This window comes from Arachis ipaensis, chromosome B3 (assembly GCF_059453495.1).
Source record: "Arachis ipaensis isolate K30076 ecotype BB chromosome B3, ASM5945349v1, whole genome shotgun sequence".
NCBI lineage: Eukaryota > Viridiplantae > Streptophyta > Magnoliopsida > Fabales > Fabaceae > Arachis > Arachis ipaensis.
The window spans coordinates 97526936-97599024 of NC_142438.1; the positions used below are offsets into that span (position 1 = coordinate 97526936).

The 72089-nt window shown below is 38.3% G+C and overlaps 1 non-coding gene across 1 annotated transcript; it reads right to left on the bottom strand.

Annotated features, from left to right (window-relative positions):
- Positions 1-19624: 19624 nt before the first annotated feature.
- Positions 19625-19732, bottom strand: LOC148571706 (small nucleolar RNA R71). The gene has a single exon (XR_015907960.1). It is a non-coding gene; the product is annotated as a small nucleolar RNA R71 (small nucleolar RNA).
- Between the last annotated feature and the right edge of the window lie 52357 nt (positions 19733-72089).

Here is a 72089-nt window from a genome sequence, read left to right on the forward strand (position 1 = left end):
TTTCGGACAGCCCTTGGGTTAGCCCCATACATGTTGTACCAAAGAAGGGAGGGATCACTGTGGTTACCAATGAGAAGAACGAGCTCATACCTACAAGGACCGTCACAGGATGGCGGATGTGCATAGATTACAGGAAACTCAATGAGGCTACACGAAAGGACCATTTTCCCCTTCCATTCATGGATCAGATGTTGGAAAGACTTGCAGGGCACGCTTATTATTGTTTTCTCGACGGTTATTCAGGATACAACCAAATAGTGGTTGATCCAAGAGACCAAGAGAAAACCTCATTTACCTGTCCGTATGGAGTGTTTGCCTATAAGCGCATGCCATTTGGGTTATGTAATGCCCTTGCAACTTTCCAACGCTGCATGCTTTCTATCTTTTCAGATATGATAGAAAAATTCATTGAAGTTTTTATGGATGATTTCTTGGTATTCGGAGATTCTTTTTCTAGTTGCCTACATCACCTCGCCTTGGTATTGAAAAGGTGCCAAGAGACCAATTTGGTCTTGAACTGGGAAAAATGCCACTTCATGGTGACAGGGGGAATAGTCCTTGGTCACAAAGTCTCTCACCAAGGCATTGAGGTTGATAGAGCTAAAGTGGAACTTATTGAAAAACTACCCCCACCCAGTGATGTCAAGGCAATTAGAAGTTTTTTAGGGCATGCTGGTTTTTACAGAAGATTTATTAAAGATTTTTCAAAGATAGCCAAGCCCTTAAGCAATCTCCTCGTATCTGATACACCATTCATCTTTGATGAAACCTGCATGCTAGCATTTGCACATTTGAAAATGAGGTTATCCTCTGCTCCTATCATTTCCCCACCTGATTGGAACCTACCATTTGAATTGATGTGCGATGCATCTGATTTTGCAGTTGGGGCAGTGTTAGGACAAATGAAAGATAACCTAGTTCGTGTGATATACTATGCTAGCAAAGTCCTTAATGAAACTCAAAGAAATTATACCACTACTGAAAAGGAGTTGCTAGCAACAGTTTTTGCATTTGACAAATTTAGATCATACCTCATTAGTGCTAAAGTGATCGTTTTTACAGATCACACAGCACTTAAATATTTGTTTGCCAAGCAAGAATCGAAGCCAAGACTAATAAGGTGGATCTTACTGTTGTAGGAATTCGATATTGAAATCAGAGACAAGAAGGGAGTGGAGAACAAGGTGGCAGATCACTTATCTAGAATCCCTCATGATCAAGGTGGAGAAAATGATACAAGTGTTAACGAGCTCTTCCCTGATGAGCAGTTGATGACAGTTCATAAAGCACCATGGTTCACAGATATTGCAAATTTCAAGGCAACTGGAGCATTACCACCAGGGATCAATAAACATCAAAAGAGGAAGCTCATGAATGATGCAAAATACTTTGTCTAGGACGAGCCATATCTCTTCAAGAAATGTTCAGATGGAATTCTTAGAAGATGTGTCTCGGAAGAGGAAGGGAGAGAAGTCCTGTGGAACTGCCACGGTTCATGCTATGGCGGGCACTTTGGAGGGGACAGAACTGCGGCAAAGGTGTTACAAAGCGGATTCTTTTGGCCCACTCTTTTCAAGGATGCCAAAGAGCTAGTAAAAAGTTGCAATGAATGCCAAAGATCTGGAAACCTTCCCAAAAGAAACGCCATGCCACAAAATTTTATCTTGGAACTTGAACTGTTTGATGTGTGGGGAATTGATTTCATGGGACCATTCCCAACCTCATATGCAAACAATTACATCCTGGTAGCAGTAGATTATGTTTCCAAGTGGGTAGAGGCTATTGCAACCCCAACTAATGATAACAAGGTAGTCATGAACTTCCTCAGGAAGAATATCTTTAGCCGGTTTGGAGTCCCAAGAGCCCTCATCAGTGATGGAGGGACCCACTTTTGTAATAAACCATTAGAAGCTCTCCTCTTACGATATGGGGTAAAACACAAAGTAGCCACACCTTACCACCCTCAAACAAGTGGGCAAACTGAGATATCCAACAGAGAGCTGAAGAGGATCCTAGAAAAGACTGTGGGCGCATCTAGAAAGGATTGGTCGAAGAAGTTGGATGATGCTCTGTGGGCATACAGAACAGCATTCAAAACCCCACTTGGAATGTCTCCATATCAATTAGTCTATGGGAAAGCTTGTCATTTACCACTGGAGCTGGAACATAAAGCTCTTTGGGCTATCAAGATACTAAATTTTGACAGCATTGCTGCTGGTGCAAAAAGAATCTTGCAGCTGCAAGAGATGGAGGAATTCAGGTCACAAGCCTATGAAAACACTAAGATGTATAAAGAGAAGGCAAAAAGAAAACATGACATGCACTTGGGACCCAGGAGTTTCGAAAAAGGGCAGCAAGTACTCCTTTACAATTCTAAATTAAGGCTGTTCCCAGGGAAACTCAAGTCAAGGTGGTCCGGACCTTTCTTGGTTACAAAAGTATCACCATATGGCCATATCAAAATCACGGATGAAGGTTCCAAGAGGACTTTTACAGTGAATGGACAAAGACTCAAGCATTATCTGGGCAACATGGGGGAAGACCCCAGAGTAAAGTACCATCTCAAATAATTAAGAACTCGTCGAGCTAGCGACGATAAAAGAGCGCTCTGTTGGGAGGCAACCCAACCTCAGGTAGTTTCAATTTCATCCTTATTTCAATAAAGTCACAAGTGGTTTCCCCTGTATTGAAAGGAGCTAAGTTTGGTGTTCCACACCAGAACAATCCAAGAGTGATGGTGTAATTCTAAGTTTGGTGTTCCACTAAAGAACATTGGTTAGAATTACACCCCACTCCCAAAAGAACATTGCTAGCTCCATCCAACCAAGAGAAACCACTTAGGTGTAGTTAGACTATAGGTGATCATTGCTTTGTTGATAACAAGATATGAGGGTCTCTGCATATATGCAATATTGTGGACTGGGCAAAGAACTAAGTTTGGTGTTCACACACCAAACTGAGTTCAAGAGGCACAAGCATACTTATAAGCTAACTATGTCTCAAGTGCTTTGGGAACAAGCAACTTCCAGTGACCTTGTAGGAATCTTATAAGGAAATGGTGCACCTTCACCCAAAGAAGCGAGGCAACAAAAACTAGGAGGATGACAAAGAGAGAGGGGGACCAGAGATCATCACCCGAAGGTTGTATTGTTACCTGATTCCATTGTACTTAGAATTGTTGAAAGTTGGAGGTCCGAATTGCACTTTTGATTTGTAGTTACTTGCAGTTGAACTCTTTTTTAAAATTCTGTCTTTTAAAGTTTTCCTTCTGAATAGGTCCATGATTTCTGGTTTAAATGTCACTGCATCATTCCCTTATTTACTTGTAAGCTTGTCCCTTTTTATCAAATGAAGAAGAGAATGTTTATGTTCTTAAAAGACCAGAGTAGGGTTCCTAATGTGGAAGTGCATTCATGAATCTTTGGGGTAGTCATAAGTTAGCTAAGTTGGTTCAACCACAAGGCTAGGAGGACAACTATCTATCCTGAATACTTTGCTTTGGATACACTCATGAGACTAAGTTAATAACAAGATCCTAAGAAGAGAAAAGGGAAAGAACAATGGAAGTGAAAAACAAAAGAAAAAGAGTAAGCAATAAGGCTAGGCATCAATGGTTTTAAGCTTGAGGCAAGTGTCTGTGGTGCTCCTGTGTGAGGGATATACTTGGATGAATAAGCTCTTAGGGGTGCCTTATCACTTGGTAACTTGGGTTAACTAACTCGGGATTATCAGTTGAAAGTCCACTATCAAGAGTAACCTTCACTACAGAACACTTAGTAACCCAAAGAGGTGCTGGACACCAAGGTCTCAAGAAAAGAAAATAAATAAACTAAATGCCTGTAGTGTGTATGTATGGGGGATAGGCTTGAGAGAGTAAGTCCTTAGGGGTGTCTCAACACCTAGCACCTTGAACCAACTGGTTCGGGAGTGCTGGCTGAAAGCTTATCTTAAAGAGTTGCCCCCTTACAGAGCACTTAGCCTAAATAACACAAATAACCCTTGAAATAACAATAAAAGGATCAATGAATAAAAGTCTCATGAGATATAAACAAAGTAAGTGTTTAGGGACATGATAAAGGTCTGAAAGCCAGTAATGGAATGAACCTAAGTTGCTATGCATGAAACCACCATAAATTCAGTAATATGACTTCCACAAGAATGACTCATTCCTCTGGATATTCCATTCATCATTTTCTTGTTCCAGTACTTGCTTAGGGATAAGCAAGCTTTAAGTTTGGTGTTGTGATGCCAGGGCATCTTGGCCAGTTTCACTGACCTTTTCTTTACTGTTTTTAGGTTAGTTTCATGCATTTCTTTAGGAAATAAGCTAGTTTTGGGTAAATATTCACTTATGCCTTGACTCAAGCATACATTGTGTATTTTACATGATTTCATGAGGATTTTGCATAAGTTTAGTGACAAATATTATGTTGCATTACTCATGACTTGGACTAGAGCTTTGATGCACTTTGTTACTTGATTTCAGGACCAAAAAGGAGCAAGAAAAGGGGAGGTAACTTGCAAAGATTAATGAGAAAAGTGATTGCCAATAACACTCTCAAAAAGCCATCAATGCCCATGTTAGAGAGTCACGTTAACCAAGTTAACGTGAACTCTAATGTGGAGAAAAGAAGTGGAGCCAACATTAGTGACACTCAACACTGTCACTAACGTTGGCAATTACTCATAAGTGGCCACGTTAGAAGCCACGTTAACCTAGTTAATGTGGCCTCTAACGTTAAGGGGGAGGGAGAGAAGCCAACGTTAGTGACACTCAACATTGTCACTAACGTTGGCCTATGGTGCTAAGTACCACGTTAACTCCCACGTTAACTTGGTTAACGTGGGAACTAACGTAGAGGATTGACAAACCCCAATTTGAGGGTCTATCTTGTGCTGATTTCAGGGGTTTTATCAATGATTCCACACACTTTCTATATGAAAATACAAGATTTTGCATTCCTTTCCTAGTTTTGCCTCATGAATGAAAACATGCTTATTTTGCACTAAAATAGATACATTTCTAATCTTCTCTTGATGCCATTCGATGCCGTGACTTGTGTGTTAAGTGGTTTCAGGATATAGAGTAGGAATGGACCGAAAGAGAGAAGGAAGACGGGTACAAAGGAAGGAAGCATGAGGATTAAGCTTTGGAAATTTCCGCATGGGCGCGTGCGCGGCCCTTGCGCGCCCGCGCGGATAGGGCAACGTGAAGCCAAAGCCAAGAGCCAAGCCACGAGCCGGCTTGAGAAGCGGCTAAGCCAGGATCTTCATGGGCGCACACGCGTACATCACGCCTCCGCGCACATTACAAGACGTCTCAACGGCGCGTGCGCGTACCTTGCGCGTGCGCGCCGATTTGCGAAAATGATTTTTAATGAAGTCACGTGACTTAGGCGTGGAGGCAGTTAAGGATCTCACTTTTGGAGAAGCACCTTGGCGGGAAAAGCTTAAGAAGACCAAAGGAGCAAGGGTTAAGGGACTTTTAGTTCATTTCTTCTAGATCTAGATATTTTTCCCTTTTTTTTGGAGAGAAGAGAGAGTTAGTTACATTTTTTTGGGAGAAGAAGAGGGAGATTCCAAGCTTCACTAGGGTTCATCCTCTTCTAATTTCTGAATTTTCAATGACCTTTTGGTGAGATCCACTACAATTCTCACTCCACTTTGTTCATGCCATAGATTTTCTTCTCCAATTTCAAGTAGTAGATACAATTGATCAATTCTCATAGATCTAGAATTCAACTTTGTAATTTTGGATTTCATCTCTATTTTGGATTTTCATTGCTACTCTTTGAGACATGTTGTTAGATCTTTGTGTTGCAATACTTTCAATTTGACTTTTCTTCTCATTTTACTATGCCTTTCCTTCTTGCTCATCACATGTTTGATAAAATGACAACACTAGCTATGGAGTAGAATTCTCACACTTGGCATAGGGTTTAGTCTTTGGAAGAAGTTGAATAGTGTATCAATAGTTGGTTTGGAATTAGGGATTGCTAGTTGGCTTGGAGTGCACTAAAGCTAGGTTCCCATAAGGTGAAGCTAGGACTTGTGACTCAAGTTAATTACTTTCATTTGACCTTCCTCTATACCTAGGGGATAACTAAATGGAGCAAGGCCTAATTGTTGTCAACATTGAATGGACTATAAGGATAGGATTTCCAACGCCAACCCTAAGCCAAGTCTTTTGATAATTGATTGTTTGTTTCTCATCGCTTTGCTAAAACCTTCAAAGAATTCCAACAAAGTTTACTAAATCAATAAGATGCACACTTTGGCAATTCCAAGGGAGAACGACTCGGGAGACTAGTACTCTCGGATATAGATTGTAGATTTGTTTGATGAAGGATTTGCGTCGGTTTAGACTATACTACGATTGATCAATTGATAATTTCTATACCGGCAAAAATCTATTTGTCAAGGATGAAGAGTTGTCGACAAGGTTAGTGACACTCAACATTGTCACTAACGTTGAAGCAACTACACAACCCCCAAGAGTCACGTTAACTTCCACGTTAACTTGGTTAGGGAGCTCTGTTGTAATTTGATGGATCAATACTAATTTTCATTGTTCCTCTTCTATCTTTCCTCTTGATTTTACTTGAAAGCTTTCGATCTTCATCCAATTGAGTAGTTATCTTGGAAGAGAAGCTATTCAAACTTGGATCTCTTTTGAACCTTGGAAGAGGAATGAAGAGATCAAGCTAGAAATGCTTTCTCATGCTGGACCAAATTGGGTTTGGATGGGTATGTGACTGTAACCCTCTCAATACTTGGTTTGGGAAATGCATGTGGTATAATCAGTGACCATACTTCATCTCTTCTCATGAGCAATTGACCAAGGAATTGGCTATTGATCAAGATTTGAGAGATTGAATTGCAAGGAATTGTAATTCAATCACTTAAGATTGCCAAGGAGATCAATGAGTGCATTGATTGAGGAAGAGATGAAAATGAACTTGATTCGGAGAATTGCAACATCTCCTAAGCCCAATGAACTCCCCATCTCTAATCTTACCCATTCTCTTTAATTTCTGCGATTTACTTTTATGAGCAAATCCCCCATTCCCATTTATAATTCTGCAATTTATTTTCAGTCATTTACTTCCATTCATTTAATTCTAGCATTTACTTTTCTATTATTTACATTCCCGCCATTTTATTTTCTGCAACTCTCAACCCAATTTCTGGATTCGCTCAACTAGAACATTCTTCTAATTAAAGTTGCTTGATCAATCAATCCCTGTGGGATTCGACCTCACTCTATTGTGAGTTTTTACTTGACGACAACTTCGGTACACTTACCGAAGGAAGATTTGTTGAGAGACAAGTTTTTCCCGCATCATCTCCCCACAAGCAAAGTTTATGAATCATTCTTTTATTTTCTCATGCTACATGATTAATAGGTTTAGTTGAATAATTTGTAATAATATGGTATCAGTTGCAGCTATCTAGTATGATATTTGTTCCTCCATTCTGACTTGAGTCTTGGAGTATCTTTGAAAGTACTAACTTCCGCCGTTCCAAGAAGATCCAACCCCATCAACACCCGAGGCCGGTGAGTCCCTGATCCATTTCATAACTTGTACCAACAACCTCAGTACATTGGTGCCGTCTGTGAGGATTTGCCAAAGCCTTGGCAACACGATGGAAGAATTCGAGGAGCGGTCCTCAGGCGATCACCACGAATTGTACCCACCTGAGAGAACACGGGAACCACATAACGATATCCCCCCAACAAACCACAGAAGGGTAACCATCATTGTGCATTGATGCGTGAGTATCTTGTACCCTTTTTTTCCTTTTTTTTAGTCATTTTTAGTTAGAATTTATTAAGTTTTATTATATTTTAGTGAAAAACCCTCTTTGGATGTTACTTTGAGTGTTTTAGTGTTTTTATTTATTTCAGGTGAAATTCGAAGCAATTTGGCAGATTTTGGAGCAAAAAGGAAAAGATTTGGAGTTACCCTTCTAGGCGCTAAATGCCAAGCTGGCGTTTAGCACCAGCAACACCCTACAACTCAGAAATGCCTCTGCCTCTTTGGGTGCTAAACGCCCAACCAGGAAGTCCGAGTTGAAAGCCCATCAAGGAAGCATCTTCAAGTGGATTTAACTTTTATTAGTTATCTTTTATTTTTTGTAATTTTTATTTACAAATAATATCTTTTAGTTTTAGGATTTATTATTTTATTTTATTTTCAAATCAAATTAGGTTAGATATAAAAGGAAAAAGATTCACCCTTTAGAGGGATCTTCGTACTTCCGCACTTTCACACTTTTCAGAACCCTTGCTTTCTCTATAAGTCATGAGCCACTAAATCTCCTTGATTAAGGTTAGGAGCTCTGTTTATTTTTATGGATTAAGACTATTGCTTTTTTATGTATTGATTTAGTTTCAAGAATTACTTTCGTTCTTAATTTTATGAATCTGGGTGGAATAGGAGTATGACCTTTATTCTAGATGCGTTCTTGTGACCCTTGGGAGAGGTCTCTCACCTGAACATAGCTTAAAAGTAAATTCCTCCTAAATTTCTAATTACTTGAACTAATCTTAGTTTAGCTTTGGGTAATTAGGATTTTTGTGGTCATAAACTAGATTTGAACTTAACCCTTTAATCGAAATTAAGTGACCAAAGGATTGGCGGTTAATGAAGATTAGAGGAGACTAAATCACAAAGGGATTAGGGTTTAGTCAATTACAGTTTGCCATGAAATGAATCTTGCATGATTAAAATAGTTGGTAAGAAACCTTAATCTGAAAAAGTAAATATCTCTGATACCTTAACTATTTCTCTCATTGATTTCTACACCAAACTCATTATTTGCTTTCTTTACTCTTGATTTATTGTTTAATGCTTTCGAAAACCACCAAACCAATTCTTCTGTTGCCTAACTAAACCAACCAGTCGACCATTGTTGCTCAATCTATCAGTTCTCGTGGGATCGACCCTCACTTACTTGAGGTATTACTTGGATGACGCAGTGCACTTGCCGGTTCAGTTGTGGATATTCTAAAATTCTGTGCCAAGTTTTTGGCACCTGATGAACCACTATTTTATGACTTATTTTGGATCGAATCGAGTGAATTTTATTAACCTTACTCACACTTATCCATATAATTTGCATGTTTTTAAGTTTCCTTCCGAATTTTGTGCTATGATTGAAAACATGCTTCCTAGGCCTTAAAACTGCTAAATTTAGTCCTCTCTTATTACCATTCGATGCCATGACGTATTTGTTAAGTGATTTCAGATTTTATAGGGCAGGAATGACTTAGAAAATGGAAAGAAAGTATGCAAAAGTGAAAAGTACACAAAGAATTAAAGATTTGAGAAGCTGGTGTTGATGGGTATGCATGGCTGAAGCGTATGCGTGACCAAGAGTAACGTCCACATGACGCGTACGCGTGGCCAGTGCAGAATTCAAACGACGCGTCTACGTGGCTGACACGTACGCGTGACAAGCGGCATGTGCCTCAGTAAAGGAAAAATGCTGGGGCAACTTTCGGGCTACTTTTGGCCCAGTTTCAAGCCCGAAAAGGAAGACAAGAGGCTGGGGAGTGAAGGAGGAAGGCATCATTCCAATCATTCGTTCACACACATTAGTTTTAGATAGATGTAGAACTCTAGAGAGAGAGGTTCTCTCCTCTCTCTAGGTTTTAGGGTTTCTTCTTTTATTTTCAATTTCATCTAGGTTTAGGTTCTACTTCTTATCTTGATTCAAGTTCTTCTTTTAATTCCTTGTTATTACCTCTTTGCTTTCTTAGTTTTATATGTTGTTTTCTTTACCTTGTTGCTTTATTGTTCATGACTCCTTATTGATTCTAATTTTCTTTTAATGCACTTTGAGGTATTTTATGTTTATTGTCACTTTCTTTAATTTGTTGTTATTGTTTTCTTGCAATTGTTAGTCTTAGATTTTACTATTTCTTGTTAGTTTTCTATGTTTTTATTTTGTGCCTTCTAAGTGTTTAATAAAATGCATGGTTGGATTTTAAAATAGATTTTTGTGTTCTTGGCTTAGATTGAGTAATTTGGAGACTCTTGAATTGTCAAAGTCTTTTGTTAATTGGTGATTGAAAGTTGCTAGTTGGATTGAGCTTCACTAAATCTAGTCTTATATTAGGATTTTTGAACTTAAGTTGATTTTGCTCACTTGACTTTCCTTCAATCGTTAGAGGTTAACTAAGTGAGAGCAAAAGGCAATTACGATCACAATTGATGATGATAATGAGGATAGGAATTCCAATTCTCAACCCTTGCTAGAACTTTTCTTAGTTGTTAGTTTATTTTCTTGTTATTTACATTCCTTGTTCATCATTTAAAAAACTCCAAAAATACTTTCTCACAACCAATAATAAGTACACTTCCCTGCAATTCCTTTGAGAGACGACCCGAGGTTTAAATACTTCGGTTATTTTTATTGGTTTGGATTATGACAAACAAAGTTAACATTCACCGAGGATTGTATGTCAGTTTAGAACTATACTTGCAACGCGATTTTATGGAGAAATTCTTTACCAACATTTATCCTCCGTCAGCGCCGTTGCCGAGGACTGATGGTGATTGACAACTACCAGTTGTCTGATTGTTTAGATTAGGTATTTCTTTTAGTTTTGTTTATTTATTTATTTTTCTTTAAATTTTTGAATTTGGTTTTGTTTATTTTTCCTTAATTTTTTATTTTAAGTTTGGTGTCCCTTTAGTGATTCTCTTTTCTAAAATTTTCGAAAATATTAGTATTTAGCCTTGTTTAATTTTTCGAATTCTTTGGGTTATTTCCTTCTTATTAGTTTTTGAAATTTTCAGTTTAATTACTTATTTTATTTTATTTTATTTCTTTTTATATAGGATATCTCACTAGAAGTTCTCTATACTCTGACATAGAGATTCCTACCTTTCTTTGTTTTCTGTTTGTTTTTGAGCAGGAACAAGGATAAAGAACTCCTTCTTGAATTTGATCTTGAACTTGAGAGGACCTTAAGGCAGTATTTGCAACAAGCTAGAGCTTACAAAGCTGGTGAGAATCTCAGGAATACTTTTGAGAAGGAAGCCATGGATCCCAACAATCCCAATAATGCTGTTAATGGTAATGGTGGGAATCCAAATGGTAATGAGTAAGCTAGGAGCACGCTGAGCTCCTACACTGCACCCACTCCTGACTTTTATGGGCGCAGTATTTCAGTACCTTCTAAACGTGCTAACAATTTTGAATTGAAGCCCAATTGATCACTCTGGTGCAACAAAACTACCAGTTTCATGGACTTCCACAGGAAGACTCGAATTTGTTTATTTCTAATTTTCTGCAGATCTGTGACACTATAAAGACTAATGCAGTGAGCCTTGATGTCTACAAGCTCATGCTCTTCCCATTTGCTGTAAGGGATAGAGCAAAGCAGTGGCTGGATACTTAACCCAAGGAGAGCTTGGACTCTTGAGACAAGGTGGTCAATGGATTTCTAACCAAAATTTTCCCACCTCAGAAGCTGACTAAGCTGAGGGTGGATGTTCAAACTTTCAGGCAGAGAGATGGTGAGTCCCTCTATGAAGAAGACAATTTTGCAGGTGGTTCCTTACACATGAAGAAGACACCTGAAGAGGCTAATGAGCTTATTGAGATGGTTGCTAACAACCAATATCTATACTCCTTTGAGAGGAATCCTGTGAAGAAAGGATTTATGGAGGTGGACATCCTAGATGTCTGAAAGAGCAAAACTCTCGCGCGATCTAGAATTTTCACAATAAATTCGCGTTGCAAGTATAGCTTCTAGACGGACAAGAATTCCTTTCTTACAAAAGTTTTGGTTGTCACTTAAGCAAACCCAATAAAATTGATAACCGAGTATTTAAACCTCGGGTCGTCTTCTCAAGGAATTGCAGGGAAGTATGACTTATTATTAGCTATGGAAAAGGTAGAATTTTGGGTTTTTAAAATAAGGAACAGGTAATTTAAATGACAAGAAAAATAAATTAATAATAATAAAACTCTTGGCAAGGTATGAGAATCAGAAGTCCTACCCTAGTTATCCTTATCAACGGTGATGAGAATTGGATTTTAATCCCACTTAGTTAAGTCAAGTGGACTAATTAGCTTGATCCTCAAGTCCTAGTCAATCCCTGTGGGAAGACTAGATTTAGAGCGATCCAGATCAATTAGTAATCTGCCAATTTCAACCACTGCTTTATTTGATAACTCAAGCGTCACCAATTACTTAACCAAAGCCAAAAGGAAGAAAATATCTAAATTAAATTAAAAGCATCAATATAAGTAAAGCAAAGCAATCTTAAATCTGAAATACCTCAATAATGTGTATTAAATAAGAAAATCATAACATGAATGTAGCATAAGTCAAGTTGAAAAGATAAATAATAATTAAAGTAATAAATAAGAATGGAAAATAAATTAAAGGAATATTAACCTTGTACTTGAAGAGAAGTAATCCTAAAATTAAGAGAAATCCTAATCCTAAATCCTAAGAGAGAAGAGAGAACCTCTCTCTCTAAAAACTACATCTAAAACTAAAAATTATGAATTATGAGCTCCTCTCCATGAATGAATGGATTCTCCCACTTTATAGCCTATAATCTGTGTTTTTTGGGCCGAAAACTGGGTCGAAACAGCCCAGAAATCGCTGGAGAAGAAATCTGCCACGCTGATTTCCGTCACTGCGATGCGTCCGCGTGGAGCGCACGTTCGCGTCACTTAGCATCAGGGCAACTATGGTATATTATATATCAAATCGAAGCTCTGAACGTTAGCTTTTCAACGCAACTAGAACCGCATCATTTGGACCTTTGTAGCTAAAGTTATAGCCGTTTGAGTGCGAAGAGGTCAGGCTGACAACTTTGCAGTACCTTCAACTTCTTGTATTCCTTCTATTTTTGCATGCTTCCTTTCCATCCTCTAAGCCATTCCTGCCCTATAAACTCTGAAATCACTTAACACACATATCAAGGCATCTAATGGTAATAAGAAAGGATAAATATTAGCAATTTAAAGGCCCAAGAAACATGTTTTCAATCATAGCACAAAATTAGGAAGGAAAACGTAAAACCATGCAAATAGTATGAATAAGTGGGTAAAGAGTTGATAAAAATCACTCAATTGAGCACAAGATAAGCCATAAAATAGTGGTTTATCATCCTCCCCACACTTAAACATTAGCATGTCCTCATGCTAAGCTCAAGAAAAACTATAAAGGGGTGAAGAGGAATGATAGAGAGTATGCAATGCAACCTATCTATGTGAATGCAACTACATGCAAAATGCTTTTACTTACTTGGTTAAGAGTAAATAAGTTCTTCCAGACAAACATAAGTTAGATTTCACTAATTTAAATCATACAATAAAAGACAAGTAAACTTGTAAGAAGACAGCTTATGAAAGCAGGGAACATAGAATCAAGCATTGAACCTTTACTATTAGTGTATATCACTCTAACTCTCAAGTGTCTAGGGTAATTCACTCTACTCTTCTCTAGTCATGCTTTCTAAACTTTGTTCTTCATCTAACCAATCAACAAATATTTAATGTACCAATACAAATATCATGAGGTCTTTTTAGGGTTGTAATGGGGCTGAGGTAAAGGTAAGGATATATGTATGGCCAAGTGAGCTTTATAAAGTGAATCCTTGATTAGTCTAAGATCTCACCTAACATATACATACTTTATACAATTTTAAAATACTTTACCTAGCTACCCGAATTTTTCCACTTTTGCATTACATGCTCATGTATCAAACTTATTTTTGAATTTTGTCCCATGTGCATTGAATTTTGTCCCATGTGCATTATATAATTTTTTTTCAATGCACATGGTAATTTAATTATTTTGATTTCACATGAGCATGCTTCCCAAATTTTCAAATAACTCATTCAATTTAATTCACTACTTTTTCATATCATCCCATGTTCCCATAAAATTCTCCACACTTAAATTATACACAATATCTATCTTAAGCTGACCAAGGATTCAACTTGGGATTTTTATTTTGTTTTTCTCCTTAAGGCTAGTAATGTGGTTATGAAATAGAAGGGGGTTAACAAGTTCAAAGTGGCTAACAAGGGTGATGTAAAAGGTAGGCTTATTTGGGATAAGTGAGCTAAAATCAAACAATGGCCTCAATCATATGCAAGCATGTAACACATTAAACATTGGACATATAGGATGAAACAAAATAAAGATTACAATCATAGAGAAGTAAACACACAAGAATAAAATATTTATGGTTAAATAATGTAACCATGTAAATAAGCTCAAAATCTCACAGATTGTGTGTTCTTTGGCTCAAACACCATGTTCCAAATACAACTTCAAACAAGTTTTAACATAAAAATTTTTCAATTTAAATTAGTGAAATTTTTCAAAAATAGAGTCCTAAAAAGAAATTTATTACTTTAACCAAGTAGTAACTAAATGCATAAAATCAAACAAACATGCAATTAAACAGGCAAATGCAACAACTAATTTAACAAAGAAAATTTAAACATTGGTGTTGAGACAGGAAGGTACTAACCCACGGAGATCGGTATTGACCTCCCCACACTTAAAGATTGCACCGTCCTCGGTGCATGCTAAGATGTGCAGGTGGATGGGCTGTTCCAACTAGCGCTTTTCTCCGAGGATTTTGCAGATGGACTTGTCTGTCTCCCCATATAAATGTCTTCCGCTTTCCTTCCGGGTGGCCATCCCAAAAGAAAAAAGGAAGAAAGGTAACCCAGTAATAAAGATAAGAAAATGAAATATGGTTGGGTTAATGCCAAATGATAAGGGTCTCATTTACAGGGAAGCTTCAACATGTACGTGAGAAAATAATAGAAGCACATGGCATACTAGTGGTGCAAGATTTGAAACATAGGGGAGGAGTGTGGGTAATGGAAGTATTAATACAAGCCCATGTCAATGCAAATGGAGTGTAAGTATCATAAAATATTGGCATTGGCAGATAATTAACATCATCCCACAGTGTAAAATAAGTTATTAAGAACCAAAGTAAATTCAAGAAAAGATGCAACAGTTGAATAAGAAAATTTTTAACACCAATGGAAAAAATAATAAATTTAGAAAAGAAAATAAAATATGCACAAAATTAAAATGCAATGAATGAAAGTATGCAAATAAATAAAATAAAATAAAATGAAAGTGAAAAAGGATGAGAAGTTAAAAAGATGAAGAAAAAGAAAGTAAGAAAGGAGAGAGAAAGAAGAAAAGATAGAAGAAATTAGGATTAGAAAATAATTGGCACTGATCTGGATAAGTTTGTGCGACGCATGTGATGCGGACGCATGGTTCACGCGTTCGCGTGGTGCGCGATAAGGTCAGGTGATGCGGACGCGTGGGTCACGCGATCGCGTGACTTGATTTGTGCTAGTGGCGCGAGAGCAGCCTTGCGTTCGCACAACTCTCTGTTTAGTTTGCTTATTGCCAAAATTTGGGTGACGCGTTCGCGTGGTTGACGCGATCGCGTGGATGGCCATATTTGCAAAACGACGCGGACGCGTGGGGCACGCGTTCGCGTGTTGGGGCTTGTGCTTCTAGCGCGGTTCCAGCCCCATTCCAGCCCAACATACTGCCATACACCCCTTTACGTCGATTTTACAGAGCCACGCATTCGCGTGGGTGACACGGACGCGTGGGAGGTATTTTTCCCGCATGACGCGGATGCGTCAGCGAGGCGGTCGCGTGGAGCAATTTGTGGCAAAGGCACGCCTCCAGCCACGCTTTCGCGTGACTCTCTGTTCACTTTTCTTTTCTTCCAAATGCACTGCTGACGTGGATGCGTCAGCGACACTGCCGCGTCGCGTGCATGTTTTTTTTATGCAATTATGTAGTATGCAATGCAATATGTAGTGTGATGAGCGGATAATTTATACGCTTTTTGGCATTGTTTTTAGTATGTTTTTAATATATTTTAGTTAGTTTTTATTATGTTTTTATTAGTTTTTAAATAAAATTCACTTTTTTGGACTTTACTATGAGTTTGTGTATTTTTTTGTAATTTCAGGAATTTTCTGGCTGAAATTGAAGGACCTGAGCAAAAATCTGATTCAGAGGCTGAAAAAGGACTGCAGATGCTGTTGGATTCTGACCTCCCTGCACTCAAAGTAGATTTTCTGGAGTTACAGAAGCCCAATTGGCGCGCTCTCAATTGCGTTGGAAAGTATACATTCTGGGCTTTCCAGCAATATAATAGTTCATACTTTGCCTGAGATTTGTTGGCCCAAACCGGCGTTCCAAGTCAGCTCAAGAATTCTGGCGTTTAACTCCAAAACTGGCACAAAAGCTGGAGTTAAACGCCCAAACTGGCACAAAAGCTGGCGTTTAACTCCAAGAAAAGTCTCTACACATGGAAGCTTCAATGCTCAGCCCAAGCACACACCAAGTGGGCCCGGAAGAAGATTTCTGCATTAATTATTGATTTCTGTAAACCCTAGGCTACCAGTTTTCTATAAATAGGACCTTTTGCTATTGTATTTTCATACTATGGATCTTTGAGAAGCCTTATGCTATCTTAGACACGTTTGGAGGCTGGCCATTCGGCCATGCCTAGACCTTGTTCTTATGTATTTTCAACGGTGAAGTTTCTACACACCATAGATTAAGGTGTGGAGCTCTACTGTTCTTCAAGTATTAATACAAAGTACTATTGTTTTTCTATTCAACTCAAGTCTATTTCTTCTCCAAGATATTCATTTGTTCTTCAATTTGATGGATGTGATGATCCGTGACACTCATCATCATTCTCACCTATGAACATGTGCCTGACAACCACCTCTGTTCTACTAGCAATGGCTTGAATGCGTATCTCTTGGGTTTCTAATCTAATATTGGAACCTTCGTGGTATAGGCTAGAATTATTGGCGGCCATTCCTGAGATCCGGAACGTCTAAACCTTGTCTGTGGTATTCTAAGTAGGATCTGGGAAGGGATGACTGTGACGAGCTTCAAACTCACGATTGTGAGGCGTGTGACAGACGCAAAAGGATCAATGGATCCTATTCCGACATGATCGAGAACTGACAGATGATTAGCCGTGTGGTGACAGCGCATTTGGAACGTTTTCACTGAGAGGACGGGAAGTAGCCATTAACAACGGTGATGCCCAACATAAAGCTTGCCATGGAAAGGAGTATGAATGATTGGAAGAAGGCAATAGGAAAGCAGAGATTCAGGAGGAACAAAGCATCTTCATACGCTTATCTGAAATTCCAACCGAAGAATTACATAAGTATCTCTATCTTTATTTTATGTTTTATTTATCTTTTAATTATCAATTCTCCATAACCATTTGAATCCGCCTGTCTGAGATTTACAAGGTGACCATAGCTTGCTTCAAGCCGACAATCTCCGTGGGATCGATCCTTACTCACGTAAGGTTTATTACTTGGACGACCCAGTGCACTTGCTGGTTAGTTGTGCGGAATTGTGACAAAGTGTGATTCACGTTTGAGAGCTCCAAGTCTTTGGTGCCATTGTTGATGATCACAATTTCGCATACCAAGTTTTTGGCGTCGTTGCCGAGGATTGTTCGAGTTTGGACAACTGACGGTTCATCTTGTTGCTTAGATTAGGTACTTTTCAGAATTTTTAAGAATGAATTCTAGAGTTTCAAGGTGATGTTCTTAGCATCACAAAAGCTGATTAATTCTCATCAATTTAGCTGCTGAATGTAATGTCCTGCTAAAGCTTGGCCAAACATGTCTAATCTTTTTAGACTGAAGCTTTAGACTAACATTGCATGATTCCTGGAATTCTCATTAAAAGTTTTGAATCTCTTTATTTTCTTTTCCATATAAGTTTCTAAAATCACAAAAAATTTATAAAACCACAAAAATAAAAAATATTTTATGTTTCTTGTTTGAGTCTAGTATCAATTTTTAAGTTTGTTGTCAATTGCATTCTTCTTGCATTTTTTGAAAACATGCAATATGTTCTTCATTGATCTTCAAGTTGTTCTTGATGATTTCAGTGCTCTGATCTTTAAATTCGCTTATTTTGTGTGTTTTGTTATTTCTCATATGCATTCTCAATTTGTTAGTGTCTCTTATATGAAAATTTTTAAGTTTGGTGTCCTGCATGCATTGTTTGATTTGAGTTTCCTAAGATTAGTTGTATTTTGATTGTTTCTCATCATTAAAAATTCAAAAATATTTTCAAAATCGTGTCTTTCCAAGTCAATAATACAGAGAATTGAAGATTCAGAATATTCAGCAGAGGAATCAAACAGAAAAAGCTGGGCGTTCAAAATGCCCAGTGAAGAAGGAAAACTGGCATTTAAATGCCAGCCAAGGTACCTAGCTAACGCCCAAAAAGGTAGAGTTTTGGGCGTTAAACACCAGAATGGATGCCATTCTGGGCGTTTAACGCCAGAAGGACAATAGAGGGAAGATTTTGTTTTTAATTCAATTTTTTTTCAAATCTTCATAATTTTTCAAAATCAAATCTTTTTCAAATCATATCTTTTCAATCATATCTCTTCAAAATCAATTTCTTTCCATTTTTTTTATTTATTACTATTTTCGAAAATCCTGGTTATAATTAATAATTTACTTCAAAATTTTCTAGTTGTTACTTGCCTATTAAGAAATGATCAAAAGTTTTAATTCTAGAATTATATCTTCTAATTTCTTGTTAGTCAAGTAATTAACTTTAATTTTAAAACTTTCTCTTTTTAGTTTGATTTTCAATCATATCTTCTCAATCATATCTTTTCAATCACATCTTTTTCAAAATTAACTCTCAATCACATCTTTTTGATTTCTAATTTCAAAATCTTTTTCAAAAATCACTTAATTTCTTTCCTAATCTTAATTTTCGAAAATTTCAATCAATTTTTTAAATTTCTTTTAATTATTTCAAAATCTTTTAATTAATTTTCGAAAATTCTTCCCCTCTTCTCACATCCTTCTATTTAAAGGACTAACACTCCTCCTCAAGGTACAATTCGAACTCCCTCCTTCTTTATATGTTCGAATTCTCTTCCATCTACCTCCTCCTTCTATTCTTCTTTTCCTCTGACACCTCAAGGAATTTCTATACTGTGACATAGAGGATTCCCTACTTTCTTGTTCTCTTCTTTTTCATATGAGCAGGAACAAAGATAAAGGCATACTTGATCAAGCTGATCCTGAACCTGAAAGGACCTTGAAGAGAAAAATAAGAGAAGCTAAAGCACAATTCTCTCTAGAAGGCCTAACAGAAATCTTCAAGGAAGAAGAAACCATGGCAGCCGAAAACAACAATGCCAACAATGCAAGGAAGGTGCTTAGTGACTTTACTGCACCTACTCCCGACTTCTATGGGAGAAGCATCTCAATCCTTGCCATTGGAGCAAACAACTTTGAGCTTAAGCCTCAATTAGTTTCTCTAATGCAACAGAATTGCAAGTTTCATGGACTTCCATTGGAAGATCCTCATCAGTTCTTAGCTGAATTTTTGTAAATCTGTGACACTGTCAAGACCAATGGGGTTGACCCTGAAGTCTACAGACTTATGCTTTTTCCTTTTGCTGTAAGAGACAGAGCTAGGACATGGTTGGATTCACAACCTAAAGAAAGCCTGAACTCTTGGGAAAAGCTAGTCAATGCCTTCTTGGCAAAGTTCTTTCCACCTCAAAAATTGAACAAGCTTAGAGTGGAAGTCCAAACCTTCAGACAGAAGGAAGGTGAATCCCTCTATGAAGCTTGGGAAAGATACAAGCAATTAATCAGAAGATGTCCTTCTGACATGCTTTCTGAATGGAGCATCATAGGAATTTTCTATGATGGTCTGTCTGAACTATCCAAGATGTCATTGGATAGCTCTGCTGGAAGATCTCTTCATCTGAAGAAGACGCCTCCAGAAGCTCAGGAACTCATTGAAATGGTTGCAAATAACCAATTCATGTACACTTCTGAAAGGAATCCTGTGAATAATGGGACAAATCAGAAGAAAGGAGTTCTTCAGATCGATACTCTGAATGCCATATTGGCTCAGAATAAAATATTGACCCAACAAGTCAATATGATTTCTCAGAGTCTGTCTGAAATGCAAGCAGCAATAGGCAGCACTAAGGAAGCTTCCTCTGAAGAAGAAGCTTATGATCCTGAGAACCCAGCAATGGAAGAGGTGAATTACATGGGAGAACCCTATGGAGACACCTATAATCCTTCATGGAGAAATCATCCAAATCTCTCATGGAAGGATCAACAGAGACCTCAACAAGGTTTCAACAACAATAATGGTGGAAGAAACATGTTTAGCAACCTAGAGACAGAGCTAGGATATGGTTGCAAAATACCTGTAGAAGCCCAGGAACTCATTGAAATGGTTGCAAATAACCAGTTCATGTATACTTCTGAAAGAAATCCTGTGAATAATGGGATGACTCAAAAGAAAGGAGTTCTTGAGATTGATACTCTGAATGCCATATTGGCTCAGAACAAAATATTGACTCAGCAAGTCAATATAATTTCTCAGAATCTGACTGGATTGCAAGCTGCATCCGGCAGTACTAAAGAAGCCTCCTCTGAAGGAGAAGCTTATGACCCTGAGAATCATGCAAGGGAAGAGGTGAATTACATGGGAGAATCCTATGGAAACACCTATAATCCTTCATGGAAAAATCATCCAAATTTCTCATGGAAGGATCAACAGAAGCCTCAACAAGACTTCAATAATAATAATGGTGGGAAAATTCGGTTTGGCAATAGCAAACCTTTTCCATCATCTTCTCAGCAACAAACAGAGAATTCTAAGCAGAGCCACTCTGATTTAGCAACCATTGTCTCTGATCTAATCAAAACCACTCAAAGTTTCACGACTGAAACAAGATCCTCCATTAGAAATTTGGAGGCACAAGTGGGTTAGCTGAGTAAGAAAATTACTGAACTCCCTCCTAGTACTCTCCCAAGCAATACAGAAGAGAATCCAAAGAGAGAGTGCAAGGCCATAAACACGTCTCACATGGCCGAACCTGGAGAGGAGGAAGAGGCAGTAATCTCCACTGAGGAAGACCTCAATGGACGTCCACTGACCTTCAAGGAGTTCCCTAATGAGGAACCATGGAAATCTGAGGCTCAGACTGAGACCATAGAGATTCCATTAAATTTACTTTTGCCATTCATGGGCTCTGATGAGTATTCTTCCTCTGAAGAGGATGAAGATGTTGTTGAAGAGCAAGTTGCTAAGTACCTTGGAGCAATCATGAAGCTAAATGCCAAGTTGTTTGGTAATGAGACTTGGGAGGATGAACCTCCATTGCTCATCAAAGAACTAGATGACTTGACTAGGTAGAAATTACCTCTGAAGAGACAAGACCCTGGAAAATTCTCCATCCCTTATACCATAGGTACCATGACCTTTGAGAAGGCTCTGTGTGACCTGGGATCAAGTATAAACCTTATGCCTCTCTCTGTAATGGAGAAGCTAGGGATCATTGAGGTACAAGCTGCAAGAATCTTACTGGAGATGGCAGACAATTCAAAGAAACAGGCTTATGGACTTGTAGAGGATGTCTTGGTAAAGGTTGAAAACCATTACATCCCTGCTGATTTCATAATCCTAGAGACTGGGAAGTGTAGGGATGAATCCATCATCCTTGGCAGACCCTTCCTAGCCATAGCAAAAGCTGTGATTGATGTTGACAGAGGAGAATTGATCATTCAAGTGAATGAAGACTCCCTTGTGTTTAAAGCTCAAAGATATCCCTCTGTCACCATTCAAATTCAAACCACTTTCCCACCCAAACCCACCCATAATGGCCGAACCATACCCCCCTCCCCGCTCCTATATAAACCCATCTTCACTCCTTCATTTTCACACAACCTAAACACCACTTCTCCCCCTGGCCGAAACACAAAGCCCCCTCCATCTCCTCTATTTCTTCTTCTTCTACTCTCTTCTTTCTTCTTTTGCTCGAGGACGAGCAACCTTATAAGTTTGGTGTGGTAAAAGCTAAAGCTTTTTTGTTTTTCCATAACCATTAATGGCACCAAAGGCCGGAAAAACCTCTAGAAAGAGGAAAGGGAAGGCAAAAGCTTCCACCTCCGAGTCATGGGAGATGGAGAGATTCCTCTCAAGGGTGCATCGAAACCACTTCTATGAAGTTGTGGCCAAGAAGAAGGTGATTCCCGAGGTCCCTTTTAAGCTCAAAAGGGCGAATATCCAGAGATCCGACATGAGATCCAAAGAAGAGGTTGGGAAGTTCTCACCAACCCCATTCAACAAGTCGGAATCTTAATGGTTCAAGAGTTCTATGCCAATGCATGGATCACCAAGAACCATGATCAAAGTATGAACCCGTATCCTAAGAATTGGCTTACAATGGTCCGAGAGAAATACTTAGACTTTAGTCCGGAAAATGTAAGGTTGGTATTCAATTTGCCTATGATGCAAGGAGATGCACACCCATACACTAGAAGGGTCAACTTTGATCAAAGGTTGGACCAAGTCCTCATGGACATCTGTGAATAGGGCGCTTAATGGAAGAGTAATTCAAGAGGAAAGCCGGTTTAACTAAGAAGGCATGACCTCAAGCCCGTGGCTAGGGGATGGTTGGAGTTCATCCAACGCTCAGTCATTCCTACTAGCAACCGGTCAGAAGTTACTATAGACTGGGCTATCATGATTCATAGAATCATGATTAGAGAAGAAGTAGAAGTTCATGAGGTTATATCCCAAGAACTCTACAAGGTGGCGGACAAGTCCTCCACTATGGCAAGGTTAGCCTTCCCTCATCTCATTTGTCACCTCTGCAATTCAGCTGGAATTGACATAGAGAAAGACATCCTCATTGATGAGGACAAGCCCATCACTAAGAAAAGGATGGAACAAGTGAGAGAACCTCACTAAGAGCATGAGGAAACTCCTCATCATGAAATCCCTGAGATGCCTCAAGATATGCATTTTCCTTCACAAAACAATTGGGAGCAAATCAACACCTCCCTAGGAGAATTAAGTTCCAACATGGGACAACTAAGGGTGGAGCACCAAGAGCACTTGATGAGAGAACTTTTGCGTAGTCTAGAAATTTGCGGATAAATCCTCGTTGCAAGTATAGTTTCTAAACCTTCAAAAGTCCTTTCATACAAACGTTTTGGTTGTCACAAGTAACAAACCCCTTAAAATTGATAACCGAGTATTTAAACCTTGAGTCGTCTTCTCAAGGAACTGCAGGGAAGTATGTTCTTATTACTGGTTATGGAGATTGTAAATTGGGGTTTCAAGAATGAGGAACAAGTAACTTAATGGCGGGTAAATTAAATGGCAATTAAAATAAATAAATAACTGTAAAGCAAAATTTTGGCAAGGTATGAGAAATTGGAAGTCCAGACTTAGTTATTCCTATCAATAACAATGAAAGTTGAATCTTAATTCTACTTATTTAACCTTTACTAAAGTAAAGGAAAGTCAAGGGACTAATTAGTTTGATCTTCGAATCCTATTTATTTCCTAAGAAAATGTTGGGATTATTGAAGCTCAGTTCAATTAGCAAAGATAACAGTTATCAATTATGTTGAGATAAGATAACTCCTGAGTTACTGCTTTCTTAACCAAAACCAAAAGAAGAAAAAGTAAATTTGCTGGAATAAAAATGCCTTCAGATGTAAAGCAACAATAACATAAATTAAAGAAAGCAATCATGAATTGAAATACCTCAAATAATATTAATAAGGGAAATTATAATCTAACATGAAGAGTTCATAAACTAAATTGGAAGAATAAATAAAAATAAAGAACCTGGGATTGAGAGTTACTCCTAAAACTAAGAGAAGTCCTAAATCCTACGAGAGAGAGAAGAGAGAACCTCTCTCAAAACTAGATCTAAATCATGGAAAGTAACTAAATTGGCAAGCTCTTCTTGAATGGATGCGTTCCCACACTTTATAACCTCTGGTCTATGCTTTCTGGACTTGGATTGGGCCAAAAAGGGCTTCAGAAATCACTGGAAGCATTTTCTGCAATTGCTAGTGCGTGGCCTCTGTCACGCGTCCGCGTGGATCATGCGGTCGCGTCATTCGGAGCTTTTCTTGTCATGCGGTCGCGTCAGTCATGCGGTCGCGTCGCTGTTGATTCGCGTTTGGCACGCGATCGCGTCGTCCATGCGATCGCGTGGATGCCAGTTTCTTCAGAACTCCGTTTTGTACTTTCCTTCCATTTTCATATGTTTTCTTTCCATCCTTTAAGTCATTCCTGCCTTAGAAGATCTGACTCAACACACTAATCACGGCATCGAATGGAATTAAAGGTGATTAAAATAATTAATTTAAAAGCATAGGAAACATGTTTTTCACATACATCACATAATAAGGAAGGAAAAGTAAAACCATGCAATTAACATGAATAAGCGGGTGAAGGATTGAATATATCACTCAAACTAAGCACAAAATATATCATAAAATATGGCTTTATCAACCTCCCCACACTTAAACAATAGCATGTCCTCATGCTAAATCCAAGGTAATAAGTAAGGTCATAGTGATGGAATGTCATGCAATGCAATCTAATCTAAATGCAACTACCTAAATGCATCATGCAATTCTAATTTATTCATTTATATATAAAGCTTACAGGTAGTTAAATTAATTCACATTCTCAAGGAGTCATATATGTAGCCAAGCCTTAGATAATCAATAAGCATTTTTACAATTGAGATGGGAGAAAAAGCATTTTATGAACTTGCAAGACAATTAGATAATTCAAACAGAGATAAATGCTAATGAGCTATTAAACCCTCACTGGATTTGTGTTTACTCTCTAGTCACTCAGTGTTTATTGGGTTAATCACTCTATTCCTCTTTTTATTCTTCCTTTCTATAACCTTGTTCTTCATCTAACCAATCAACAATTATAGAATACAATCATACCAAAAATCATGAGGTGTTTAGTTAAGGTTGTAATGGGGCCAATGGTAAAGGTAAGGATATATGTATAAGGCTAAGTGAGCTAATAAGTGAATCCTTAATTAGACTAAGATCTCACCTAACATACATACTTAGTAAAACAAAACTTCTTTACATATTTTCCCATATTTTCCCACTTGATGCTACATGCTCATGTTTCAATTTTTCTTTTTATCCCACTTGCATTGCTTTTATTTTGCGTTTGGGGAATTCTTTTGTATCCCCTTTATTAAATACTGAAAAATAACTCTTTTTTTTTAATGCACATGGTAATTTAATCACCTTGATTTCTCATGAGCATGCTTCCCAAAATTTCTTAATTTGAGTTATTTTATTCCTTTCAACTTTTCTACCTTTTGTTTTTATCATCCATGTTCCCGATAGGTTTCCCACATTTTAAACTATTCATAATTTTCTATCTTAAGCTAACCAAGGATTCAACTTGGGATTTTATTTTGTTTTTCTGCTTAAGGCTAGTAGTGTGGCTAATAGAATAAAAGGGGATTTAAAGGCTCAAGGGGGCTAACAAGGGTGATGTAAAAGGTAGGCTATTTTGGGATAAGTGAGCTAAAATCAAATAATGGCCTCAATCACTCTCTTGGTATATATCTACATTCTATATTCTATATTCTATAATCGGACATATAGATTAAAACAAAGTAAAGAATACCAGAATATAAAAGAAGGGCGGAACACACAGCAATAAAAAATTATTCTTTGAATGTAACCATACAATTAAGCTCAAAACTCACAGGCTATGTGTTCTCTAGCTCAAAAATCATTTATCACTTATGTATGTCATGCAGGTTTAGTTAAAAATTCTCATTATTCTCAATGTAAAACTTATATTGAATGGCTTTAAAGTTCTAGTGTTTCTCCTTGATGAAGTGTTGTTAACTAACATGTAATGCTATATATACAAGGTGTGGGTTGTTTTGATTCTGTTAAAGTCTCTAGTTTACTTCCCTTTTTATATTTTCCAATTTAAACTAAGCTATCTTATGCTAAAAGGGGTAAACTATATTAATTAATCCACAATTTCTATAACTAATAAGTTAGAATTGCAACTAAACTAAGTGGCTAAAATATGAACTAAAAATGCAAAATGCAGAAATAGAGTAAAAATACATGAAAGTAGCAATGTATAAGTACTCAGAAAATAAAAAATAAAAATAAAGAGAAAAATACAAAAAAATATCCAAAATAAAAGAAAAATAGTCTGTAGTGGTTCACCAAAATAATACGCCAGAGATGGCGACCTCCCCACACTTAAAATGTAGCATCGTCCCCGATGCTCACTTAAGCCAGGTGTGAAGGGGTGTCATCACTGGAAGGGATGGTAGCTGGGGTCTCTGTGGTGGCTGGCTGAATGTCTGGCTGCTGGAGAGGAGGGGCTGTTTGAATGGGGATCTCAGGATCTGTAGCTTGGATCTGCTAGGGTGCTGCCTGCTGGGTGTCTGCCTGCACTGCCTCTCCCTGGGGATGGGTCTCTGCCTTAGGCGCATCCGCCTCCTCTTCAGATGCCTCGGATGGTGTGTCAGGTTCAGAAGGGATGTCACCGGATCATATCATCAGCTTCAGGTGCTCATAGCGTCGCTTGTTGCGACGCTCCATCTGGTCAAGTCGTCGAAACAAGCGGTGCACCAAATGATAGACAGGCTCTGTGGCAGGTGGAGGTGCAGTGGTGGTGGCAGGGGTAGGTGGTGTAGCAGTGGAGGAAGAGGGACCGGCAGATGGTATAGCTGTATCATCAGCAGTGGCAGTCAGGAATGGAGGTCTGTAGCCCAAGGCCAGGAAGTTCCTGCTGTGCGGGATAAGCTTCTTGCACTCTGCAGTAGGTGGCCTCTCATCAGCATCCTCCCATGGCACGTCAGCTCGACGGCCCAACTGTGTAACCAGATAGGGAAAGGGAAGAGTGCCTCGGATGTGGACCCTGGCCATATAGTGCCGGATAAAGCGTGGCAGGTACAGGTCCTTACCCTCCATCATACACCAAAGGAGGGTGATCATAGCGGCTGGTATCTCAGTCTCGTGAGTACTCGGCATAATGTAGTTGCTGAATATTTGATGCCATAGCCGAGCCTCATCGTTCAGGTAAATCCGCTTGATCCCTTTCGGCATGGTGGTGTTCTGACCCATGATCCAAGGAACTGTCGGGTCAAGGGCGATCCTCGCCTTTACTGCGTCCCAGTCAAATCGTATATAGCGCATATCCTCCTCAGCTTTCTGATAGCCATCTGTCTGATCAGTCTTAGGTAGAAGTTTCAGAACCTCTTCTATTGCCTCCTCAGTAACCAGAATCTGCTTCCCTCTGAGGTTCACTGCATCTAGGGAAGTTTTGAAGTAGTTGCAGTAGAATTCCCTAACCCAAGATGCATTAACCTCAGTCAGAGGTCTCTACAGAAAGAACCAGCCTCTTTGTTTGATCTGATCAGAGGTGTATTGCTGGAGTTCTTCTGGGATCTTCAAAGTCCACTCCAGGTATAGGTTCCTGGAGTTTGCAAACACCGGATACTTCAGCTCACAGTATCGGTTTGCAAACTTTACTGGGTCATTGGCGGGAAGTAGCTGGTCGGCCTTCTCCTGCGGGGTAAAGGCTTTCTCCCGCAAGGAGGCATCATGCATGAGGTCGATGATAGACACGGAGGCTTCTCCTCATTTCCTTTTGCCAGTAGTGGCCTTGCCTTTTCCCTTTCTCTGGGAATCTGACATCCTGAAAAACAGAAAACCAGGATATAATAAAAATAGGAAAGCAAATAGGCAAATAATCAAAGAAAACACAAAGTGGCAAAGGAGCAATAGGATAATGAATATGAGTAAAGTAAAATGTGCATTTAGGATTGTATAGGAGTGAAAAGTCTGAAAAGAAGAAATCACAATCCAAAATGTAATTGAATGCAAGTTAAATAGAAAAATTAACATCATGCCTTGGTTAGAATGTTAAAAGAAAGTGAAAGAAAAGCAAAAAAAAAGATGTTTTGAAAAGGTTAGGTTGGTTAGATTTAAAATTAGTGAGTCAGTGAAAAATGGGTTAAAGTAAGAGGCATAATGAAAATAGTCCAAGTAACAAGTAATCACAGGTAGAAGCTATAGGTAACTCATATTCAAACAAGTAAAACAGTTTGATGATGATTCAAATAGAGATAAGGAAAGCAAAAATAGGAATCAAACATCAAAATTGTAGTTTAGGAACCAGGAAATCAAAGAGGATAAGAATGCATGCCCTGGCATTCATGAATGGTTTGGCTAAGCAGAGGAAAATAGAGTTCAAGATTCCAAAATCAAAACATGAATGAAAGTAAAAAAGATTTATAAAAAATTTGGGCAGCATTCCGGCTAAAATTGGATTTTCCCGAAAAATAAACAGCAATCAAACAGTTCATATGAATTAAAAAATCAAGCTGCAGTTACATATAATGAATATAAGCATGAAAATTCAGTGTAAAGAGCAGCAATATACAAGAAATACAGCATATGAACAAGATCACAGCAACAGCAGATTTGCAAATTTGATGAACAGTGCAAGTAAACAGACCTAAATCCACTAACCACATCCTAGGCTACCTAACAACCTAAAATCCACTACAACATGCATATCTAACTAGCCTAAACATGAACATAAACGGAAAAATAAGAATAAATACGAATGGATAAAAGGGATTGCATGTTGCGAAACCTGGAAGGCCGAATAATGAGAATAGGCAGAAAGGTGGCTGGTGGTGGGGATGATGGTGGCATCCGGTGCTGGGCACGGTGGCTGGCGGTGGTGGGAACGGAGGCGCGGCTGTTCGGGGCAGGGGGGAAGAGAGGGTAATGGAGGTAGGGGAAGGGAGGGGGAAAGGGGTGGTGTTGCTGGTGGAAGGGGGGTTGTGGTTGGGACGGTTGGCGGCGGTGGGTGGTGGCGCGGAGGGGAGCAGTGGCGGAGGAGGAGGGAGAAAGAAGAAAAAGGAAGAAAGAAGGGGGAAGGAGGGAGGGGGGGTGGGTGGCGGCGGCGTCTTGGTGGCCGGCGGCATCTGGGTGGTGGCGCAGAGGTGGCTGGGTGGTGGTTGTAGTTTGGAAGAGGAGAGAAGGAGGGGGGTGTGGTTCAGGGGGGTGCGAGAATAGGGTTTCGCGTGACCTGGGGGTTATAATTTGAATCCACGCGGCCGCGTGGGGCACGCGGTCGCGTGGCTGGAGCGAAAAAGGTGGTTGAAGCGATCGCGTGGATAACGCGATCGCGCGGAGGGCAAAAAGGGTAAATGACGCGATCGCCTTGGGCATGCGATCGCGTCGCTGGAATTTGTGCTAAACGCACGAATCCAGCGTCGTTCCAGCCCAACTCTCTGTCTCCTTTTGGGATTTGTGCAATCCATGCGACGCGATCGCGTCGCTCACGCGGTCGCGTGGGATTGATTGTGTGCAAGTGACGCGATCGCATGAGGCATGCGATCGCGTGGGCCATTTTGTGCTAGACGCACAATGGTCACACGATTCCAGCCTAACTTTCTGGACATTGGATATTTACGCCGATCTCCAGGTCACGCGGCCGCGTGGATGACGCGGTCGCGTGGGAAGTGTAGTTCGCCATTTGACGCAATCGCATAGGGCATGCGGTCGCGTCACGCACCCTTTTTTTTATATGCAGAATGTGGAATGCAATATGCAGAATGCAGTGCTTAATGTGAATGCTATGCATGATTCCAGGTTCAATAAAATAAAATGAAATTCAAAAACAAACAAAACTAAATAAAATTAAAATTGCAAAAGGAACGATCATACCATGGTGGGTTGTCTCCCACCTAGCACTTTTAGTTAAAGTCCTTAAGTTGGACATTGGAGGAGCTTCCTGTTATGGCGGCTTATGCTTAAATTCATCCAAAAATCTCCACCAATGCTTGGAATGCCAATAGCCTCCGGGGTCCCAAACTAGGCATGTAAAGCTTCTGAACAGCTTCAAACAGAGTCTCAGGCTCCCGGGGTGACGAATGTCAGAATAAAATCCATGATCCCAAGCCTTATTTTTAAATCCGCCTCTGTCTTGATCTATATTTTTCCATCCGGGCGGTTTAGAAGGTAGATTCTCACCATAGTGACCAAACGCTTTCTGAGATCCATTCAATTGAGCATGATACCAATCCGTGCACTTCGAGTTGAAGCGTGGAACCTTATTGAACCTTGTACGCCAGCTCTGAGCACGAGCCATTTCCCTCTTACTCTTAAAGCCGCAGAGAGCTCTAAGCTGGCCATCTGTTTCAAGCAAACCGTATTCAAGTGAAAAGGTAAAGTTAAAAGTTAAGGATTGTACCCACTTGAAGCTTGTATTAGGTGGTAATGGCCTTGGGGAAGATGTTTCTGGTGATTCTGTAAGTTCTACTCCCTTGTGCTCTTCTGTGAATTCCTCCACTTCCTTGTAAGGTTCTTCAAATGCATCTGAGTCCTGGTCAAAGTCTTCTATGTCTTCCTCATCACTTGAGTCATAGATTGGAGGTTGAGAGAAATCTACCTTTGCATTATCTTCGTATTCATTTGGGGAAGATTCTTCGATCTCAGAGAATTCACTTGCGGATGCAAGTTCATTACTAAGAGAGCTTGACTTGTGACTATCATCATCAAGGGAATTTGTGTCCTGGGTTATTCCGTCTAGTTCTTCATAAACGACTTGCCTCGGGGATTGTGCAATATCCTCCTTAGCATCAACTGTAACATCCTTGACGGAGTTCTCCTCAACTCTGGATTCCCATAGAGGTTCAGCGTCTCTTAGATCTTCAACCAACTCTTCTTCTTGTACAATGACAGCTTCTTCTACTTGTTCTAGTACGAATTCATGCTCTGTCTTGTCCACTGGAGTTTCTAGTGTCTCCTTCATGCTACGCTTTTCATTAGATTGTCCACATGGGGATGTGGTTAGTCCTTGAATGTTCGCGCGTCTAGAAGCTAATTGAATTACTGCTTGCTCCAGTTGTTGGATGGTTGTTTGAAGTTTATTTACTGTTGCCTTGAGGCGAACCTCTGATTCTCTGGGTATTGGATTTGGACATGAAACATAGGAAAGTGGTGGTGCTTAGGGGTGATTGGATTGGAACTGGGGTAGGAAAGGATCATACGGTAGCGAATGGTGAAGAGAAGCTTGTGAGTGTGGTGGTTCGAGGTTATGTTAAGAGGATGGTCTATAGGCACGGGATGGGGCTTGTTGGTAGTTACAAGGTTGTCCACCATATCTATCAGCTGGGTATGCATTGTAGACTGGTCGTTGTCCATGATATCTTGGAGGGTGTTGTTGCCTAAAGGGTTGATTAGATCCTCTTGGCTCCATCCATCCTTGATTGGTCTGACCTTGATGCATATTCCTACTGTAACTTTTATTTCCTTCAACAAAGTTAGAGCCAAACTCAAAGCGAGAGGGGTGAGAATCCATAGTAGCAAATAAAATTAAAAGGGAAAAACAAAAATAAATAAACAAGTAAAAGAAAAATATTTACAATAACCAATAATAAGGCACACGTTAGCAGTTCCCCGGCAACGGCGCCATTTTGATGAGAGAACTTTTGCATGGTTTAGAAATTTGTGGATAAATCCTCGTTGCAAGTATAGTTTCTAAACCTTCAAAAGTCCTTTCATACAAACGTTTTGGTTGTCACAAGTAACAAACCCCTTAAAATTGATAATCGAGTATTTAAATCTCGGGTCGTCTTCTCAAGAAACTGCAGGGAAGTATGTTCTTATTACTAGTTATGGAGATTGTAAATTGGGGTTTCAAGAATGAGGAATAAGTAACTTAATGGCGGGTAAATTAAATGGCAATTAAAATAAATAAATAACTGTAAAGCAAACTTTTGGCAAGGTATGAGAAATTGGAAGTCCAGACTTAGTTATCCCTATCAATAACAATGAAAGTTGAATCTTAATTCCACTTAGTTAACCTTTACTAAAGTAAAGGAAAGTCAAGGGACTAATTAGTTTGATCTTCGAATCCTATTTATTTCCTAAGAAAATGTTGGGATTATTGAAGCTCAGTTCAATTAGCAAAGATAACAGTTATCAATTATGTTGAGATAAGATAACTCCTGAGTTACTGCTTTCTTAACCAAAACCAAAAGAAGAAAAAGTAAATTTGCTGGAATAAAAATGCCCTCAGATGTAAAGCAACAATAACATAAATTAAAGAAAGTAATCATGAATTGAAATACCTCAAATAACATTAATAAGGGAAATTGGAAGAGTTCATAAAACTAAATTGGAAGAATAAATAAAAATAAAGAACCTGGGATTGAGAGTTACTCCTAAAACTAAGAGAAGTCCTAAATCCTACGAGAGAGAGAGGAGAGAACCTCTCTCAAAACTAGATCTAAATCATGGAAAGTAACTAAATTGGCAAGCTCTTCCTGAATGGATGTGTTCCCACACTTTATAACCTCTGGTCTATGCCTTCTGGACTTGGATTGGGCCAAAAAGGGCTTCAGAAATCGCTGGAAGCATTTTCTGTAATTGCTGGTGTGTGGCCTCTGTCACGTGTCCGCGTGGATCATGCGGTCGCATCATTCGGAGCTTTTCTTGTCACGCGGTCACGTCAGTCATGCGACCGCGTCATATTCGTTCTGCTTAAGATGCGCGGTCGCGTTAGTCATGCGGCCGCATCGCTGTTGATTCGCGTTTGGCACGCGATCGCGTCGTCCATGCGATCGCGTGGATGCCAGTTTCTTCAGAACTCCGTTTTGCACTTTCCTTCCATTTTTATATGTTTCCTTTCCATCCTTTAAGTCATTCCTGCCTTAGAAGATCTGAAACTACTCAACACACTAATCATGGCATCGAATGGAATTAAAGGTGATTAAAATAATTAATTTAAAAGCATAGGAAATATGTTTTTCACATACATCACATAATAAGGAAGGAAAAGTAAAACCATGCAATTAACATGAATAAGTGGGTGAAGGATTGAATAAATCTCTCAAACTAAGCACAAAATATATCATAAAATATGGGTTTATCAGCACTCCATCCTCCTCCATGAAATTAGAGAAGACCAAAGAACCATGAGAGAGGAACAACAAAGGCAAGGAAGAGATATTGAGGAGCTCAAGCACTCCATAAGATCTTCAAGAGGAAGAACAAGCCGCCATCACTAAGGTGGACCCGTTCTTTAATTTCCTTGTTCTTTATTTTCCTGTTTTTCGAATTTTTATGCTTATGTTATTTATGTTTGTGTCTTTATTACATGATCATTAGTGTCTAAGTGTCTATGCCTTAAAGCTATGAAAATGAATCCATCACCTTTCTTAAATGAAAAATGTTTTTAATTGAAAAAGAAAAAGAAGTGCATGAATTTCGAATTTTAAAACAGTTTAATTATCTTGATGTGGTGGCAATACTATTGTTTTTCTGAATGAATGCTTGAACAGTGCATATTTTTGAATTTGATTGTTTATGAATGTTAAAATTGTTGGCTCTTGAAAGAATGATGGGAAAAGGAGAAATGTTATTTGATGATCTGAAAAATCATAAAATTGATTCTTGAAGCAAGAAAAAGCAGTGAAAAGCTTGCAAAAAAAAAAGAGAGAAAAGAAAAAAAAAAGAAAAGCAAGCAGAAAAAGCCAATACCCCTTTAAACCAAAAGGCAAGGGTGATAAAAAGGATCCAAGGCTTTAGGCATCAGTGGATAGGAGGGCCCACAGGAATAAAATCCTGGCCTAAGCGGCTAAACCAAGCTGTCCCTAACCATGTGCTTGTGGCATGAAGGTGTCAAGTGAAAACTTGAGACTGAGAGGTTAAAGTCGAGGTCCAAAGCAAAAAGAAGAGTGTGCTTAAGAACCCTGGACACCTCTAATTGGGGACTCTAGCAAAGCTGAGTCACAATCTGAAAAGGTTCACCCAATTATGTGTCTGTGGCATTTATGTATCCGGTGGTAATACTGGAAAACAAAGTGCTTAGGGTCACGGCCAAGACTCATAAAGTAGCTGTGTTCAAGAATCAACATACTTAAATAGGAGAATCAATAACACTATCTAGATTCTGAGTTCCTATAGATGCCAATCATTCTGAACTTCAAGGAATAAAGTGAGATGCCAAAATTGTTCAGAAGCAAAAAGCTAAAAGCCCCGCTCATCTAATTAATACTGATCTTCATAGATATTTTTGGAATTCATTGTATATTCTCTTTTTTTTATTCTATTTAATTTTCAGTTGCTTGGGGACAAGCAACAATTTAAGTTTGGTGTTGTGATGAGCGGATAATTTATACACTTTTTGGCATTGTTTTTAGTATGTTTTTAATATATTTTAGTTAGTTTTTATTATGTTTTTATTAGTTTTTAAATAAAATTCACTTTTCTAGACTTTACTATGAGTTTGTGTGTTTTTCTATGATTTCATGTATTTTCTGGCTGAAATTGAGGGACCTGAGTAAAAATCTGATTCAAAGGCTGAAAAAGGACTGCAAATGCTGTTGGATTCTGACCTCCTGATGCGCATAAACTAGTTATGCTACGATTTAGGAAATTGCACGATCGGCAAAATTCCTTCCGGCAAGTGCACCGGTTATCGTCGTCAAGTAAAAACTCACAATAGAGTGAGGTCGAATCCCACAAGGATTGGTTGAGTGAGCAATTCGGATTAGAAGTGTGTTCTAGTTGAGCGGAATCAAGATTTGAGATGAGAATTGCGGAATGTAAAATTGGCGGGAAAAGTAAATGACAAGAAAATTAAATGGCTGAATCTTAAATTGCATGAATTAAAGAGCAGAATGTAAATTGCTGAAATTAAAAGGGAATGGGGATGATTGCAAGAATTGAATTGCAGAATGTAAAGAGAAAGGGGAAATCAGAAATGGGGAATTCATTGGGTTATAGGAGATATTGAAATCTCCGAATCAAAACATGTATATCTCTTCCTCAACCAATGCATTCATTGAATTTTGCTTGGCAATCTTATATGATTGGATCCCAATTCCTTGGCTCACCAATGCTCTCTAAAAACAAACAAATTCCCAATCCCTTGGTTTAAATGTTCATAAGAAGAGATGATGCTTGATCACTGATTATACCACACAATTTCATGAACCACAATTTGGTAGGATTACATGTCACAATATCCATCCAAACCCCAATCCAATCCATTGTGAGAAAGCTTCTCTAGCATGAATCCTCCATTCCTTTCCCAAGGCTCCGAAGGATTCCAAGTATGAGTAGTTTCTTTCCCAAGACAACTACTCAATGGAATTAGATCGAGAAGCTTTCTAACAAAATTCAAGAGAAAAGATTGAAGAAGAAGATAAACTATTATTGATTCATTGAATTACAATAGAGCTCCCTAACCCAATGAAAGGGGGTTTAGTGAATCATAGCTCTGAATTCAATTACAAAGAAAAGGAAAACTAGCTAAAAGTGAAAGTCCAAGGTCCCCATCAGGGGCTGGATTCCCCTTCAATTTTTAGTATCCACCATGCATGCCATATATGCTTGGAAAGCTCTAGATGTCTTCTTTCCAATGCATTTTGAATCACCTCATTTGGAGTTTTGTAGCTCAAGTTATTTATGTTTGAAGAAGGCATGGTCAAGCTGTTCCATATAACACGTTTAAGCTTCAGTTTGAGGTTAAACTGAAGCTTAAACGTGGATAAAGGAAGGGCAGCCCTGGAGGTCGAGCACGTTTAACCTCCAGTTTGAGGTCAAACTGGAGGTTAAACGTGGAAGCTTAGAATGGTAGCCCTGGAGGTGTCGAACACGTTTAACCTTCAGTTTGAGGTCAAACTGGAGGTTAAACGTGGAATGGTTCCCTGGTACTCTTCCTGGTTCTGGCGTTTAACCTCCAGTTTGAGGTCAAACTGGAGGTTAAACGTGGAACTCCTCCCTGAGTGGTATTATCATTCTGGCGTTTAACCTCCAGTTTGAGGTCAAACTGGAGGTTAAACGTGGAATGCTTCTTTAGTGAGGCTTTTCATTCTGGCGTTTAACCTCCAGCTTGAGGTCAAACTGGAGGTTAAACTTCAATTCCAGCATTTCTTATCCTTCATGATTTTTGGCGTTTAAGCTCCAGTTTAGGCTTACACTGGAACTTAAACTCCACATGTGATATTCAAGCTTCCTTTATTGATTTTGTTGCTTCCTTGCCTAGCCTCTTCTTCCCTGAAATCATCCAAACAGTTGCATCAAAGTCTTGCTAAAATTCATGAGAATTCTTCCATTCATAGCATTCAAGGAATATAACTAAAAACTCATGGAATTTGCATAAAAATCTTCATGTTTGAATGATTTAAGACAAGCATGACTATTTGGCCCAAATGATTACTTAAGGCTCAAGAAAATGCATAAAACAACTAAAAATAACATAAAAAATGCTAGTGAAACTAGCCTAAGATGCCTTGGCATCACAACACCAAACTTAATACTTGCTTGTCCCTAAGCAAGTTCTGAATTATTGAGAAGAAAGAATGAAACAGAAAGTAAATTCATTAGCCATATCAGTAAGTAATTGACATTGATTAATGGGGTGTTCATGCAGAAAGTTGTTGCAGCATCACTTTATTGTTTCTTAGGTAAGAATGTCACTTTTTATGTTTCCACTAAAACACTGCTATGGCCTCTTGTTATTCACATATCCTTGGCAAATTTCTTTTCTTTGTTTTTCTTTTCCTTTGAGCTTATTTGCTCCTTGTTGCTCAGTGTCATGTGTTGCACAAGCCTTTGGCATTTTCTTTTTCTTATCAGTGCACTACACATATCCACTACAGGCATTTTAGTTCACATTTCTTCTTGAGACATTGGTGCCCAGCACCTCTTTGTGTGACTAAATGTTTTGTATTTAGGTTGCTCTTGATAATGGACTTTTGGTTGATAATCCCGGGTTAGTTAACCCAAGTTACCAAGTGTTGAAACACTCCTCAGAACCTATTCATCCAAGCATATCCTTAATACATAAACACCACAGGCATTTGTCTCAGAAGTTCAAACCATTGGTGCCTAGCTTATTTTCTCAATTTTTTTGCTTTTTGGTTGCCCTTTTTCAGTGGCTTTTTCTTCTTCTTTTTCTTTCTTTTTCATGGCCAAAGACATTTATTCATCAAGATCCATAGACAGCATCCTAGTTTCCACTAAAAGTGACAATTCTAACTTTATTTCTTAGTGAGCTGACTATTCAATCAAACATGCATACCACCACTTAATCTTATTTGATTTCTTACCAAATGGAATTGAGTTACTTTTGTTCAAACATTTCTTTTATTTTTGGAAACAGAACAAGCATGGCAAGCATACATTTAAGCAAGTGAAGTTTATCCAGACACTTAGACTATCACTTATTTGGAAATTAAACAAACAGACAAACAAAAACGGCAATGACTCAAACTTAAAGCAGGGGTGCATGCAAACTTCCAATATCAGCAATTCAAAGTACAAGCAATTAAGTGACAATACAACCTTTTAGCATCTTCTTTGTTGTTCATCATCCTTCCTAGCCTTGGTGTTCTCTTTGATGATGATGTATATTCCTTCCATGAGATTGATTGTCTTCCTGCAAAGCTATTAGAAGTTGCTTGTTCCCCAAGCACTTTGAGAATTGGTTAGCATGCATGTATGTTTGTAGGCCTCTGAACTTAGATTGGTGTGTGAACACCAAACTTAGTTCCTTGCCATATGCAGCAATTTGGATCATATGCAGAAAACCTCATGTGCTTTTATTAAGAAAATAACTATGAACTAGAAAAAGAAACTATGAACTAGAAATTAAACTATTGGTTAAGTAGTTTCCCTGATTGGTTGGAGCTAGTGACTAGTCATGCTGAGGTAGAAATGTGCTTTTAATGAAGTTTTTGGTGGAACACCAAACTTAGAATCTCACATTCACCCTTGAATTGTTTTGGTGTGCAACACCAAACTTAGCTCCTTGCAATACAGATAAATCTACTTAACTCTTTTATTGAGATAACTAGAAAAGAAAAACTACCTATGGTTGGGTTGCCTCCCAACAAGCGCTTGTTTATTGTCATTAGCTTGACATGCTGTTCCTGACTTTCTTCCTTTTCCTCCAGTTTGTTAAGAGGAATGACTTCAAGTGGATAAAGGAGCTAGTTAGTGCCCCTTGTTGTGAATGCTTCTTTCCAGCAAGCTTTCCCTTGTGATTGGCTTGAGTGAACTTGCTTGTTGGCTCAGGAGTTGGATTGTTCTTCGACCTTCTCTTCTTCATGGATATGGTCCTTTGTTTCTCGGTCACAATCCTCATTTTGGTGCTTGTTTCTACTGCCTTCACATCCTTGATCTCAGAACTTGGTTGTTGTTGGACAGTTGGAGTATCCTGTTCATCAAAAGCTTCCTGAATTTGTGGTTCAATGAACCCTTCCTTTTTGCAACTCTCTGTGTCATTGGAGTGTGATCTCCCTTGATTGACTTTCTCCCTTTCTTGTTCTTCTGATTCCTCCCTTGGGTTTGCCATGGTATCACTAGAAGACTTGTGGGTAGGGATTTGCTTTGATAGATATCCAATTTGTGCTTCTAGCTTTTGAATGGCAGCACCTTGATTTTGTAAGTTGGATATCACTTCTTCCTTAAAGCCTTTCAAATCGGCCACATCTCTGGCCATAGTTGCAATCATTCCTTCTATCCTGTTTAATTGATCTTGAAATTGTTGGTTCGGATTGGGTTGATGAGGTTGATTATCTTGGCTGTGATATGGTGGCTGGGAGTATGTGTTTTGTGTGGGCTGATAGAGTCTTTGGTTGGAGTGTTGGTAGTGGTATGACTCTTGTGTGAAGTGGGATGAGTCTTGTGGATAGTGAAATGAATTGTATGAATTTGAGAAGGAATTTTGTGCTGAGACATGCTCAAGTGATGAAGAATTTGGATATGTAGAACTAGGAGGTGAGGTTGGATAATTCAGAGGTGATGGCTCTTGATGAATGGGGTGTGAATAAGTGAAATCTCTTTGGTTTTGATCTTCCCAGCCACAACTTGAGTAGTGATCAAAATCACCCAAACATGGACCATTTTGCGGCTCTGGGAAGTACCCCGTTTCCTGTTCCTGATACTCCCACCCACCATGAGCATAATAACATGAATCATTCTGTGGTGGTGGAGAGTTTCTCATGGATTTTGATTGACCAAAAGATGATGGATACTCCTTTCTTTTTTGCAATGTGCCCAGTCTCAAACAATACTCATCCAAAGATAGTGGAAATCCCATAGTGAGGCAATATCACAAACAGCTGGTGGTTAGTATGCTAACAAGTGAATGAGCAAAGAAAACAAATTAAAATTTGCAGAAATTAGCAGTAATAAACTAAAACAAAAACTATTAACAAAAGAAAAGAAAAATTGCTCAATCTAGTTAACTTCCAATTGGAGAATTGTCAATCGAAAACCAATCCCCGGCAACGGCGCCATAAACTTGATGCGCATAAACTAGTTATGCTACGATTTAGGAAATTGCACGATCGGCAAAATTCCTTCCGGCAAGTGCACCGGTTATCGTCGTCAAGTAAAAACTCACAATAGAGTGAGGTCGAATCCCACAAGGATTGGTTGAGTGAGCAATTCGGATTAGAAGTGTGTTCTAGTTGAGCGGAATCAAGATTTGAGATGAGAATTGCGGAATGTAAAATTGGCGGGAAAAGTAAATGACAAGAAAATTAAATGGCTGAATCTTAAATTGCATGAATTAAAGAGCAGAATGTAAATTGCTGAAATTAAAAGGGAATGGGGATGATTGCAAGAATTGAATTGCAGAATGTAAAGAGAAAGGGGAAATCAGAAATGGGGAATTCATTGGGTTATAGGAGATATTGAAATCTCCGAATCAAAACATGTATATCTCTTCCTCAACCAATGCATTCATTGAATTTTGCTTGGCAATCTTATATGATTGGATCCCAATTCCTTGGCTCACCAATGCTCTCTAAAAACAAACAAATTCCCAATCCCTTGGTTTAAATGTTCATAAGAAGAGATGATGCTTGATCACTGATTATACCACACAATTTCATGAACCACAATTTGGTAGGATTACATGTCACAATATCCATCCAAACCCCAATCCAATCCATTGTGAGAAAGCTTCTCTAGCATGAATCCTCCATTCCTTTCCCAAGGCTCCGAAGGATTCCAAGTATGAGTAGTTTCTTTCCCAAGACAACTACTCAATGGAATTAGATCGAGAAGCTTTCTAACAAAATTCAAGAGAAAAGATTGAAGAAGAAGATAAACTATTATTGATTCATTGAATTACAATAGAGCTCCCTAACCCAATGAAAGGGGGTTTAGTGAATCATAGCTCTGAATTCAATTACAAAGAAAAGGAAAACTAGCTAAAAGTGAAAGTCCAAGGTCCCCATCAGGGGCTGGATTCCCCTTCAATTTTTAGTATCCACCATGCATGCCATATATGCTTGGAAAGCTCTAGATGTCTTCTTTCCAATGCATTTTGAATCACCTCATTTGGAGTTTTGTAGCTCAAGTTATTTATGTTTGAAGAAGGCATGGTCAAGCTGTTCCATATAACACGTTTAAGCTTCAGTTTGAGGTTAAACTGAAGCTTAAACGTGGATAAAGGAAGGGCAGCCCTGGAGGTCGAGCACGTTTAACCTCCAGTTTGAGGTCAAACTGGAGGTTAAACGTGGAAGCTTAGAATGGTAGCCCTGGAGGTGTCGAACACGTTTAACCTTCAGTTTGAGGTCAAACTGGAGGTTAAACGTGGAATGGTTCCCTGGTACTCTTCCTGGTTCTGGCGTTTAACCTCCAGTTTGAGGTCAAACTGGAGGTTAAACGTGGAACTCCTCCCTGAGTGGTATTATCATTCTGGCGTTTAACCTCCAGTTTGAGGTCAAACTGGAGGTTAAACGTGGAATGCTTCTTTAGTGAGGCTTTTCATTCTGGCGTTTAACCTCCAGCTTGAGGTCAAACTGGAGGTTAAACTTCAATTCCAGCATTTCTTATCCTTCATGATTTTTGGCGTTTAAGCTCCAGTTTAGGCTTACACTGGAACTTAAACTCCACATGTGATATTCAAGCTTCCTTTATTGATTTTGTTGCTTCCTTGCCTAGCCTCTTCTTCCCTGAAATCATCCAAACAGTTGCATCAAAGTCTTGCTAAAATTCATGAGAATTCTTCCATTCATAGCATTCAAGGAATATAACTAAAAACTCATGGAATTTGCATAAAAATCTTCATGTTTGAATGATTTAAGACAAGCATGACTATTTGGCCCAAATGATTACTTAAGGCTCAAGAAAATGCATAAAACAACTAAAAATAACATAAAAAATGCTAGTGAAACTAGCCTAAGATGCCTTGGCATCACAACACCAAACTTAATACTTGCTTGTCCCTAAGCAAGTTCTGAATTATTGAGAAGAAAGAATGAAACAGAAAGTAAATTCATTAGCCATATCAGTAAGTAATTGACATTGATTAATGGGGTGTTCATGCAGAAAGTTGTTGCAGCATCACTTTATTGTTTCTTAGGTAAGAATGTCACTTTTTATGTTTCCACTAAAACACTGCTATGGCCTCTTGTTATTCACATATCCTTGGCAAATTTCTTTTCTTTGTTTTTCTTTTCCTTTGAGCTTATTTGCTCCTTGTTGCTCAGTGTCATGTGTTGCACAAGCCTTTGGCATTTTCTTTTTCTTATCAGTGCACTACACATATCCACTACAGGCATTTTAGTTCACATTTCTTCTTGAGACATTGGTGCCCAGCACCTCTTTGTGTGACTAAATGTTTTGTATTTAGGTTGCTCTTGATAATGGACTTTTGGTTGATAATCCCGGGTTAGTTAACCCAAGTTACCAAGTGTTGAAACACTCCTCAGAACCTATTCATCCAAGCATATCCTTAATACATAAACACCACAGGCATTTGTCTCAGAAGTTCAAACCATTGGTGCCTAGCTTATTTTCTCAATTTTTTTGCTTTTTGGTTGCCCTTTTTCAGTGGCTTTTTCTTCTTCTTTTTCTTTCTTTTTCATGGCCAAAGACATTTATTCATCAAGATCCATAGACAGCATCCTAGTTTCCACTAAAAGTGACAATTCTAACTTTATTTCTTAGTGAGCTGACTATTCAATCAAACATGCATACCACCACTTAATCTTATTTGATTTCTTACCAAATGGAATTGAGTTACTTTTGTTCAAACATTTCTTTTATTTTTGGAAACAGAACAAGCATGGCAAGCATACATTTAAGCAAGTGAAGTTTATCCAGACACTTAGACTATCACTTATTTGGAAATTAAACAAACAGACAAACAAAAACGGCAATGACTCAAACTTAAAGCAGGGGTGCATGCAAACTTCCAATATCAGCAATTCAAAGTACAAGCAATTAAGTGACAATACAACCTTTTAGCATCTTCTTTGTTGTTCATCATCCTTCCTAGCCTTGGTGTTCTCTTTGATGATGATGTATATTCCTTCCATGAGATTGATTGTCTTCCTGCAAAGCTATTAGAAGTTGCTTGTTCCCCAAGCACTTTGAGAATTGGTTAGCATGCATGTATGTTTGTAGGCCTCTGAACTTAGATTGGTGTGTGAACACCAAACTTAGTTCCTTGCCATATGCAGCAATTTGGATCATATGCAGAAAACCTCATGTGCTTTTATTAAGAAAATAACTATGAACTAGAAAAAGAAACTATGAACTAGAAATTAAACTATTGGTTAAGTAGTTTCCCTGATTGGTTGGAGCTAGTGACTAGTCATGCTGAGGTAGAAATGTGCTTTTAATGAAGTTTTTGGTGGAACACCAAACTTAGAATCTCACATTCACCCTTGAATTGTTTTGGTGTGCAACACCAAACTTAGCTCCTTGCAATACAGATAAATCTACTTAACTCTTTTATTGAGATAACTAGAAAAGAAAAACTACCTATGGTTGGGTTGCCTCCCAACAAGCGCTTGTTTATTGTCATTAGCTTGACATGCTGTTCCTGACTTTCTTCCTTTTCCTCCAGTTTGTTAAGAGGAATGACTTCAAGTGGATAAAGGAGCTAGTTAGTGCCCCTTGTTGTGAATGCTTCTTTCCAGCAAGCTTTCCCTTGTGATTGGCTTGAGTGAACTTGCTTGTTGGCTCAGGAGTTGGATTGTTCTTCGACCTTCTCTTCTTCATGGATATGGTCCTTTGTTTCTCGGTCACAATCCTTATTTTGGTGCTTGTTTCTACTGCCTTCACATCCTTGATCTCAGAACTTGGTTGTTGTTGGACAGTTGGAGTATCCTGTTCATCAAAAGCTTCCTGAATTTGTGGTTCAATGAACCCTTCCTTTTTGCAACTCTCTGTGTCATTGGAGTGTGATCTCCCTTGATTGACTTTCTCCCTTTCTTGTTCTTCTGATTCCTCCCTTGGGTTTGCCATGGTATCACTAGAAGACTTGTGGGTAGGGATTTGCTTTGATAGATATCCAATTTGTGCTTCTAGCTTTTGAATGGCAGCACCTTGATTTTGTAAGTTGGATATCACTTCTTCCTTAAAGCCTTTCAAATCGGCCACATCTCTGGCCATAGTTGCAATCATTCCTTCTATCCTGTTTAATTGATCTTGAAATTGTTGGTTCGGATTGGGTTGATGAGGTTGATTATCTTGGCTGTGATATGGTGGCTGGGAGTATGTGTTTTGTGTGGGCTGATAGAGTCTTTGGTTGGAGTGTTGGTAGTGGTATGACTCTTGTGTGAAGTGGGATGAGTCTTGTGGATAGTGAAATGAATTGTATGAATTTGAGAAGGAATTTTGTGCTGAGACATGCTCAAGTGATGAAGAATTTGGATATGTAGAACTAGGAGGTGAGGTTGGATAATTCAGAGGTGATGGCTCTTGATGAATGGGGTGTGAATAAGTGAAATCTCTTTGGTTTTGATCTTCCCAGCCACAACTTGAGTAGTGATCAAAATCACCCAAACATGGACCATTTTGCGGCTCTGGGAAGTACCCCGTTTCCTGTTCCTGATACTCCCACCCACCATGAGCATAATAACATGAATCATTCTGTGGTGGTGGAGAGTTTCTCATGGATTTTGATTGACCAAAAGATGATGGATACTCCTTTCTTTTTTGCAATGTGCCCAGTCTCAAACAATACTCATCCAAAGATAGTGGAAATCCCATAGTGAGGCAATATCACAAACAGCTGGTGGTTAGTATGCTAACAAGTGAATGAGCAAAGAAAACAAATTAAAATTTGCAGAAATTAGCAGTAATAAACTAAAACAAAAACTATTAACAAAAGAAAAGAAAAATTGCTCAATCTAGTTAACTTCCAATTGGAGAATTGTCAATCGAAAACCAATCCCCGGCAACGGCGCCATAAACTTGATGCGCATAAACTAGTTATGCTACGATTTAGGAAATTGCACGATCGGCAAAATTCCTTCCGGCAAGTGCACCGGTTATCGTCGTCAAGTAAAAACTCACAATAGAGTGAGGTCGAATCCCACAAGGATTGGTTGAGTGAGCAATTCGGATTAGAAGTGTGTTCTAGTTGAGCGGAATCAAGATTTGAGATGAGAATTGCGGAATGTAAAATTGGCGGGAAAAGTAAATGACAAGAAAATTAAATGGCTGAATCTTAAATTGCATGAATTAAAGAGCAGAATGTAAATTGCTGAAATTAAAAGGGAATGGGGATGATTGCAAGAATTGAATTGCAGAATGTAAAGAGAAAGGGGAAATCAGAAATGGGGAATTCATTGGGTTATAGGAGATATTGAAATCTCCGAATCAAAACATGTATATCTCTTCCTCAACCAATGCATTCATTGAATTTTGCTTGGCAATCTTATATGATTGGATCCCAATTCCTTGGCTCACCAATGCTCTCTAAAAACAAACAAATTCCCAATCCCTTGGTTTAAATGTTCATAAGAAGAGATGATGCTTGATCACTGATTATACCACACAATTTCATGAACCACAATTTGGTAGGATTACATGTCACAATATCCATCCAAACCCCAATCCAATCCACTGTGAGAAAGCTTCTCTAGCATGAATCCTCCATTCCTTTCCCAAGGCTCCGAAGGATTCCAAGTATGAGTAGTTTCTTTCCCAAGACAACTACTCAATGGAATTAGATCGAGAAGCTTTCTAACAAAATTCAAGAGAAAAGATTGAAGAAGAAGATAAACTATTATTGATTCATTGAATTACAATAGAGCTCCCTAACCCAATGAAAGGGGGTTTAGTGAATCATAGCTCTGAATTCAATTACAAAGAAAAGGAAAACTAGCTAAAAGTGAAAGTCCAAGGTCCCCATCAGGGGCTGGATTCCCCTTCAATTTTTAGTATCCACCATGCATGCCATATATGCTTGGAAATCTCTAGATGTCTTCTTTCCAATGCATTTTGAATCACCTCATTTGGAGTTTTGTAGCTCAAGTTATTTATGTTTGAAGAAGGCATGGTCAAGCTGTTCCATATAACACGTTTAAGCTTCAGTTTGAGGTTAAACTGAAGCTTAAACGTGGATAAAGGAAGGGCAGCCCTGGAGGTCGAGCACGTTTAACCTCCAGTTTGAGGTCAAACTGGAGGTTAAACGTGGAAGCTTAGAATGGTAGCCCTGGAGGTGTCGAACACGTTTAACCTTCAGTTTGAGGTCAAACTGGAGGTTAAACGTGGAATGGTTCCCTGGTACTCTTCCTGGTTCTGGCGTTTAACCTCCAGTTTGAGGTCAAACTGGAGGTTAAACGTGGAACTCCTCCCTGAGTGGTATTATCATTCTGGCGTTTAACCTCCAGTTTGAGGTCAAACTGGAGGTTAAACGTGGAATGCTTCTTTAGTGAGGCTTTTCATTCTGGCGTTTAACCTCCAGCTTGAGGTCAAACTGGAGGTTAAACTTCAATTCCAGCATTTCTTATCCTTCATGATTTTTGGCGTTTAAGCTCCAGTTTAGGCTTACACTGGAACTTAAACTCCACATGTGATATTCAAGCTTCCTTTATTGATTTTGTTGCTTCCTTGCCTAGCCTCTTCTTCCCTGAAATCATCCAAACAGTTGCATCAAAGTCTTGCTAAAATTCATGAGAATTCTTCCATTCATAGCATTCAAGGAATATAACTAAAAACTCATGGAATTTGCATAAAAATCTTCATGTTTGAATGATTTAAGACAAGCATGACTATTTGGCCCAAATGATTACTTAAGGCTCAAGAAAATGCATAAAACAACTAAAAATAACATAAAAAATGCTAGTGAAACTAGCCTAAGATGCCTTGGCATCACAACACCAAACTTAATACTTGCTTGTCCCTAAGCAAGTTCTGAATTATTGAGAAGAAAGAATGAAACAGAAAGTAAATTCATTAGCCATATCAGTAAGTAATTGACATTGATTAATGGGGTGTTCATGCAGAAAGTTGTTGCAGCATCACTTTATTGTTTCTTAGGTAAGAATGTCACTTTTTATGTTTCCACTAAAACACTGCTATGGCCTCTTGTTATTCACATATCCTTGGCAAATTTCTTTTCTTTGTTTTTCTTTTCCTTTGAGCTTATTTGCTCCTTGTTGCTCAGTGTCATGTGTTGCACAAGCCTTTGGCATTTTCTTTTTCTTATCAGTGCACTACACATATCCACTACAGGCATTTTAGTTCACATTTCTTCTTGAGACATTGGTGCCCAGCACCTCTTTGTGTGACTAAATGTTTTGTATTTAGGTTGCTCTTGATAATGGACTTTTGGTTGATAATCCCGGGTTAGTTAACCCAAGTTACCAAGTGTTGAAACACTCCTCAGAACCTATTCATCCAAGCATATCCTTAATACATAAACACCACAGGCATTTGTCTCAGAAGTTCAAACCATTGGTGCCTAGCTTATTTTCTCAATTTTTTTGCTTTTTGGTTGCCCTTTTTCAGTGGCTTTTTCTTCTTCTTTTTCTTTCTTTTTCATGGCCAAAGACATTTATTCATCAAGATCCATAGACAGCATCCTAGTTTCCACTAAAAGTGACAATTCTAACTTTATTTCTTAGTGAGCTGACTATTCAATCAAACATGCATACCACCACTTAATCTTATTTGATTTCTTACCAAATGGAATTGAGTTACTTTTGTTCAAACATTTCTTTTATTTTTGGAAACAGAACAAGCATGGCAAGCATACATTTAAGCAAGTGAAGTTTATCCAGACACTTAGACTATCACTTATTTGGAAATTAAACAAACAGACAAACAAAAACGGCAATGACTCAAACTTAAAGCAGGGGTGCATGCAAACTTCCAATATCAGCAATTCAAAGTACAAGCAATTAAGTGACAATACAACCTTTTAGCATCTTCTTTGTTGTTCATCATCCTTCCTAGCCTTGGTGTTCTCTTTGATGATGATGTATATTCCTTCCATGAGATTGATTGTCTTCCTGCAAAGCTATTAGAAGTTGCTTGTTCCCCAAGCACTTTGAGAATTGGTTAGCATGCATGTATGTTTGTAGGCCTCTGAACTTAGATTGGTGTGTGAACACCAAACTTAGTTCCTTGCCATATGCAGCAATTTGGATCATATGCAGAAAACCTCATGTGCTTTTATTAAGAAAATAACTATGAACTAGAAAAAGAAACTATGAACTAGAAATTAAACTATTGGTTAAGTAGTTTCCCTGATTGGTTGGAGCTAGTGACTAGTCATGCTGAGGTAGAAATGTGCTTTTAATGAAGTTTTTGGTGGAACACCAAACTTAGAATCTCACATTCACCCTTGAATTGTTTTGGTGTGCAACACCAAACTTAGCTCCTTGCAATACAGATAAATCTACTTAACTCTTTTATTGAGATAACTAGAAAAGAAAAACTACCTATGGTTGGGTTGCCTCCCAACAAGCGCTTGTTTATTGTCATTAGCTTGACATGCTGTTCCTGACTTTCTTCCTTTTCCTCCAGTTTGTTAAGAGGAATGACTTCAAGTGGATAAAGGAGCTAGTTAGTGCCCCTTGTTGTGAATGCTTCTTTCCAGCAAGCTTTCCCTTGTGATTGGCTTGAGTGAACTTGCTTGTTGGCTCAGGAGTTGGATTGTTCTTCGACCTTCTCTTCTTCATGGATATGGTCCTTTGTTTCTCGGTCACAATCCTCATTTTGGTGCTTGTTTCTACTGCCTTCACATCCTTGATCTCAGAACTTGGTTGTTGTTGGACAGTTGGAGTATCCTGTTCATCAAAAGCTTCCTGAATTTGTGGTTCAATGAACCCTTCCTTTTTGCAACTCTCTGTGTCATTGGAGTGTGATCTCCCTTGATTGACTTTCTCCCTTTCTTGTTCTTCTGATTCCTCCCTTGGGTTTGCCATGGTATCACTAGAAGACTTGTGGGTAGGGATTTGCTTTGATAGATATCCAATTTGTGCTTCTAGCTTTTGAATGGCAGCACCTTGATTTTGTAAGTTGGATATCACTTCTTCCTTAAAGCCTTTCAAATCGGCCACATCTCTGGCCATAGTTGCAATCATTCCTTCTATCCTGTTTAATTGATCTTGAAATTGTTGGTTCGGATTGGGTTGATGAGGTTGATTATCTTGGCTGTGATATGGTGGCTGGGAGTATGTGTTTTGTGTGGGCTGATAGAGTCTTTGGTTGGAGTGTTGGTAGTGGTATGACTCTTGTGTGAAGTGGGATGAGTCTTGTGGATAGTGAAATGAATTGTATGAATTTGAGAAGGAATTTTGTGCTGAGACATGCTCAAGTGATGAAGAATTTGGATATGTAGAACTAGGAGGTGAGGTTGGATAATTCAGAGGTGATGGCTCTTGATGAATGGGGTGTGAATAAGTGAAATCTCTTTGGTTTTGATCTTCCCAGCCACAACTTGAGTAGTGATCAAAATCACCCAAACATGGACCATTTTGCGGCTCTGGGAAGTACCCCGTTTCCTGTTCCTGATACTCCCACCCACCATGAGCATAATAACATGAATCATTCTGTGGTGGTGGAGAGTTTCTCATGGATTTTGATTGACCAAAAGATGATGGATACTCCTTTCTTTTTTGCAATGTGCCCAGTCTCAAACAATACTCATCCAAAGATAGTGGAAATCCCATAGTGAGGCAATATCACAAACAGCTGGTGGTTAGTATGCTAACAAGTGAATGAGCAAAGAAAACAAATTAAAATTTGCAGAAATTAGCAGTAATAAACTAAAACAAAAACTATTAACAAAAGAAAAGAAAAATTGCTCAATCTAGTTAACTTCCAATTGGAGAATTGTCAATCGAAAACCAATCCCCGGCAACGGCGCCATAAACTTGATGCGCATAAACTAGTTATGCTACGATTTAGGAAATTGCACGATCGGCAAAATTCCTTCCGGCAAGTGCACCGGTTATCGTCGTCAAGTAAAAACTCACAATAGAGTGAGGTCGAATCCCACAAGGATTGGTTGAGTGAGCAATTCGGATTAGAAGTGTGTTCTAGTTGAGCGGAATCAAGATTTGAGATGAGAATTGCGGAATGTAAAATTGGCGGGAAAAGTAAATGACAAGAAAATTAAATGGCTGAATCTTAAATTGCATGAATTAAAGAGCAGAATGTAAATTGCTGAAATTAAAAGGGAATGGGGATGATTGCAAGAATTGAATTGCAGAATGTAAAGAGAAAGGGGAAATCAGAAATGGGGAATTCATTGGGTTATAGGAGATATTGAAATCTCCGAATCAAAACATGTATATCTCTTCCTCAACCAATGCATTCATTGAATTTTGCTTGGCAATCTTATATGATTGGATCCCAATTCCTTGGCTCACCAATGCTCTCTAAAAACAAACAAATTCCCAATCCCTTGGTTTAAATGTTCATAAGAAGAGATGATGCTTGATCACTGATTATACCACACAATTTCATGAACCACAATTTGGTAGGATTACATGTCACAATATCCATCCAAACCCCAATCCAATCCACTGTGAGAAAGCTTCTCTAGCATGAATCCTCCATTCCTTTCCCAAGGCTCCGAAGGATTCCAAGTATGAGTAGTTTCTTTCCCAAGACAACTACTCAATGGAATTAGATCGAGAAGCTTTCTAACAAAATTCAAGAGAAAAGATTGAAGAAGAAGATAAACTATTATTGATTCATTGAATTACAATAGAGCTCCCTAACCCAATGAAAGGGGGTTTAGTGAATCATAGCTCTGAATTCAATTACAAAGAAAAGGAAAACTAGCTAAAAGTGAAAGTCCAAGGTCCCCATCAGGGGCTGGATTCCCCTTCAATTTTTAGTATCCACCATGCATGCCATATATGCTTGGAAATCTCTAGATGTCTTCTTTCCAATGCATTTTGAATCACCTCATTTGGAGTTTTGTAGCTCAAGTTATTTATGTTTGAAGAAGGCATGGTCAAGCTGTTCCATATAACACGTTTAAGCTTCAGTTTGAGGTTAAACTGAAGCTTAAACGTGGATAAAGGAAGGGCAGCCCTGGAGGTCGAGCACGTTTAACCTCCAGTTTGAGGTCAAACTGGAGGTTAAACGTGGAAGCTTAGAATGGTAGCCCTGGAGGTGTCGAACACGTTTAACCTTCAGTTTGAGGTCAAACTGGAGGTTAAACGTGGAATGGTTCCCTGGTACTCTTCCTGGTTCTGGCGTTTAACCTCCAGTTTGAGGTCAAACTGGAGGTTAAACGTGGAACTCCTCCCTGAGTGGTATTATCATTCTGGCGTTTAACCTCCAGTTTGAGGTCAAACTGGAGGTTAAACGTGGAATGCTTCTTTAGTGAGGCTTTTCATTCTGGCGTTTAACCTCCAGCTTGAGGTCAAACTGGAGGTTAAACTTCAATTCCAGCATTTCTTATCCTTCATGATTTTTGGCGTTTAAGCTCCAGTTTAGGCTTACACTGGAACTTAAACTCCACATGTGATATTCAAGCTTCCTTTATTGATTTTGTTGCTTCCTTGCCTAGCCTCTTCTTCCCTGAAATCATCCAAACAGTTGCATCAAAGTCTTGCTAAAATTCATGAGAATTCTTCCATTCATAGCATTCAAGGAATATAACTAAAAACTCATGGAATTTGCATAAAAATCTTCATGTTTGAATGATTTAAGACAAGCATGACTATTTGGCCCAAATGATTACTTAAGGCTCAAGAAAATGCATAAAACAACTAAAAATAACATAAAAAATGCTAGTGAAACTAGCCTAAGATGCCTTGGCATCACCTCCCTACACTCAAAGTAGATTTTCTGGAGCTACAGAAGTCCAATTGGCACGCTCTCAATTTCGTTGGAAAGTAGACATTCTGGGCTTTCCAGCAATATATAATAGTTTATACTTTGCCCGAGATTTGACGGCCCAAACCGGCGTTTTAAGTCAGCACAAGAATTCTAGCGTTTAACTCCAAAACTAGCACAAAAGCTGGAGTTAAACGCCCAAACTGGCACAAAAGCTGGCGTTTAACTCCAAGAAAAGTCTCTACATATGGAAGCTTCAATGCTCAGCCCAAGCACACACCAAGTGGTCCCGGAAGAAGATTTATGCATTAATTATTGATTTCTGTAAACCCTAGGCTACCAGTTTTCTATAAATAGGACCTTTTGCTATTGTATTTTCATACTATGGATCTTTGAGAAGCCTTATGCTATCTTAGACACGTTTGGAGGCTGGCCATTCGGCCATGCCTAGACCTTGTTCTTATGTATTTTCAACGGTGGAGTTTCTACACACCATAGATTAAGGTGTGGAGCTCTGCTGTTCTTCAAGAATTAATACAAAGTACTATTGTTTTTCTATTCAACTCAAGTCTATTTCTTCTCCAAGATATTCATTCGTTCTTCAACTTGATGAATGTGATGATCCGTGACACTCATCATCATTCTCACCTATGAACATGTGCCTGACAACCACCTCTGTTCTACTAGCAATGGCTTGAACGCGTATCTCTTGGGTTTCTAATCTAAGATTGGAACCTTCGTGGTATAGGCTAGAATTATTGGCGGCCATTCCTGAGATCCGGAACGTCTAAACCTTGTCTGTGGTATTCCGAGTAGGATCTGGGAAGGGATGACTGTGACGAGCTTCAAACTCGCGATTGTGGGGCGTGTGACAGACGCAAAAGGATCAATGGATCCTATTCCGACATGATCGAGAACCGACAGATGATTAGCCGTGCGGTGACAGCGCATTTGGAACGTTTTCACTGAGAGGACAGAAAGTAGCCATTGACAACGGTGATGCCCAACATAAAGCTTACCATGGAAAGGAGTATGAATGATTGGAAGAAGGCAATAGGAAAGCAGAGGTTCAGGAGGAACAAAGCATCTTCATACGCTTATCTGAAATTCCAACAGAAGAATTACATATGTATCTCTATCTTTATTTTATGTTTTATTTATCTTTTAATTATCAATTCTCCATAACCATTTGAATCCGCCTGACTGAGATTTACAAGGTGACCATAGCTTGCTTCAAGCCGACAATCTCCGTGGGATCGACCCTTACTCACGTAAGGTTTATTACTTGGATGACCCAGTGCACTTGCTGGTTAGTTGTGTGGAATTGTGACAAAGTGTGATTCACGTTTGAGAGCTCCAAGTCTTTGGCGCCATTGTTGATGATCACAATTTCGTATACCATAGTGCTAATGTAGATGCTATGAAAACTTCCAGGTTCAATGAAAATAAAATAAAATAAAAATAAACAACATGAAATAAAATTGAAAAAGAAAGATCATACCATGGTGGGTTGTCTCCCACCTAGCACTTTTAGTTAAAGTCCTTAAGTTGGACAGTTGGGGAGCTCCTTGTCATGGCGGCTTGTGCTTGAACTCATTCAGGAATCTCCACCAATGTTTGTAATTCCAATCTCCTTTGGGATCCCAAACTAGGCGCAGAAAGCCTTCAAGCAGGTTAAAGCAGGTGACAAGGCCCCAAGAGTGTTGATTTCTAGACTGAATTCCGGGGTCCCAAACCTTGCTTTTGCACCCGTCTTCTTGTTGATCATCTTTGTTCCAACCGGGTGGTACGCAGTCTAAATTCTCACTGAGACATCCAAACAGCTTCCTAGACTCATTCAATTGAGCTTTACACCAACCTTTGCATTTAAACATTGAGCTTTCCACCATATTGAGTCTTGCATGACAACTCCTACCACTAGCCATCTTCCTCTTACGCTTAATGCCACAAAGAGCTCTAAGCTGACCATCTGTTTCAAGTAAAGCATATTCAAGTGAGCTAATTAAGCCTAGAAATGAAAGATTGACCCACTTGAATGAAGGAATGGATGGTGATGGCTTCGGGGAAGAGGTCTCCAACAATTTGGGCAAGGTGATTTCCAGCTCCATTCCCCTGAGCTCTTCTTTGACAACTTCCGCCTCTTTACAAGCTTCTTCAATATCAACCTCTTCCTCTTGGTAGCTTTCTTCCAATTTGATCTCTTCTTCATTGTTCACCAAGGGCATGGGAGGTTATGCCTCTTCTTCTTTAATTTGCATGTCAAGTCCAATGGGAGAGGATTCAATTATAGATAAGAATTCATCAATGATTGAATCTATCTCTTGATCATCCCCTTCAAAGTCTTCCATCATGATATGCCTTGGAGGTTGTACACCCTCCTCAACATCAAATTCAAACTCCTTAGAAGGGGGCTCTATAACTTGAGGTTCCCATGGAGGTTCTGCATCTCCTAAGTCTTCAACCAATTCTTCTGCTTCGATAATTACAACTTTCTCCACTTGTTCTAGTACAAAGTCATGCTCCATACTGTCCACTGGAGTTTCTAGTATCTCCTTCATGTTACGTTCTTCATTAGATTTCCCACATGAAGCCATGGGGGTTCCTTGAGTGTCCGAACGTCGGGAAGGTAGTCTATTTATTGCTTGATTCAATTGGTGAAGTGTGGCATGAAATTTTTCAAATGTTTCCTTGAGTTGCTCCCTTGTTTCTTGGGGTGATGGAGATGGACATGGTGCATAGGGAGGTGGTGGTTCTTGGGAGTAATTGGGTTGGAATTGGGGTGGGTAAGGGTTAGGGTCATATGGAGGTGAATGGTGGTAGTTGGCTTGTGAGTGTGATGGTTCAAAGCTGCGTTGAGGAGGTGGTTTAGAGGCATATGATGGGGCTTGTTGGTAATTACAAGGGGGTCTACCATATCTATCATCTTGGTATGCACCTCGGAATGGTTTCTGACTATAGTAATTTGGTGGGTGATGGTTATCACGAAAGGGTCCACCAGTACTATTGTTTCGGCATGCATTCTGGAATGGTCGTCGTCCATGGTACTTTGGAAGGTGTTGTTGCCTAAAGGGTTGATCAGATCCTCGTGGCTCCATCCATCTCTGATTGTTCTGACCTTGATGCATGTTCCTGTTATAGCTTCCATTCCTTACAACAGCATTAGAACCAAACTCAAAGCAATGGGGGTGAGAACTCATAATAGCAAATAAAGATTAAAAACAAAAATAAAAACAAATTTAAATTAAAAGGTTATTGAAATTTAAATTTTGAATTTGAAAATTAAATTTTGAATTTGAATTTTAAATTTTTGAAATTTGAAATTTGAAATTTTGAATTTTAAATTTTTGAAATTTGAATTTTGAAATTTGATTTTTGAAATAAGATAGGATAAGATTTTGAAAAAGATATGATTTTTTGAAAAAGATTTGAATTTTGAAATTTAAATTTTGAAATTTTAAATTTTGAAATTTGAGATTTGAATTTTAAATTTGAATTTTAAAAATTGAAATTTGAAAATTTGAAATTTTGAATTTAAATTTTTTTTTAATTTGAATTTTGAAAATCGAAATTTGAAATTTGAAATTTGAGTTTTAAATTTTGAATTTTTGAATTTAATGAGGAAAGAGAAAAACAATAAAATGACACCAAACTTAAAATTTTTAGATAAAAACGAAGAAAACAACTAAGAACAACTTGAAGGTCAAGATGAACACGAAGAACAACTTGAAGATCAAGATGAACACCAAGAAAAATTTTTTTTTGAAAAATTTTTAATAACTAAATAAAAACCAATAACCTCTTAATTTACGAAAAAGCAAAAATAAAAACAAAAATAAAAACAAATAAACAGGTAAAAAGCAAATATTTACAATAACCAATAATAAGGCACACGTTTGCAATTCCCCGGCAACGGCACCATTTTGAAAGAGCGAAACTCTCGCGCGATCTAGAATTTTCACAATAAATTCGCGTTGCAAGTATAGCTTCTAGACCGATAAGAATTCCTTTCTTACAAAAGTTTTGGTTGTCACTTAAGCAAACCCAATAAAATTGATAACCGAGTATTTAAATCTCAGGTCGTCTTCTCAAGGAATTGCAGGGAAGTATGACTTATTATTAGCTGTGGAAAAGGTAGAATTTTGGGTTTTTAAAATAAGGAACAGGTAATTTAAATGACAAGAAAAATAAATTAATAATAATAAAACTATTGGCAAGGTATGAGAATCAGAAGTCCTATCCTAGTTATCCTTATCAACGGTGATGAGAATTGGATTTTAATCCCACTTAGTTAAGTCAAGTGAACTAATTAGCTTGATCCTCAAGTCCTAGTCAATCCATGTGGGAAGACTAGATTTAGAGCGATCCAGATCAATTAGTAATCTGTCAATTTCAACCATTGCTTTATTTGATAACTCAAGCGTCACCAATTACTTAATCAAAGCCAAAAGGAAGAAAATATCTAAATTAAATTAAAAGCATCAATATAAGTAAAGCAAAGCAATCTTAAATCTGAAATACCTCAATAATGTGTATTAAATAAGAAAATCATAACATGAATGTAGCATAAGTCAAGTTGAAAAGATAAATAATAATTAAATTAATAAATAAGAATGGAAAATAAATTAAAGGAATATTAACCTTGTACTTGAAGAGAAGTAATCCTAAAATTAAGAGAAATCCTAATCCTAAATCCTAAGAGAGAGGAGAGAACTTCTCTCTCTAAAAACTACATCTAAAACTAAAAATTATGAATTATGAGCTCCTCCCCATGAATGAATGGATTCTCCCACTTTATAGCCTCTAATCTGTGTTTTCTGGGCCGAAAACTGGGTCGAAAACAGCCCAAAAATCGCTGGAGAAGAAATCTGCCACGCTGATTTCCGTCACTGCGACGCGTCTGCGTGGAGTGCGCGTTCGTGTTACCTAGCGTCAGGGCAACTATGGCATATTATATATCAAATCAAAGCCCCGGACGTTAGCTTTCCAACTGGAACCGCATCATTTGGACCTCTGTAGCTAAAGTTATAGCTGTTTGAGTGTGAAGAGATCAGGCTGACAGCTTTGCAGTACCTTCAACTTCTTGTATTCCTTCCATTTTTGCATGCTTTCTTTCCATCCTCTAAGCTATTCCTGCCCTATAAACTCTGAAATCACTTAACACACATATCAAGGCATCTAATGGTAATAAGAAAGGATTAATATTAGCAATTTAAAGGCCCAGGAAACATGTTTTCAATCATAGCACAAAATTAGGAAGAAAAATGTAAAACCATGCAAATAGTATGAATAAGTGGGTAAAGAGTTGATAAAAATCATTCAATTGAGCACAAGATAAATCATAAAATAGTGGTTTATTAATGTTATTCTAGCTTAGAACAAGATTATGTCACAACAAATCAGTATGATTTCCCAGTACTTGAGGGAGATGCAATCTCAGCTGTTAATACTCAAGATGTATCTTATGACATGAGTGGTTGCTTCAACTATGGGGAGAATTATGATTATGCTTAAACCACTCCTGAGCAAGTTAATTACATGGGAAACTCTTCTAGAAATCCTAATAATGATCCCTATTCGAATACATTCAATCAGGGATGGAGGAATTATCCTAACTTTGGATGGAAAGAGCAATCCTAGAGGCCCCAGCCGACTTTTAACAATAACTCTCAGGGCGGTTTCAATCAGAATAAGTTCAATAATTTCAACAACTGCAAATTTCAAGATTCTCAGCCACAACAAGCGTCCACTTAGTCTCAGGCTAATTTTACTTGGGTTCAATAGTTGTTGAGCTCTCCAAAACTACCCACAGTTTTATGTAGGAGACTAGAGCTTCACATAGAAACTTGGAGATGCAAGTGGAACAATTGAGTAAGAGGATTCCTGAGAGATCTCCTAACACTCTTCTTAGTGACACAGTAACTAACCCAAGAGAAGAGTAAGGCCCTCACAATGGCTAAAAAGTCCATATTAAAGAAGGAGGTACAAGTTACTAAAGGGTCAAAGGAGAAAGAATCTCCAGAAAAGGCTGAAGTTACATGCCCCACCTAGGGTACCTATACAAGAGCCTAAAGTACCACACCTTCAGAAGCTCTAAAAGGAGACAAAGGACGAGCAATACTTTCAATTTTTGGAAGTCTTTAAAAGGTTACAAATCAATATTCCTTTTGCTGAGATTCTGGGAAAAATGCCTCCCTTTGTGGCATTCACGAAAGGCTTACTCTCTGAAAAGAAGACCTTATAGGGAAATGAAATAGTGATACTGACCAAGGAATGTAGTGCACTCATTCAGAGCAAGCTACCAAAGAAGATGCCAGATCCGGAGAGCTTTCAGATTCCTTGTACTATTGGAAATATCACTTTTTACAAAGCTCTTTGTGATTTTGGCTCAAGTATCAATCTGATGCCATTGTTCGTAATGAAGAAGCTACAAATTCAAGAGGCACAACCTACAAGGATAGCACTGCAGATGGATGACAAGTCTCTGAGGCAGGTACATGGGCTAGTGAAAAATGTCTTGGTCAAGGTTGGAGAGCTTTTTCTCCTTGCAGATTTTGTAGTACTTGATATGGGAGAGGATGCAAATGACTCCATAATACTAGGAAGACCATTCCTGACTACTGGGAGAGCTCTGATTGATGTTGAGAAAGGTGAATTAGTTTTGAGGTTGTGCGAGGACTATTTGGTGTTCAAGGTTTTTAAACCTTCACCACTCTGTAGAGAAGGAGGTACTTGCAAATAGAGTTCATTGCTTAAGCCTCTTCCTTTGGTGGGAACCAATACAATTCCCCCTTACATCAAACCTAAGTTTGGTGTTGGGAATTCACCATCCACCAAGGAGGGAGGAGGTCCCAAGAAGAAGGTACCTAAGGGATGGAGGAACAAGAAGATTCCCACTGAAAACTTCTCACTTGGGATGAAAGTGGTATTCATTAGAAGTCCAGTCTTACCTCACACAGTGAATAGGATCCTGTCTCTCGAGCATGTTGAGCTAATCTATGAGAGCACAGAAAAGAGATTCACAGTGAGGGGTGAGGACCTAAGCCCCTATGACCCTCCTCCTTAGAGGAACTAACCATCAAGCTAGTGACGGTAAAGAAGCGCTTGTTGGGAGGTGATGAGCGGATAATTTATACGCTTTTTGGCATTGTTTTTAGGTAGTTTTTAGTATGTTTTAGTTACTTTTTATTAGTTTTTATGCAAAAATCACATTTCTGGACTTTACTATGAGTTTGTGTGTTTTTCTATAATTTAAGGTATTTTCTGGCTGAAATTGAGGGACCTGAGCAAAAATCTGATTCAGAGGCTCAGAAAGGACTGCAGATGCTGTTGGATTCTGACCTCCCTGTACTCAAACGCATTTTTCTGGAGCTATAGAAGTCCAATTGGCGTGTTCTCAATTGTGATGGAAAGCTAACATCTTGGGATTTCCAGAAATGTATAATAGTTCATACTTTGCCCGAGATTTTATGGCCCAAACTGGCATTCAACGTCAGCTAGAGACCCTTTTCTGGCGTAAAACACCGGAACAGGCACCAGAACTGGAGTTAAACGCCCAAAATGGCATCCAAGCTGGCTTTTAACTCTAGAAAAGGCCTATGCACGTGTAAAGCTCAATGCTCAGCCCAAGCACACACCAAGTGGGCCCCGAAAGTGGATTTCTGCACTATTTGCACTTAGTTACTTATTTTCTGTAATCCTTAGTAACTAGTTTAGTATAAATAGCACTTTTTACTATTGTATTTAGAGATTAGACCCTTTTATCATCCTTTATCAACTTCATGCTTAGCTGGCCTCAAGGCCATTCCTATGCTATTTTCTCTTATGTATTTTCCAACGGTGGAGTTTCTACACCTGATAGATTAAGGTGCGGAGCTCTGCTGTTCTTCATGAATTAATGCAAGTACTATTGTTTCTCTTTCAATTCACGCTCACTTCTTCTCCAAGATATACTCTCGTACTTAATTCAGTTAAGTCATAATGAAGGGGTGACTCGTGACAATCACCCACTATCTTCGTTACTCGCTTAGCCAAGATCCGCGTGCCTGACAACCACAAGCGGTCTACATGATGTTCAACGTAGTCATTGGACGACAACCGGAGTATAGTCTCTTGGGTCTTTGATCCACGGATTTGAATTGCCTCTCCTGAAAACAGAGCATTTGAATCTGTGAGATTAGAACCTTCGTGGTAGAGGCTAGAACTAATTGGCAGCATTCTTGAGATCCGAAAAGTCTAAATCTTGTCTGTGGTATTTCGAGTAGGATCTGGAACTGGATGACTGTGACGAGCTTCAAAATCACGAATGTTGGGCGCAATGACAGTGTGCAAAAGGATAGAGAGATCCTATTCCGACATAAGTGAGAACTAACAGATGATTAGCCGTGCGGTAGCTGTGCCTGGTATTTTTCATCCGAGACGAGAGATCCGATAGTTGATTAGCCGTACAGAAACCGTGCCTGGACCGTTTTCACTGAGAGGACGGATGGTAGCCATTGACAACGGTGATCCACCAACATACAGCTTGCCATGGAAGGGAGCACGCATGATTGGATGAAGACAATAGGAAAGAATAGGTTCAGAAGCAACAAAGCATCTCCAAATGCTTATCTGAAATTCCGACCAATGAATTACATAAGTATCTTTATTTTAATTTACGTTTTATTTATCTTTCAATTATCAAAACTCATAACCAATTGAATCTTCTTGACTAAGATTTACAGGATGACCATAACTTGCTTCAAGCTGGCAATCTCCGTGGGATCGACGCTTACTTGCGTACGGTTTTATTACTTGGACGACCCAGTGCATTTGCTGGTTAGTTGTACCGGAGTTGTGAAAAGTGTGATCACAATTCTGTGCACCAAGTTTTTGGCGCTGTTGCCGGGGGTTGTTCGAGTTTGGACAACTGACGGTTCATCTTGTTGCTTAGATTAGGTAACCTTCTTTCTTGTTTCAACCTTTATTTTCTTTTCAAAAAGTTTTTAAAAATATTTCAAAAAAAAGTTTTCGAAAAAAATGTTCTTCAAAAATTTTAAGAATGAATTCCACCTTAGAGCTCCATGATGATATGTTGAAGCTTGGCTGGCTATTAGGCCATGTCTAATTCTTGTGAACCGAAGCTTCCACTTATCATTGCAGCTATTGGAGGAGCCTTTGGATTCTCATTTATAATTTTGTGCTAAAGCTTGGTTGGCAATTTGGCCATGTCTAATTCTTTTGGACCGAAGCTGTAGACTAACATTGCATGAATTTTGGAATTCTTATTAAAAATTTTGAATTTCTTTATTTTCTTTTTCCAAAATAATTTCAAAAAAATACAAAAAAGTTTAATAAAATCATAAAAATAAAAAAATTTTGTATTTCTTGTTTAAGTCTTGTGTCAAATTTTAAGTTTGGTGTCAACTGCATTTTTTTAATTTAATTTTTTTAAAATTTTCGAAAATTCATGCATTATGTTCTTCATGATCTTCAAGTTGTTCTTGATGATTTTCTTTGTTTGATCTTTACATTTTCTGGTTTTGTATCTTTTCTTGTTTTTCATATGTATTTTCGAATTGTTAGTGTCCTTAGTACAAAAGTTCTTAAGTTTGGTGTCTTGCATGTCTTTCTTTTCTTAAAAATTTTCAAAAAGATGTTCTTGATGTTCATCATGATCTTCAAAGTGTTCTTGGTGTTCATCTTGACATTCAAAGTGTTCTTGCATGCATTATTTGTTTTGATCTTAAATTTTTATGTTTTGTTTCATTTTGTTATTTTTTTCTCTCCTCATTAAAAATTCAAAAGTAAAAAAAAAATATCTTTTCCTTATTCTTCTCATAATTTTCGAAATTTTGAGTTGACTTGGTCAATAATTTTTAAAATTTAGTTGTTTCTTGTTAGTCAAGTCAAAATTTCAATTTAAAAACTTTATCTTTTTAAATCTTTTTCAAAATCAATTATTTTTCAATTTTTTTATGATTTTCAAATTTCATTTTTAAAATTTTTCAACATCTTTTTCATTTTTCTTTTAATGTTTTTGAAAATTTTAAAACTAATTTTTCAAAATCTCTTTCTTAATTTTATTTCATATTTTCGAAAATTCTTGCTAACAATTAATGTTTTGATTCAAAAATTTCAAGTTTGTTACTTTCTTGTTAAGAAAGGTTCAATCTCTAAATTCTAGAATCATATCTTTTAGTTTCTTGTTAGTCAAGTCATCAACTTTAATTTTAAAAATCAAATCTTTTTAATTTCTTTTTCAATTCATTTTCAAAATAAATTTCAATAATATATTTTTAAAATTTTAATTTCAAAATCTTTTTCTACCTTCTTCTCTTTTCAAAATTTATTTTCAAATCTTTTTCAACTAACTACTTGACTTGTTTGTTTTAATTTTAAAAAAAGTTTACTATTTCTTATCTTTTTCAAAACCACCTAACTACTTTTCCACTTCTAATTTTCGAAAATCACTAACCACTTTTTCAAAAATCTTTTTAATTAACTAATTGTTTTAGTTTTTAATTTTCTTGTATTTCTTTTTCAAATTTTCGAAACTAACTTAATTAATTAAATAAAAATAAAAATATTTTTCTTTTCCATCTTCTTAAAATTTGAATACTCTCTCTCTCATCTCTTTCTATTTATTTTATTTATTTACTAATATTTCTCTTCTACTCATCTAATAATTCGAACCCTCTCCCTCTCTCTGTGTCCGAATTCTTCTTATTCTCTCTACCTTATTCTTCTATTCTTCTTTTCCTCTGACACATAAAGGAATCTCTATACTGTGACATAGAGGGTTCCTCTTCTCTCTTTGTTCTCTTCTTTTTCATATGAGCAGGAACATGGATAAAGATATTCTTGTTGAAGCTGATCCTGAACCTGAAAGGACTCTGAAGAGGAAGTTAAGAGAAGCTAAAGCACATCACTCCCAAAAGGACCTTACAGAAAATTTTGAAAAAGAAGCAGACATGGCAGCCAAACCTGAGAACAATGGTGGAGATGCAAGGAAGATGCTTGGTGACTTTACTGCACCAACTTCCAACTTCTATGGAAGAAGCATCTCAATTCCTGCAATTGGAGCAAACAACTTTGAGCTTAAGCCACAATTAGTTTATCTAATGCAGCAGAATTGCAAGTTTCATGGACTTTCATGGGAAGATCCTCATCAGTTCTTAGCTAAATTCTTGCAAATCTGTGACACTGTTAAGACCAATGGGGTTAATCCCGAGGTCTACAGACTTATGCTTTTCCCCTTTGCTGTAAGAGACAGAGCTAGGATATGGTTGGACTCACAACCTAGAGAAAGCCCGAACTCTTGGAAAAAGTTAGTCAATGCTTTCTTGGCTAAATTCTTTCCACCTCAAAAGATGAGAAAGCTTAGAGTGGAAGTCCAAACCTTCAGACAAAAGGAAGGTGAGTCCCTCTATGAAGCTTGGGAAAGATACAAGCAATTGATCAGAAGGTGTCCTTCTGACATGCTTTCAGAATGGAGCATCTTAGGTATATTCTATGATGGTCTGTCTGAATTGTCCAAGATGTCATTGGACCACTCTGCTGGTGGATCTCTTCATCTGAAGAAAATACCTGTAAAAGCCCAGGAACTCATTGAAATGGTTGCAAATAACCAGTTCATGTATACTTCTGAAAGAAATCCTGTGAATAATGGGATGACTCAGAAGAAAGGAGTTCTTGAGATTGATACTCTGAATGCCATATTGGCTCAGAACAAAATATTGACTTAGCAAGTCAATATAATTTCTCAGAATCTGACTGGATTGCAAGCTGCATCCGGCAATACTAAAGAAGCCTCCTCTGAAGGAGAAGCTTATGACCCTGAGAATCATGCAAGGGAAGAGGTGAAGTACATGGGAGAATCCTATGGAAACACCTATAATCCTTCATGAAAAAATCATCCAAATTTCTCATGGAAGGATCAACAGAAGCCTCAACAAGACTTCAATAATAATAATGGTGGGAAAATTCGGTTTGGCAATAGCAAACCTTTTCCATCATCTTCTCAGCAACAGACAGAGAATTCTAGGCAGAGCCTCTCTGACTTAGCAACCATAATCTCTAATTTAACTAAGACCACTCACAGTTTCATGACTGAAACAAGGTCCTCCATTAGAAATCTGGAGACATAAGTGGGTCAGCTGAGTAAAAGAGTTACTGAAACTCCTCCTAGTACTCTCCCAAGCAGTACAGAAGAGAATCCCAAAAGAGAGTGCAAGGCCATAACTATATCCAAAGTGGCCGAACTTGGAGAGAGTAAAAAGGCAGTGATTTCCAATGAAGAAGACCTTGCTGGACGTCCACTGACCAATAAGGAGTTCCCTATTGAGGAACCAAAGGAATCTGAGGCTCATATAGAGACCATAGAGATTCTATGGAACTTAATGCTGCAGTTCATGAGCTCTGATGAAGATTTTTCCTCTGATGAGGATGAAGATCTTGTTGAAGAGCAAGTTGCTCGGTATCTTAGAGCAATCATGAAGCTAAATGCTAAGCTATTTGGTAATGAGACTTGGGAGGATGGACCTCCATTGCTCATTAAGGAACTGAATACCTTGGTTCAGTAGAAATTACCTCAAAAGAAACCGGATCCCGGAAGGTTCTTAATTCCTTGCACCATAGGCACCATGACCTTTGAGAAGGCTCTATGTGACCTTGGTTCAAGTATTAACCTCATAACACTCTCTGTAATAGAAAAACTGGGGATCTTTGAGGTACAAGCTGCAAGAATTTCACTAGAGATGGCAGACAAATCATTGAAACAGGCTTATAGACTTGTAGAGGATGTCTTAGTGAAGGTTGAAGGCCTTTACATCCTTGCTGTCTTCATAATCCTAGACACTGGGAAGGATGAGGATGAATCCATCATCCTTGGAAGACCCTTCCTAGCCATAGCAAGGGCTGTAATTGATGTGGACAGAGGAGAGTTAGTCCTTCAATTGAATAAGGACTACCTTGTGTTTAAGGCTCAAGGATCTTCTTCTGTAAACATGGAGAAGAAGCATGAAAAGCTTCATCCACTTCCCTCCATACAGAGTCAAGCAGAGCCCCCACATTCAAACTCTAAGTTTGGTGTTGGGAGGCCATAATCATGTTCTGAGTATCTGTGTAGCTCTGAAAGAGGTCACTGTAAAGCTATTGACATTAAAGAAGCGCTTATTGGGAGGTAACTCAATCTTATTTATCTATGTTAATTACTTTTTCATTTCATTTTCCATTGTTATTTTATGTTTTCTTTAGGTTGATGATCATGTGGAGTCACAAAAATAGCTACAGAATTAAAGCGGAATCAAAAGCAGCATAAAAAATAGCACACCCTAGAGGACAAGCTTATTGGCATTTAAACGCCAGTAAGGATAGTAGAATGGGCGTTAAACGCCCATTCTGGCAACATTCTGGGCATTAAATGCCAGAATTGGCAGACAGACTGGCGTTTAACGCCAGAAAAGGGTGTCTGGCTGGCGTTAAATGCCAGAAAGGGGCATCAGCCTAGCGTTTACGCTAGGAAAGGTAGCAGAGCTGGCGTTAAACGCCAGAAATGGCACACAGAGGGCATTTAAATGCCAGAAAGGTACAGGGACCAGAATTCCTTGACACCTTAGGATCTGTGAACCCCATAGGATCCCCACCTACCCCAACTCACTATCTTTCCTTTTCACACCTTTTCATAACACTCTTCCCCAAAATAACCTCCACCAATCACCTCCATTTCTCCTCCATCTCTTCTTCCTCTAATCCTTTCTTTCTTTTTTTGCTCGAGGACGTGCAAACCTTTTAAGTTTGGTGTAGAAAAAAGCTCTGCTTTTTGTTTTTCCATAACCATTAATGGCACCTAAGGCCGGAGAAACCTCTAGGAAGAGGAAAGGGAAGGCAGTTGCTTCCAACTCCGAGTCATGGGAGATGGAGAGATTCATCTCAAAAGCCCATCACTAGAAAGAGGATGGAGCAAACAAGAGAGCCCACTCATGCACCTCAACAAGAGCATGAGGAAGTCCCTTATCAAGAAATCCCTGAGATGCCTTAAGGGATGCATTTCCCTCCACACAACTATTGGGAGTAACGCAACACCTCTTTAGGAGAATTGAGTTCCAACATAGAGCAACTGAGACTGGAGCACCAAGAGCACTCCATCATCCTCCATGAAATCAGAGAAGATCAAAGAGCCATGAGGGAGGAGCAACAAAGACAAGAAAATGATATTGAGGAGCTAAAGCACTCCATAGGATCTTCAAGAGGAAGAACTAGCTGCCGTCACTAAGGTGGACCCATTCTTTAATTTCCTTGTTATTTGTTTTTCTGTTTTCAATTTTTATGCTTTATGTTTTGTCTATGTTTTTGTCTTTATTACATGATCATTAGTGTTTAGAGTCTATGTCTTAAAGCTATGAATGATTCCATGAATCTCTCACATTTCTTAAATGAAAAATGTTTTTATTTGTAAAAGAACAAGAAGTGCATAATTTCGAATTCTATCTTGAAAATAGTTTAAGTATTTTGATGTGGTGGAAATACTTTTTGTTTTCTGAATGAATGCTTGAAAAGTGCATATTTTTGATAGTGAAGTGTATGAATGTTAAATTATTGGATCTTGAAAGAATAATGAAAAAAGAGAAATGTTATTGATAATCTGAAAAATCATAAAATTGATTCTTGAAGCAAGAAAAAGCAGTGAAAAACACAAAGCTTGCGAAAAAAATGGCGAAAAATAAAGAAAAAGAAATAAAAAGAAAAAGTAAGCAGAAAAAGCCAATAACCCTTTAAACTAAAAGGCAAGGGTAAAAAGGATCCAAGGCTTTGAGAATTAATGAATAGGAGGGCTCAAAGGAATAAAATCCGGGCCTAAGCGGCTAAATCAAGCTATCCCTAACCATGTGCTTGTGTCATGAAGGTCCAAGTGAAAAGCTTGAGACTGAGTGGTAAAAGTCGTGATCCAAAGCAAAAAGAGTGTGCTTAAGAACTCTGGGCACCTCAAACTGGGGACTCTAGCAAAGCTGAGTCACAATCTGAAAAGGTTCACCCAGTTATGTGTCCGTGGCATTTATGTATCCGGTGGTAATACTGGAAAATAAAATGCTAAGGGTCACGGACAAGACTCATAAAGTAGCTGTGTTCAAGAATCAACATACTAAACTAGGAGAATCAATAACACTATCTGAATTTTGAGTTCCTATGGATGCCAATCATTCTGAAATTTGTTGTATATTCTCTTCTTTTTATCCTATTTTTGGTTTTGGTTGCTTGGGGACAAGCAACAATTTAAGTTTGGTGTTGTGATGAGCGGATAATTTATACGCTTTTTGGCATTGTTTTTAGGTAGTTTTTAGTATGTTTTAGTTACTTTTTATTATATTTTTATTAGTTTTTATACAAAAATCACATTTCTGGACTTTACTATGAGTTTGTGTGTTTTTCTGTAATTTTAGGTATTTTCTGGCTGAAATTGAGGGACCTGAGCAAAAATTTGATTTAGAGGCTGAGAAAGGACTGCAGATGCTGTTGGATTCTGACCTCCCTGCACTCAAACGCATTTTTCTGGAGCTACATAAGTCCAATTGGTGCGTTCTCAATTGAACTGGAAAGCTAACATCTTGGGCTTTCTGGCAATGTATAATAGTTCATAATTTGCTTGAGATTTGATAGCCCAAACTGGCGTTCAACGCCGGAACTGGCACCAGAACTGGAGTTAAACGCCCAAACTGGCATCCAAGCTGGCGTTTAACTCTAGAAAAGGCCTATGCACGCATAAAGCTCAATGATCAGCCTAACCACACACCAAGTGGGCCTCGGAAGTGGATTTCTGCACTATCTGCACTTAGTTACTTATTTTGTGTAATAATTAGTAACTAGTTTAGTATAAATAACACTTTTTACTATTGTATTTAGAGATTAGACCCTTTTATCATCCTTTATCAAATTCATGCTTGGCTGGCCTCACGGCCATGCCTAGGCTATTTTCTCTTATGTATTTTCCAACGGTGGAGTTTCTACACCTCATAGATTAAGGTGCAGAGCTCTGCTGTTCTTAATGAATTAATGCAAGTACTATTGTTTCTCTTTCAATTCACGCTCACTTCTTCTCCAAGATATACTCTCGTACTTAATTCAGTTAAGTCAGAATGAAGGGGTGACCCGTGACAATCACCCACTATCTTCGTTACTCGCTTAGCCAAGATCGGCGTGCCTGACAACCACAAGCAGTCTACATGATGTTCAACGTAGTCACTGGACGACAGCCGGAGTATAGTCTCTTGGGTCTCTGATCCACGGATTTGACTTGCCTCTCCTGACAATAGAGCATTTGAATCCGTGAGATTAGAACCTTCATGGTAGAGGCTAGAACCAATTGGCAGCATTCCCCAGATTCGGAAAGTCTAAACCTTGTCTGTGGTATTCCGAGTAGGATCTAGGACGGGATGACTGTGACGAGCTTCAAACTCACAAATGTTAGGTGCAGTGACAGTGTGAAAAAGGATAGAGAGATCCTATTCCGACACAAGTGAGAACCGACAGATGATTAGCCATGCGGTAGCTGTGCCTGGTATTTTTCATCCGAGACGAGAGATCCGACAGTTGATTAGCCATACAGAAATCGTGCCTGGACCATTTTCACTGAGAGGACGGATGGTAGCCATTGACAACGGTGATCCACCAACATACAGCTTGCCATGGAAGGGAGCACGCATGATTGGATGAAGACAATAGGAAAGAAGAGGTTCAGAAGCAACAAAGCATCTCCAAATGCTTATCTGAAATTCCGACCAATGAATTACATAAGTATCTTTATTTTAATTTACGTTTTATTTATCTTTCAATTATCAAAACTCATAACCAATTGAATCTACCTGACTAATATTTACAGCATGACCATAGCTTGCTTCATGCCGGCAATCTCTGTGGGATCGACCCTTACTCGCGTAAGGTTTTATTACTTAGACGACCTAGTGCACTTGCTGGTTAGTTGTACCGGAGTTGTGAAAAGTGTGATCACAATTCCGTGCACCAAGAGGCAACCCAACCACGAGTATTTTTTAGTTTTTATTTTAGTTTGAGTTTCTTTTATTTTTCATTGTTTTTCATAGTTTTTCCTTGGTTTACTTTTGTTTATGATCATACACTGTGCTTAGAATATGGACAAGAGTTCTTAGAAGGAAGAACAGAACACCCTGGAGCAAGTTGACTCGAAGTGCTTGGCTGCTAAACGCTAGAGAGGGCATTTAGTGCCAGAAATGGGGCAAGCAGGCCTAGCTTTTAACGCCAGGAATGGGGAAAGCAGGAGTGGTGCGTGAAATTGAACTCGCACAACTTCACCAGCAAGTGCACCGGGTCGTCCAAGTAATACCTCAGGTGAGTGAGGGTCGATCCCACGAGGATTATTGGATTGAGCAAGCTGTGGTTATCTTATAGATCTTAGTCAGGCGAATATAAAGATAGTTGTTGTTGTTGAGTGTGCATAAACAAGAAAATAAAGAAAACAGTAAAGAGTTAACGTAGAAACAATAATGATGAAATAGTTAAGGCCTCGGAGATGCTTTATCTTTCTGGATTAATACTTCTTACTGACTACTTTAACAATGAGTGATTCATTCAATGGCAAGGCTGTAAGTGATTAAAGCCAGGGTCAGTGGTCATTAATCTCCTCTGATCCACACGAAACACCAGGGTCAGTGGTCATTCGATCTGAATGAGGATAAAGCTCACGCAATTCAATCTCTGGTGATCCTACTCAAAATAACACAGACAAGGTTAGATCTTCCGGATCGGAGAATGAAGCTCAGAATTCTAGCCTTAGTGCCACAGAAACCTCAATTACCCATGACTAACGAGATTTTATGTCACTTATCCCAATTTACCGAGATACTCTGTTGAAACTTATGATGCATTCTCAAGCTGCAGCTCAATACTATCCTGTCAGGGACTCACAAGAACTCATGTAGAATAAGGGGTTATACTTTCGTTCCACCCCAGATTTATAAGGATGAAGAACAACAATGCATCATAGAATAGAATCAAGCATATATTAAAATAGAAAAGTAATATATTAATCCATGGGAATAAGCAGAGCTCTTATACTTAACTTGGAGGTTTAGTTATTCATGCATTAAGATGTTGTAATGTAATGTGTCTGTGCTTCTCCCCTCCTGGGAGACATGATCGTCAGGAGGAAGGAAGCCCCTTATTTATAATAAAATCTCTAAGACTAAACCTAAAAGATATTGTTTTTAATTAAAAATTATAAAAAAGAAATAAAATAAGCTAAGAAGTGCTATGTGAATATTATATACTTTTGTGATTAAGAGTAAACCTTCCGTTTTCATAATTAAAGTTTCTGTTCGCACTCGTAAAGGCTCGATATTAAATAAAAATAGTATAAAATAAAAAGGGTTTAGAGGTCAGTGACACTTTAACTTTTAGTGCGATCATGAGGTGCTAAAAGCTAGGGTGTTACATTATGGTATCAGAGCAGTTCGTTCCTGTTAGAGCCTTGGGAATGGACTGATTATGCTTCACTGCATAATCTGAGTGTCTGTCAGGCAATAGGACTTGTCCTAATGACAAGAGTTTGAGTTTTAGATGCATGATTGCCTATTGATTAATGCTGTTAGTCGATCATTACATTTCTCATGGTAATATGTCTGGCCAACTTAATACTGATGATTGGTGTATACGAAAATACTAACGGATTGTCATAGGAAAATAGAGCTAACCATGGGATTTGGGAATGCTAGGAGTTGCGTCTCGGGGTTACTTGATTATGTATTTTGTCCCTTCGTGATGTGTCTAGAAGTTTTGTTTGAGGTTTCTTCCTTGGATAAGTGAGCTAATTGTTCATCAATCCTGTTCTTTGTTCATATGCGTTTTTCGTTCGATCTTAACTGTGTATGTTTATTTGAATCCCCTGAGATATCAAGCCTATCTCGTAACTTTTGCTTTGCAAATCATACTCCTACCCTATCCTCTTTAGGTCCTATGAAAACCCAAGTATTTAAAATTGTATATGTATCCATATGAGTGGATTTTCGAAATTAAATAATAAGTTAATTTATGATTTATTCTATTTAATCAAAATTATATTTTCGGATCTTTATGTATATATGTATCCGTGTTTTTCTGTATTTGGTTTAGTCTTAGACTTTCCCCTTGCCATTTACTGTCTTTGATATTTTAGAGGGGTAGGACTTGTATTTGAGAATCTTGGGATAAGTCTATATAAACATTGCTATGTGAATATTATATACTTTTGTGGTTAAGAGTAAACCTTTTGTTTTCATAACTAAAGTTTCTGTTCGCACTCGTAAAAGGCTTGATATTAAATAAAAATAGTATAAAATAAAAAGGGTTTAGAGGTAAGTAACACCTGAACTTTTAGTGTGATCATGAGGTGCTAAAAGCTAGGGTGTTACACTTGTGGTGTTCTTGTATCAAGTAAGGCTTGAGGACAAAACACTTAGAGTCATGGCTAGGATCAAGGTGCAAAGCACCAAAAGAAAAAGACAAGAAAAAGCTGTGTTCAAGGATCAATTACAACCTAAAAGAAGAGAATCCATAATATCATTCGAGTTCTAGTGCTGAAGGATATCAATATTTAGGAACTTCAAAGGATAGTGAGGTGCCGAACCTATTCAGAGTTAGAGTGTCATTAGCCTCACTTAGTACTTAGACATGAGCTTAAAGGAACAGTCAAGTCTTGGTTGTTTTTCTCTTCTTTTCTCAGTCATATACTATTTTAGTTGCTTGAGGACAAGCAACAGTTCAAGTTTGGTGTTGTGATACGTGAGCATCTTGTACCCATTTTCTCCTTATTTTTTAGTTATTTTAGTTAGAATTTATTAAGTTTTACTATATTTTAGTGCAAAAACCCTCTTTAGATGCTACTTTGAGTGTTTTAATGTTTTTATTTATTTCAGGTGAAATTCGGAGCAATTTGGTAAAGTTTGGAGCAAAAAGGAAAAGATTTGGGGTTACCCTTCTGGGCGTTAAACGCCAAGCTAGCGCCAGCAACACCCCACAATTCAGAAACGCCTATGCCTCTTTCGGCGCTACAGGCAGTCTGAGTTGAAAGCCCATCAAGGAAGCAACTTCAAGTGGATTTAGCTTTTGTTAGTTATCTTTTATTTTGTTTTTGTAATTTTTATATACAAACAATATCTTTTAGTTTTAGGATTTATTATTTTATTTTATTTTCAAATCAAATTAGGTTAGATATAAAAGAAAAAAGATTCACCCTTTAGAGGGATCTTCACACTTTCGCACTTTCACACTTTTCAGAAACCCTCGTTTTCTCTGTAAGTCATGAGCCACTAAACCTCCTTGGTTAAGGTTAGAAGCTCTGTTTATTTCTATAGATTAAGACTATTGCTTTTCTATTTTAATTAATGTATTGATTTAGTTTAAAGGATTACTTTCGTTCTTAATTTTATGAATCTGGGTGGAACGAGAGTATGAACCTTATTCTAGATGCGTTCTTGTGACCCTTGGGAGAGGTCTCTCACCTGAACACAGCTTGAAAGTAAATTCCTTCTAAATTACTAATTACTTGAACTAATATGGATACGTGACATATAATTTGTTTAGCTTTGGGTAATTAGGGTTTTTGTGTTCATAACTAGATTTGAACTTAACCCTCTAATCGGAATGAAGTGACTAAGGGATTGGCGGTTAATGAAGATTCAAGGAGACTAAATCACTAAGGGATGATGGTTTAATCAATTACATTTTGCCATGAAATGAATCTTGCATGATTAAAATAGTTGGTAAGAAACCTTAATTTGAAAAAGTAAATATCTTCGATACCTTAACTATTTCTCTCATTGATTTCTACACCAAACTCATTATTTGCTTTCTTTACTCTTGATTTATTGTTTAATGCTTTTGAAAACCACCAAACCAATTCTTCTGTTGCCTAACTAAACCAATCAGTCGACCATTGTTGCTCAATTCATCAGTCTTCGTGGGATCGACCCTCACTTACCTAAGGTATTACTTGGACGACCCGGTGCACTTGCTGGTTCAGTTGCGGATATTCTCAAATTCCACACCAAGTTTTTGGCGTCGTTACCGGGACTGACGGTGATTGACAACTTCCACTTGTTTGATTGTTTAGATTATGT